This window comes from Vanellus vanellus (genome assembly GCF_965231255.1).
Source record: "Vanellus vanellus genome assembly, chromosome: 3".
Taxonomy (NCBI): Eukaryota; Metazoa; Chordata; class Aves; order Charadriiformes; family Charadriidae; genus Vanellus; species Vanellus vanellus.
In genome coordinates this window covers 125970624-126041950 of record NC_138907.1, presented here as the reverse complement: position 1 = coordinate 126041950, position 71327 = coordinate 125970624, and the positions used below count along the sequence as shown (strand labels likewise).

The following is a 71327-nucleotide window of genomic DNA, read 5'->3' as shown; positions in this document are numbered from 1 at the left end:
GAACGGGAACTCCCAAAGCCCGCCGAGGGCTGCGATTAGTCCCCCCGCCGGCGAGTGAGGGTGTTTTTCCCTCTGTGGGCTCCGCTCTCGTTTTCCTGTGCTGCCCTTTGATCTCCTCTCACACGGCCCCGGCCCGCGAGGCTGCCCCAAAGGAGGAACTCCAGATTACGTGACAGGGTTATGTCATTTTTCCAGCGGACGTGCCGGCCTGGCTTTCAGTTGACAGGGCTTTTTTTAGTGCCGGTGCTGCAATCATTGGCCAGACAGGTCCCAGAGAAACCCTGTGGTGGGGATGCTGCAAAGACCTTATGCCCCAGTGAAAATCTGGGGCAGCCAGATGGGACCCAGGACAGGCTCAGGAACCAGCCCTGGTCCTTATGCTCATGTTTGCTCGCACCTCCATGGGAATAACAAGGGGTTCAGAGCCTGCCATAACTCAGCTGGTGCAAGACCAGCCCTGGCCAAAGCCCTGGTGTAAGGGCAGAGCACGGGTTTTATGCTGGGGAATGGGTGCTGCCTCCTACCCAAGTACTTGGAGGTGGACCAGAGCTACAAGGTTGTTGCACATTAAAGTGGTAGGAAACATGAAGCTCCAGTGATGGAAAATCAGATCTGGCTGAAAATCTTCATAGGTTGCCCTTCTGTTTCACCAAAGTGGAGACTTTCTGTGAAAAATAAACCAAAACAGGAAAAAAAAAAAAAAAAAGAAAAAGAAAAAAGGCTTGTTTTCAACAAAGCTTTCCTACATATTTTTCTTCTGAAAATTTTCTGATTAAAACCTTTCTCTTCTCCCTAGACTAGTGGGCTTTCTTACTGGTCTGGACACTTGGGGACCATTTCTTCATTGTCTAAAGTTAGAAGCAAAACCCAAAATGTTAAAGAGTGCAAAAAAAGGAGGATGGAGGCTCACCTTCTACATGATTGTGAAGAAGCCAAGATAGCCAGGCAAAGTTGCTGAAGGTGGAAGATTGTTGAAGAGACTCTGTCATGTAAGGAGCTCTGACTCTTACATCTTGGTCCTACCTATGTTCTCTTTGTTTCAATAAAATGACACTGACCAACTGAAGGAGCCCCCCATGTCAGTCCCACTCCAAACTCTTGTGAGAACCCAGACTGCACATGGCTTCTGATAGTAGCTAGATGAATGGAGGGTACTTTCTTGTCATAGTGCCTGGCTTCAGCACTTAGGTGTAACAGAAGGCCCTCTCCATTTAGAAAAAGAGAGGGATGGAGGCTCAAGTCTCCCTTCTTTATCAGGACTGTTGGGGGTACAGTTTGTGCCCTGGTTGCACTGGTTTGTAGAGGTGTGCTTGTGAAGAACCAAGACAATTTTCCAGAGAGTTCTCCTTAAATGCTAAAGGCTTCTTCTGAGGCAATCAAGTTGAAGTGGTATTTTAGAGGTTGACCCATGCTCCCTCGAAACTTAATATCCTTCTGGGAGTTCCCATCCCCTGGAGGTTCCTACCTCTTGTCTATCATTGGCTGAGGCAAACACGGACCACCGTCTGCATGCATTGGTGTGGATCAGGGCTTGTGGTCTGCCAGCACTGATCACCTCCACGACAAAGCAGGATTTGGCTTTGTATAGAAACTCCAAGGAGATGTTCACAGGAGAAATTCATTATCTGCTCTGGAACACCATCACCAGGGCAATGGACTAACACCTCTGTTCCCATGGGGAAAGCTTTAATGACCACAGATTTTGCAGGAAATTTTCCATGAAGAAAGGATCATTCCACACAATTACAAGCATTATCCCTTCTGGAAGGAAAGGGTTCCTGGAACAGCCACTCTCTTCCAGAAGAAACCATTCCACTTTTGACTCAGGATTACTTGAAGAAGAGGAGCTCTGCAGTGCAGAACTGCAGCCCAGAAGAGGAAAGTGTGACACATTTCTTTGTTGAAATGATCAAAGCTGCCTGAGGGCTCAAGCTACAGTTGAAATGACCTCAGTGCTGTGCTGTTTCCCTCCCCTGACCTCATCGGTTCTTAGATCTGGCTTTGAAAGGGAGAAGCTGTGTTGTGTTAGCTGCAGACATGGTTGGGGACTGGAGAACAGGCTTCAGAGACGCAGAGACCGGGGACGTGGGGTAGATTCTGGATTTCAGGAAACAGAACAGCATGGGTCTGGTCTCAAATTCTTGCAGATGCCCAGCGCTGTGTTTTTTGGAAATGCTTCAGTAGGAATAGTTGTAAAACACAAGACTCTCAGACCAAGTCCTCAAAGATCTTGTGAAGCCAATGGGATTTCCTTACCGATATGTACCGGTACTGTGCTCTCATGAAAAACCCTCTACCTCCTCCATGACAAAACCGATGGGGAGATCTTCTTTGGCTGCAGAGAAATGCATAGCGTTTATCCTCCTGCAAAGATCTTGGATTCAACTGAAAGGTTCAGGAACCTAGATTTAGGGCTTAAGGTGGTTGTCCTCACTCAAGATGTCCCAGAGCAGCCAAGATGCCCGCATGGGGCTTAGAAAGCAAATACAGGTAACTCATACCTTTTCGTCCAGCAACTGGGGATTAAATGGGCATATCCCAAGGCTGATCTAAACCTGGTACCTGGATTATGGTGAGTTGTCTGCTCCTCTGCCTGCATGGACTGGGTCTCCAGCAACCATTATGGGAGCTCAGGCAGCCGGAGCCTATGGAGACCCCTCCAGTGTATGTACATAGTACAGGTGTTTGATCCTGCAAGATGAATCCCTCCCTCCATCCCCTTCTGCTAGCACAGGGAGGCCTCAAACTAAGCAGAAAGTTGCTCCTACCCATTTTAGACAGTATTGTTATCATGGATCTTCACTCAGTGAAGGATTGGCTTTTTCCCTTTCCTCTCTTCCCTCCAGCTATACTTATATGTAGCTGCAGAGCAAGCCTCCACATCAGTTCAAGGCTTGCAGGACACCAAAGAGCTCAGACCGTCACCTACAGTGGTGACCTACTGGTCACCTCCTCCCACTGTAGGTCTGTTTACATGGAAGAAACCCACCACTGGGTCTTATTTTGAAGCCAGCTCCAAAACCATTTAAATCATGCCTGTGTTGGGAGAGGAGCTGTGAAGATAAACTCCGGAGAGTGCAGCTGGTTTAGATCTTGAGACCCAGGATCCCACCCATCAGCTCACCCTTTCTCAAGAGAGACGGAGACTGCTGATTTTTCTGCTGGGGAAGAAAAATACACTCTGGCGCTCAACCCTTGAAAGGTTTCCGGCCCCTGGATTAGATGACCTCAGTATGCCTTTTTCATATCTGCTACCACAGATACAGACCTAACTTGAGCCCGTTGAGAATTTTTGGACAAAATTACTCTTTTTGTTTTCTTCTTTTTAATGGAAAAGCCAGTTTATGTAGCTTTTATTATTATTATTATTCCACTTTTCTATGGAAGTGTACTTGTTTGAATGAATCCTGTAAAAATTGTCAGTGTTGGATGGACTTTCTGTTTAAAATTATCACATTTCTCAGCCTATAGATTTGAAGACCTTTACAGTCCAAATCAGGCATTTCATTCTCAGTTTCTCAGTACAGGGATCAACTTTTTTGGACATCTCATTTTAATGTTTCTCCATGACAATCCAGGGCTAAGGAAAAAACTGTCTCGGAACTTCAGAGTCCTTCACAAATCCTTTTTCTTCACCTGTCCTGAAATAAAATTAAAAGGCAATGAACAACCTGACAAAAAGCAGCAGCTCATATTAGGTCTCATATCCCAACGCTCTTGATGATAATGTTTTTTCACTTTTTTTGCTTTTTACCATGTTAACTGGGGGGCAGAGGAACTGAATGACTCCAGTCCTCCACTCGCCTGCCAGACAGGTTGTGGCTTGCTGCTTGTAACCACATGTTAAAGCATCTTGTCTCCCTCCCCCAAACCCCTCGTAGCTCGGTGGTCCTGGCATCCTGTGCAACACCGCGTCCTCTGAAGGAGCCACGGAAAGGGAGGAGAGCTGTGGCTTGGAGCAAACTGTGGTGTGACCCTAGCTACTGTCCTCAGGGATTAAAAACGTTTCAGACCCGATCATTTAAGACGCCTTTCAGCTCTGCAGTGCTATCCCCAGCTTGGCGTAAGTCAGCTTCTTTTCACCTGCATCCTTTCCAGTATTCTCAGGCAGCTGGTCCAGTCCCTATCAAAGTCAATGGAAAGTCTTCTACACAGTAAAGGTATTGTCTCTTGCGGAGGGTGCCTTGTCATCACCTCTGCCTGTATATGTGTGAATGCAGCATTTGTTATGATGCTCTGTGATGCTAGATTTCCGTACAATTTATTATGAAATCTGGAAATGCCTTCTTTATGGAAAACAGGCTGACTTAAAAAGCTGGCTTCATTTTGGAAGTGATCAGCTTGGCATGCCTTAGAAACATCTTGTCATACAGCACCAAGTACATTCTCCTGCCCTGAGGTGAAACTGTAAAGCGTCTGGAGTCAAATCTCCCCAAAGCTATTACTGAAAGTAATGGCCCACCTCAAGAAAATGATTTTCCTGAAGGAGACACCTCCCAGTCTGAGCACCACCACCACCAGCCTGAGAGCAGCTGTGGGGTTAAGAGAGGCGCCAGCAACCAGAAATCCACTTTTTGCCCTCGTACACCAAGTCAGGGCCAGAAGAAATCCCCCATGTGGCAATCATTGCCACTGAAAATACACCCTTGTGAAAGCCGGTTTGCAAGTATGACGACGTCCTATCTGAAGGCAAGGAAGTTGAAAGGTTCAGATTGTTTCAGTTTGTTTTGCTTTTCAGGGAGGGAAAGGAGTTTCATTTTCAATCAATATCTTTATGTCAAAGTTTGGAGTTGAAAAGACAACTTGTGGTTTGAATGAATTTGAATCTGCCCTGAGGTAAAAGGATACTTTGCAGCCAAAGAAATTCTAAATCAGGTGTGTTCATTTTATGAACGTATTTTGAAGAAAAGCAATGACTCTCCGTGTGTGTCCTTCCATGGGTGCAGAAGGGCAGACGAGCTCTTTGGAGATACTGCTGCTGAATTGCCCATTTTTGGTCCAGCAATTCCTTGCCCACCGCACCAAGTTTCACGGGGGGCACTGGTGGGATGGGACAGCTACCACATCCGTTTGGGCACTGGGGGTTGTTCCCACCACCCCTATGGGAATATCATCCTCTCCTTCCTGCTCTACCAGTGGGAAAGGGTCCTTTAGCTGGAGGTCCTGGCGGGGAAGGAGACCAGAGTGAGCATGCAAAAGGAGGGGATGAGGATGGAGAGAGCAAGGGGAGAGGCGAGCTGTATCGATTGGTGTGTGAATGGCCTCCTGGGAGCCCCGTTGCTGAGAGACAGCCCTGGGAGATGCAAGGCTGGGATTAATAACTGCTCCATTGGGGCCCTGTTTGCTCTCCTTGCCCAGAGCCGGAGGACTTTGGTCACAGCTTATCGCCCAGCCGAAAGCCCCAGGAATGCAGTCACAGGCAAATGTGCATGTTCACACGACATCTATTAATCAAATGGCTCCCCCACCCTTTAACCCTTTGCAGGTCAGGGAGAGGGGAGGAGGTGAGCATGGCTCTGCTTTGTCTAAAATCAGGGAGTGTCTTTAGAGCAACTGGAGATAGGGGTAAGTCTCCTATGAACTTCAGTTAAGATACCATCCCCCTGCTCTGCATCCAGAGCTTTTTTGAAATTATATCCCCCAACCCCTTCAAAATGCTTAGGGGATTGATTTTGGTACCTGCATCTGAAGCCATCACTTCTCAGTGGGAGATAAGCATCTAACCACCTTAAAACACCTTGAAAGTCCCAATAATTGGCCCTGAAAAATTATCACAAACTTTTCCTCCTCTTCCTCCTGTTTCAAATTTCAGGTGGTGTTTGCACTCACACCGTGACGTTTGTTCTACAGCTTCCCCAAGCACCCTGTGGCTACGGTTCCTCTACTGTCATACACATCCATACTGGGACAATCTCCACTCTGAACAGCACAGAGCTAATCAGACAGACTCTTTCTCCTCAGCTTTCACCTGGGAACACAAAACACCACAGGCGAATGGCTCTGCTGCAGCCTACAGCAGGCGGTATTTACCCCATCTTGGTGTCTCCATGGCAAGGCCACCACCCTCTTGCCTTGCTGTTGCGTGTTTTAGTCTCAGCAGTGTGCAGCAGAGTGTGTTCGTGCTTGAAACATGAGGCTGAGGAAAGTTTTCAGGCTCTTGACTTGTTAAGCAGTTATTTAGCCAGCTAAATTAGCCAGAGAGTCTCTGTAGGCCCTCCATGATGAAGGAACAGACAGTGGCAGCTCCTGAGGGTAATTTAGCACACTAAAGTTAGGCTCCTGCTCTGTATCACTCCCTGGAAGACCCTGATGACAGAGAGATCCCAGGAAAACATCACAAATTAAATATTGCAAGCTGGCCAGGATGGACATTGCTTCATTGGTTACCCCAAGATATCACCTCATTCTTGCCAACAGCCCAAAATCCAGGAAGTTTGTTGATCCACAGACTGGATCAACAAGTCAATCAAACACAGACAGACACCAAAGAGACCCTTCAGGAAGGCACCAGGAGCGCTCCACTGCTGCAAGGTACATGTAAGCCTGGGAGATGTTAGCTGGGCATTAGAAGATAGCTCCTACAGAGGAGTGAGGCTCTGGGACAGCCTCCCAGGACAATCAGGTGGGACAAGAAGCCCAGCCAACCTACAGATGGACTCTGAGCAGCTTCTGGTGTGGTGGCCTAGAGCGGAGGCTGATGCTGCTCCTCCCTGCCCTCTGTCCCCTGTTGCTGGATAAACAGTGCCCAGCGATAAGGTGCCCATTTGTAAAAGGGGTGGGGGCTGAGCAGCCTCAAGAAGTGTGGTCAGTTCCCCGTCACCTGAAGTTTTCCACCCAGATTGGCATCTCCTCCCCCAACGCCGCCACCAGCAGCCCTGTTGGGTGACAGGGTGAGGCTGTGGCTTTTGTCACAGGCCGAGCAGACTGGATGATGGAGTGGATGACTTTTAGCCTTCCCACACCAGGAAGGAAAAAGGACAGATTTTGTGTGTCACGTCTTGAGAAGTCTTTAACCCTGGATCCTGTCCTGTTTACCTCGTGTCAAGAGGACAAGCATGAGATGAAGAACAGGGGTTGAATGAAGACAGAAGGCATCACCCCAGAGGTGGGATTTGGGGTATTTTTACCTCCATTTGGGTTCCTAGCCTAATTAATGAAATTTCACAGGTTTGACTCTCAGGATCTCACAAGGCAAAGGTGCCAGGATATCACCTCCTTTCTCGTCAGGGCAGGTTTCACCTGTTAAGGACAGTGATGGAGACAAAGGACATTGTTATTATCTGGCTTTTTTAGGCATGCAAAATTTTGGGTTCTTCTAGCTGTCAAAGGTTCGATCACATCTTTTAGAATTGAATCAGTTAATTTCTGAAACATCACCACACTACAGCCTCTGTTTTGGGCCTTGAAAAATACCCCCTTACATCCAATTGTCCCTAAAAATCTGGATCTCTTTTGAATGAAGCTAACCCAAAAGATGCACTATGGCTGATAATGGGTCTTTTTGTCTATGGAACCAGAGCAGGGCTGGCCCAGAATAAACCCCTGCTGAAATGTGTGCAGTATGGACATCATGCGCTCAAGACCAACTATTTGGCTACATTGAACCACTCCTACATGGCCACCCCACTGGCTGATGTAGTCTTTCTTCTTGTTCTTCCACAACCTATTGCGTAGAACTTGCCATGTATCTGTGCAGCACCCAAAGCAAAGGGACTAAATAAGGCTCAAGCGTGAAAGACAAGTACTAATAAGGACTAGGCATATTACAGGATCCCATTCTTTATTCCTGATTAATTAGTTCACAGAGAGAAAGGGATATGAACAGGAAAAAAAAATGCATCAGGAATTCTGCAGTCCAACCAACATCCAGCAAACCAGGCATGAAGAAAGGGAAGGGGAATAAAAACCCCACCAAGCAATTTGACACTTCTACCTGTAAATAATTATTCACCCAAACCCTAGCGATAAGCACATGACACTGCCCATGCAGATTAGGACCTCGGTGGAGAAGAAAACCCTTCTTGCTTTCCCTCTTCCCATCAAAGGCTGTATTGTTCCCAAAGAGTTAACAGCAAAGCAGGTCTACAATTACCTGGGAATAATGGGGTGTGATTGGGGCACTAAAGAGCTGGAATTGATTTTTTTCAGGCTTTCAGCCCTAGAAGCCCCTCCCTGACTTCCTGGTAACTCATGACCAGCAGGGTCAATAGAGCAGAAATCCTTCTAAAGGGCCAATCTGTATTTGAATTATTTAAACAATGTAGTACAGCCAAGTTAAATGGGGCTTATCAAACGTTACACCTCTTAAAGCACAATTGGAGACAAGGATATTAACTGCTGAACGCTCCACTGCTGGACTGAGAGAGGGAAGGCGAGAAAAAAGAGGGGAGAGAGAGGAAAAATAAAAGGGGGGCCAAGGCAGGCTGGTTTGTACAAGGGGAGGAGCAGGTGTCTGCTGCGTGGTCTTGGCCAGAGATGGTCTCTTCTTTCTTTTGGAGACCCTCCATGCTTACCCAAACCCAGGTTGGCTTTACCATCCTGACCCAAGGGCATAAAACCTCCAGATCTGGGGGTTTTGAGTACTAAATTTACATCACTTCCCCACCCCTGCCCCTGGGTGCAAGCAGCTGGGGATACGGCGCTAGAGGACACAGGTCTTTTCTTTGCCTTTCCCAAAGGAAATGCAGGCAGAGGTTGTTTCCATGTCACGATAGGCTGTGGGTTAGTATCCCCGCGCCCAGCTTGGGATGTGCACTTTGCCCAAAAAGGGCTGAGACACAGAGCGGTCCACAGGGTGCAGCAGAAAAAGAATGAGGAAGCAAAACAACCCATAATAATAGCAGTATTTTCCTCCAAATTTGGGAGCCAAACAAAAAACTCTCATCTACTGAGCAGGGCTAAGGACAACTAGGGAAAGTCCAGCTTGCCGAGCAGCCCCGAAAGACGGTTGCAAGTAGTTTTGGCCCTGAAAGCGGTGAGCTTGCTCAGGTTTGGGAGGCAGGAATCTACCCGGGAAAACAGCTCTTCATTTTCTTACAAAGGTAAAAGCAAACAAGAATCCACCTGGATGTTTTTCCGGCCATTTATCCTGCATTACCCCAACCCTTCCGTGGTGTTTCAGTTGTCCATCCACTCATCGAGAAGCTCGGAGTGTCCCTGGTGGGATGTGGGGCATAAATAGTTCACAGGTAATTCACGCACTGATATTTTCACATGACTTATTTGACCCGCAGAAAAAACAAATATGTTTGCAAGTAAGAAACCATGATCTGCCAGCAAACCGCACACAGGAACCAAAAGAGCCCGAATTCAATAGATGATGTATGGGCGGGCGAGAAATAATTCATCCACGTACAGCCATGCAGTAAGGATATAGGGGACAGGATATAGGGGGAAAGGGTTTGTAAATGAATCGCACACCAAAAGTGTGTAAATATTGGTTAACCGACCTGCAAAGGTTTTGCCAGAAAGCCGTGCGTCTGAAGCAAAGGAGAAAAGAGGGAAAAATGCAAATTAATAATGTCTTAATGATCCACGTTCCTTCATTAATACAGCTACTGTGCTGCCTCTGAGCTAATCAACCCTGTTAATTAACAGGGATTCAAACTGTTCTCTCTGTGCTGTGCGCACGGAGGTAGCAGCTCCCCGAGAGATGATTTTTGGGGGTGGTTTTGCCCACCCCTGGTCTGAGCTGCCGTGCCCAGGCTGAACCCCCAGCCCGACGGCAGCGGGTTGGGGACGTGCGGTCAGCCAGAGCCGTCCAGGAAAACCCGGAGGGAAACATTTCCTGCTGCAAAAGGCTCTCCCATCCAAACTGGAACATTTCAGGAGACGTTGTTGATTTCACTGAGGTTGCGTATTTTTTCTTTCTTTTTTTTTTTTTAAAGAAAAAAAGAAAAGAAAAATAATGAGGGGAAGGAGAGGAAAGTTTTCCTGACTCTGTTCCATCCTTTTTATCAGAAGTTAGGAATATAAGAAGGTGCCTCGCGGCTCAAATCCAGCCCAGTGCTATCTCAGTATTTGACATTATTTGTCATTTGGGGAAGAATTTCAAAATGTTTAGATTTCGTTACGGTTCAAAACGAAGCCCCCAAACTCAACCCTTTCCTCCCCCTCCTCGCCAAGCGGCGTTTGCCATCTTTTCCTCAACCACGCTTTTAGGACCATCGTGTGCTGCAAAACCAAACGGGTTTTTGGGCCAACGTCTGTGACCTCCAGCTCAAACAAAACCGGGCGCTGGGTTTGCTCACTCGGCCGTGACAGATCCAGCCCCAGGCACCCTCTGCCTTCCTGTGAATGGGAGGGAAGTCCTGTCCCTCTGGACGTCACATCTCCAGCGGCTTCTTCCACCTCGAACGTCCACCAGACGTCCCAGCGAAGGTCACCATCGCCAGCAGCCTCTGCTTTCGCACCCTGCTTTCCCACCCCGCGGCACCGGCCGACGTTGGAAGGCGACGGGATGATCACAATATTGAGAAAGCTCAACCCAAGCAAACGGAGGATTTTATAAACTCCTGGCCTAGCCCGCAGGCTGCAAGGTCGCCCCTTATCTGCGTTTGCAGAGGGTTTGCAAAGTGCTGGCAGCCCTCCAAATATGGCTGGGAGTTTTTACTCTAACCTAAGGCTGCCGGACTCCCACATTTGACATTTTCCAAGTGCTGTTAAACGACGAGGCAGCGACCGGGAACAATGTGTGATTATAACAGCCGGCTGGGATAGGGAAAGCTGCTAGCTGAGGTTTTCCAAGAGCCGTAGCAAGTGTGAAGCAGCCTGGCCACCCGCCCCGCAGGAGCCGTCTTCATCAGGGATGCTGCAGGGTGGCGGGGTATGCTGGGCAAAGCCATTGCTCGCCCTTTAAAAGACTTTTAATCGCGGCCCAATGGTGGAATCATAGAATGGTTAGAGTTGGAAGGGACCTTGAAGATCATCTCGTTCCAACCTCCTGCCCTGGGCAGGGACACCTCCCCCCAGCCCAGGTTGCTCCAAGCCCCGTCCAACCTGGCCTTGAACACCTCCAGGGATGGGGCAGCCACAGCTTCTCTGGGCAACCTGCGCCAGGGGCTCACCACCCTCAGAGTGAAAATTTTCTTCCTAATATCTAATCTAAATCTCCCTTCTTCCAGTTTGAAGCCATTCCCCCTCGTCCTATCACAATAATGAAGTTTTGCAAAGTGAAAATGGTGGGGTGCCTTTATCAGAGCTGCTCTGGGAACATCCCTGCCTGCTTGCCTCTGCGTTGCCCACAGGTACCCAGTAGGCTGCACCCTGCGAGGGATCCCGATCACTGCTCTGTGGGATCTTTGCTGCCACCCTCATTTCATAGAATCATGGAATAGCTTGGGTTGGAAGGGACCTTGAAGATCATCTAGTTCCAACCCCCCTGCCATGGGCAGGGACACCTTCACAGAGAAACGAGACAAAAAGTAGCCATACGGATGATTCAGAGTCAGTTAAAGGATTTTGTGGACTTGAACCCCGGTTCCTCAAGGTCTGCATTAGTCCCTGCATAGACTATTCTTCCTTTTTGTGCCTTAATTAATCCATCAGTAGCGTGGGCTAACCACAGTTGAAGAGCTGCGTTCATTAATGGATGTGCTCAATATTGCACAATAATTTACATGAGCTGAGGTGCCCTGATTCTCAGCTGGGAATATTTCTGTTATTTGGTGAAAAAAAGGGGAAGAGAGGAAATCCACGCTGAAGACAGATAAAAATATTAAGTCGCTTGTTGTTTTATTTCCCCTTTTTCTTTCTTTTATCGGGCTGGAAAACTGATTGTGCAGGACAGGGAGTAAAGGAAAACAAAAGAACGAGGGAGGAAAACCAGAGAACTGGAGAAGGAAAAATAAAAAACAAAATTGCAAGTCCAGAAAAATTCTTCCAAAACACAGTTTTTCATCTAACAGCTGCCCCCAATTAAAAAATATTTTTTTGAGAGGTGAAATGGTGAAAGGAGAGGAATGGCTGAGGAGAAGCGAGATGTGCTTGAATACAAATTGGACTGGAAGTGCAAAGGGGGTTATTAGTCAGATAGGGAGGGTTATTTTACATTTCAACCACCTATAAAACTGCGCGTGCGACCCCCTAAATGAAATGTTGGCTTAATCATCCTGGTCAAAGTCCTCTGGCTACAAACAAGGCTTGTTGTACTGCAGATTAACGGGGCGGCAGGGGGAAATTAAGGGATTGTATATACACAGTTTTTCTGGCTTTGGTTAGAAACCCCAGGGTCAGAGCAAAGCTGTGATTTCAAACAACTGTATTTTGAGTGATCCTGTTTATTCCAAGTGTCTGCCGAGGCTTTGACTCCCAGCTATTAATACAAAATAAATAATTTTCACATGAGCTATTTTTGCCTCCGTTGCGAGAAAAATAAAGCCGGGCGGCCACAGCAGCAACACGTGTGAACGGCAGCGAGGGCGCGAGAGGGGGCCGCGGGCGGCTGTGATTTCCTCGGCTGCCGAATGACACACGGAGCGCCGCTGGCAAAGGATGCCGAGCGAGACCGCCTCGGCCTGCACGATGAAGGATGTTTTTGTGTCACATACGGGGTGGTGGGAGACTCCCGGGGTGTGTTAGACCACGGGTTTTATGGCATCTAAATCCAGTGCTGTTTGAGAGGGTGTGTGACCTGCAATAAAGGCAGCTTAGCCTCTGTGAGCGGTAGCTTCCAAAGCTGCCCATTGCAGATCCTGCCAGGCAGATGGGAGCGCAGATGATGCAGATGTGAGCCCGGGTGATGTAGATGTGCCGGCACGAGACCATGCGGCGGGTGCAGATGTATCCAGAGGACAGTACTTCTGTGGGGCTGAGTGCAAATATGGTTTTTTGGGAAGCAGCATCCCAACACGGTACTTCCAAGTAGGGATCCAAGGGATCCCTTGAGGAGCCTCATTCCCCATGGTGTGGGACATCCATCCAGGCTGGCTGGGATGTGCTTGGATCCACAGCACTTGGCTCCTCAGGGCAGGGGAGCAAGAGGTCAAGAGATAAAAGCAGCGAGGTCCCTGATCGGCTGTGTTCCCACCAGATGTATTTGCACACCTGCAGCTGAGCCCCCTCCTGTGCCAATGGTCATACACTCACAGCCCACTTACCTTCTCCACCAGCTGCTTTCCTTTTTTTTTGCAGGTTGATGTCTTGAGCTCACCATGTCTCTGCATCTGGCTTCTGGATTTCAGATCTAGTGATGGAGTGAAACGGGAGGGAGGTTCAAATAGTAGCATGCACTCCAACCAATGAAGGCCTCAGAGATGGGAAAGTTCTGCAAAGCCTCTACAGGGGCCATCTGGCCCCCTTCTGTGGTGCACCTGAAGGACAGGCCAGCTATTTGTCTCCAAGAACCACTTTAAAGTCTCCACCACTTGCTTGTGTGTGCCCCATAATAAAGGGGCTTCACTAGGGTTTAGAGGTTCAGAAAGGATGGCAGCCTTGGGGGGGCATCAGCAAGGTAAGGAGAAGGCAGTTAGTGAATGTGGAAAGTGATTACCTCTCAAAATCACAGCCCTTGACCTACATCCATGTCAAGTACTCAAGGCTGCTTGGGGAAATGGAGATCTCTGCTCTCTTCTGACACCGTCACCCCTCTATCGAAACGAGCATGGGCTGGACCAGGAAAGGTTCTCCCACCTCCTGCCTCTGCTGGGTAAGAATCATGGAGGGACACAGCCTGACCCTGAGGTGTTTTGCGTGCTCAGACTCACACAGGCACAAGGAAAGACCTCCGAAGGTGCCAAAGGACCTGGTGTTGGAGGTTACCCTCCCCCGGAGCGTGTGAGAAATTGATTGCTGCGGAGACGTGGGAGGCGTTCACTGGAGTCTGTGAGTCTGAAACGAGAGCACGTGGCTGGAAAACTCAACCTACCATTCATACCTCTGTCCTGTAGTTCTGGTATTGGTTTTTAAGGATCTATTAAATTATGTATTGATCGCTCTAGCCAGCTAGCTTAAAATATCAGATTATAAAAAGACATACGTTCCTTTAAGCTGTAAGATCTCAAAGATGGGACTGTGTCCTACAGAAGGTGAGTGTTGCAGTGAGGTGTAACATCCTTGTTAAACTACTGGGATGTAGAAGAAGCAGGCGAAGCTTTAGATACACAGGTGTTTCTAGGGAAAAAAATATTGAAGATAAGAATTTAAACACAATTATATCAATTCTGGTTCTGGTTGTCCATCACCTGCAATTTTCCAGAGGCAGGGGGAGTGTGGCAGGGGAAAATCACTAGAAGCTCACCTTGGTCTCATCTTTTTCCACAGATATCTCCTAACAGCCTCTATTTTCAATTTGGAGGAAGGAGGTATAAACACAGACCATCGCTGTCACAAATGATACATTTCAGTTTTCCATGTTTGGTGAATTCAGAGCTCAGCACGCCCCTAGTGCAAAGCACGGGCTTGATTTTACTGTCGCCCTTGGAGACCCCAGGGGATGGACCACTGTCATGTTCATAAGGTCTTGAGCTCAAATAGAACACCTATGTACCCCATAATACGGCTAAATATCAATAAAATCATATGTGTCCTGCCCATCATTCCCGGCGGGGACATTTGCAGTGTCCCTAAGAAAATCCATGAATAACCCAAACCTGATATCCCACCAGGACCAAGGCAGGGGAGCGGAGGGGGCCAGCTGGCTTTCTCAAGCCCTGAGCCGTAGGCATCTATTAGCAATTAGCTTTTTGGCTCCACTAAGTGCACTCAGCCTGACTTGGTTTTATTGGCATCACCCATCTCCCAGTAAATGTGATAAGAGAGTCTGATTAGCCGCGGCGTTCAGACCAGGCTCTGAGCTAGTCTCCGGCATGGCTGTCTGAAGGCTACTTACCACATCTGCTTTCCACGCCACACTTCCAGGTCCAGGAGGGTCGATGAAGATTGTCCCTGGACCTTATTGTTTACTTCTCGGCAAGCATCAGAATTAAGACCAATTTAGCTGCTCCTTCTTTTCCTTTTCTTTTTTTTTTTTTTTTTTCCCCCACCGGGCTCAGTCTAAACATGCATCTCAAGAAAGAGACTTTTTTATTGCCAAGACAACGCGTGATAAGGAAAGATCATCTGTCTGCGAGAAAATTACTTCTGTGGGGTTTGGAAAGTGGTCCCAAGGGTCTGATTCCAGCGCAGGCACAGTCCCTGGAGAACATTAAAGAATTATAACTCCTGTGATAAGGCACTTTTTCTTTTATAGTTTTTTATTTCATAGCAATAGTCACAGCTCAAAGATAAGAACAACATACGTTTTGTTTAACTAGGCTCTTGTTCCTTAGCGTGGGGCTCACTGTGAACTGGCATCCATCAAACTCTTTTGTGATTTACATGAATACCTGATTCTTCTGATAAGGGAAAGTGTAAGTCAACACAGTTCTGTTGTAATTGGGTGTTACCTGTTTAGATACTGACCTGCTATCTCAGCATCAGTTCACAGGCAAGCTCCACTTCACCTTTCCTTACTTGGTGCAGAGAGAATGTGTCTCGGCTTTGCAGGTCAGCCCCCAGGTGTTGCAACAAGCTGCATGGAAGCATCTTTGCTCTTCAGTCTCGTAGAAGCAGCCACAGGACGTTGCGGATGCTAAAAATCGTTGTGTAGTCAAACAGCGATGGGAAAAATATCACAGAAGAAAAATCTCCAGTTAAAGCCAAAGTCCCCGCTTCAGGTTCAGCATAATCCGTGGCCACGGACTGGTGGGGACTGAGTGGTCTATCAAGGAGGTGCTGCCGTATCCTTAGTTTGCTGATATAATTATTTATCTTAGTGAGCAGCATTTCATGCTGGTAGTATAAAAATAATAGCGGTGATGCATGTACGATAGCAACAATCTCTGACCCTCAGCATACCAAGACTTCTTTGCACTAGATGATAGAGATACCAAGACATCTCAAAGCCTAATAAGTTTTCAAACTAAAAACAAACCAGAAAAGGAGTCCAGTAAAGGATTTGATGACTGCCGTGAAGCAGAACTTCTCAGAAGAGAGACCATAGCTTCTGCCTTGGACCGTACCACCTTTAATTAGATGCCCTTGTCCCAGGAGAAAACTGCTTTACTTCTAACAAAAATAAGAGCACCTGATCTTCCCTGACAAGAATATCTAGAAGCCAAAAAAGAAAGAAGGAAACACCACGAGCAGCCTGAATGTCCTGCCTGCAGGCTCTGAGGGCCAGAGGATTGAAGAAATGAAATGAAAATCACTGAACAAAAATGCTCATTTTTTGATAAGGAATACCCCAGAGGCCACCCAGTGTTTGCTCTCTCTCTGCCTGACATCTTTAGCAGGGCCAAGCTCAGGAATCTGAGGTGGAGAAGCAGCATGGAAGTCGACCATTAGCATCAAGACGATCTCTTTTGCTTCCATCCCAAGTTTTAATATCAGCCTACAACATTTCATGATTTCCCTGGCCTAAGCCAAGGCCCCACCAAACCCCCTTGAGCAGCAGAGGTGTGGGCAGCAGTACAGGACTGCAGGGATCTCTCAGGAACTGCTGGTAGAGGGGCCAGGAGACCATCGATCAGTGAGATGCAGGCTGGGCAGGTCCCATACAAGGGCTGTAATGGGATGTTTGGATGTATTTCCCTCCCAAAACCACAGGTGAATCTGGGTGATTTTCCGACTGCTAGCTGGGATGATACAGGAATGCTCAACGGTCTTCTATTTGGCCAAATTCTCCACTTGGTGTGAACCCACCTGCTGCTGATTGCAGCGAAGGTGCAGCAATACTTTGCCATGAAAGGGCTGTTCATGGCAGATTTCCCCAAACCACAGTGATATCCCACACGTTAAACCTACACCATTGCCCACATGGGAGGAACATTGCTTCCTGCCAGCAAACACTCTGGGCTGGATAAATAAGAGAAGCAGCAGGGTAGGTGTGGCCATCTTCCCAGAAGTGGGATCCAGGTCTTCAAAAAGAGTGACACTCAAAGTCTGATTCACAGAATCACAGAATCTCCTAGATCGGAAAAGACCTGTAAGATCATCTAGTCCCATCATCAACCTAACACCGCCAAGCTCACCACTAAACCATGTCCCTGACCACTGTATCTATAGGACCCTTAAATACCTCCAGGGATGGGGACTCCCCCACTGCCCTGGGTAATGCGTCCCAATGCCTGATGACCCTTTCTGTAAATAAATTTTTCCTAATATCCAATCTAAACTGCCCTTGGTGCAACTTGAAGCCATTTCCTCTTGTTCTGTCACCTGTGACTTGACAGAACAGGTCAGTTCCCATCTCTCTAAAACCTCCTTTCAGGTAGTTGTAGAGAGCAATAAGATCTCCCCTCAGCCTCCTCTTCTCCAGGCTGAATGCCCCCAGTTCCTTCAGCTGTTCCTCATAAGACTTGTGCTCCAGACCCCACATCAGCTTCGTTGCCCTTCTTTGGACACGCTCCAGCACCTCAATGTCCTTCTTGTAGTGAGGGGCCCAGTTCCTCCTCTGCCTCCCAAAAAGCTTCTGCGTAATGCAAGGTCTTGGTTGAGGCCCCTCATCCAAGTGTTGGTGCAGTAGAATCATAGAATGATAGAATTGTCTAGGTTGGAAGAGACCTTTGGGATCAACGAGTCCAACCATCTACCCTACTCTACAAAGTTCTCCCCTACACCATATCCCCCAACACCACATCTAAACGTCTCTTAAACACATCCAGGGATGGTGACTCAACCACCTCCCTGGGCAGTCTATCCCAATGCCCGACCACTCTTTCTGTGAAAAAAAGTAGATCATGCACCACCTAAAACATGGTCTTGGCCATGCTTGGCCAAGGCCACTCTCTGTGGAGCTAGTTATGGGTCGGATGGGCACCTCTTGGTAAGCAGAGATCATGGCTCTGTTGGCCTCAGGTGTCCTCAGAGGCTGGGAATATTTGATATTGGGAGAGAACTGAAAAAAATGCTCCATCCTGCGTAGTTGAAAAGGCAGCTTGTTACATTGGCTTGTTTTTATGAGTTTAAAAGAATTTCTTGGCCAACACACTGTTAGAAGACAGGGATTTTATGGTGGTATAGATAAAGACAGATGTATAGATATGTATATATATAAAATGCTAAATATACTTTTAGCACGGGAGAGCTCAGGTTTAAGAGGCTATTTCCTGGCTTAGTCTAATTCTCTCACTAGACACTTTCCTTCACGCTAAGTGAAATTCTGGCTGAATTAAAGAACTGCTTTTCCTCTTATCTGCTGTTCCTGTTATCTAACTCCAAGGCAAAGGCTGGGAGCTGAGAGACAGCCAGCGCATACCATTTTACGGCTTGCCTTCCCACCGTTCCCCTGGGCTTGCATCAAATGCCAGGAAGATTTGTTAAAAAACAGCCTGTCACTCTCAACCCAACTGTACAGGGGCAACAGCAACAGGAAAGACACAAAATAGGTCACTTTGCTGGATATCTTGATTATTATTTTTTTTAGGGTGGAGGTTCCCAAAATTTCCTACAGTCCGCAGTGAATTGTTTGCACTATGACCTCCACGGAGCAGGGACCGTCCTTTCCGTTAAAAGGTCCAGATCCATTCACATGTGCAAGCCTCCAAGGGTGTCACGCAAAGGGAAGGAATAAAAAGCACCTACTGCATTCCTTATTTACTGTTACTACTTGTTTCTGGCTCTGGAGCCAGGCTGGTCCAACCAGCAGGAGCCAAGGGACCTCAGCTCCCTCCCTGACTCCACCACCGTCTTATTTCTTTGCCCTGGGCAAGTCCCTCCACTTATTTTCACCTCTTTCCCCCTTCAGCAAAGTCTCTATCTTGGTTATAGAGGTTGCCAGTTTTGAGGAAGCAGGATTTGTTTGTCCAGCACCAAACACAACTGAGGCTCCTACTTCCAACTGATCCTCTTCATGCCATGGTAAGAACAATATTGGTGCCTCATTAGGGCAGCCCTTAACTACAAAACCTCTTCTAACCTCGGATTTTTCATTACTGTCTTGTCCCAGAGTTATTCACATACCTTTCTCCAGGTTTCCTCCAAGTCCTCTATTATCTCAAGGTACCATCAGCCTCTTCCACGCTTCATGTTTTTGTGTTCCAGATTTCGCAACTAAGCTAGCTCTGCCAAGAGCTGCACTTCTCGCTCAAGCCAGGTTTCTTAGGTTTGCATTGTCATTGTCTTACGTGTCTGTTCCTTAAATTAAGAAAACACTGGTGGGCACAGAAGTGTTTAAAGCCCTTGAAACCAAATTAGCTACTGTCCACTTTGCTCACACGCAGGTTCCTTAGATATATCTTTAATTCAAGGTTCTTGCAGTCCACCTCCTTGCAGCATCCTGCTCTCTCTGGGACCATCTAGCAAAAAAACCCAAATCCATAAAGGTCCTACCTTGCAGGACCAAGACATCCTTCCAATTAAGGGGCCCGCTTCACAGACAGCTGGGAATTATGGGCCCATCAGTCTTACTTCAGTCCCTGGCAATGTTATGGAATGAATCCTCCTGGGGGCTATCAGAAGTCAAATGAAGCACGTGGTGGGAAAAGCCAGCACGGATTCACCAAGGGCAAATCATGCTTGACAGACTTGATCGCCTTCTACTACAAAGTAACCTGCTTGGGTGATGAGGGGCAAGCAATGGACATTGTCTACCTGGATTTCTCCAAGGCTTTTGACACATTTCCCCACAGCCTCCTCCTAGAGAAACTGATGCGTTACTATCTAGACAAGTGGTCTGTGTGGTGGGTGGGAACTGGCTGACAGGCTACACCCAGAGGGTGGTGGTCAATAGCTCCTTTTCAAACTGTCACAAGTGGGGTCCCCCAGGGATCAATACTGAGCCCAACGCTGTTTAATATCTCCATAACTGTTCTGGATGTCAGGATCAAGGTCACCCTCGTGAAATTTGCTGATGACACCAAACTGAGTGGGGAAGTGGACACTTCAGAAGGGAGAGCCACTCTCCAGGAAGACCCAGATAGGCTGGAAGAGTGGGCTAACAAGAACCTTATGAAGTTCAACAAGGACCACCTGGGAAAATATAATCCAGGGGTGCAGCACCGGCTGGGATCTAGCTGGCTGGGGAGCAGCTCTATGGAAAGAGACCTGGGGGTCCTGGTGGACAACAAGCTCAATAGGTGTGGACAATATGCTGCAGCAGCAAAGCAAGTCAACAGGATGCTGGGTTGCATCAACAAGGGCATCACCAGCGGAGATAAAGAAGTCATTATCCCACCCTGCTCAGCTCTTCTCAGGCCACACCTGGAATACTGTGTTCAGTTTTGGTCCACACTATACAAAAAAGATGTGGACAGGCTGGAGAGGGTCCAGAGAAGGGCCACCAAGATGATCAAAGGAATGGGAAGCCTATCACATGAGGAAAGGCCGAGGGAATTGGGTTTGTTCAGCCTTGAGATAGAAGGCTTAGGGAAGACCTTATCACCACATTCCAGTATTTAAAGGTGGTTACAAAGAAGATGGAGACTCCCTTTTTACAAGGAGTCACATGGAAAAAACATCGGGTAATGGGTACGAGTTACTCCTGGGGAGATTCTGATTGGACACAAGAGGAAAATTTTTCACACAGCCATTGGAATAATCTCCCCAGGGAAGCGGTGGATTCCCTGACATTGGACAGTTTTAAGATTCAGCTGGACGGAGTGCTGGGCCATCTTGTCTAGACGGTGTTTTTGCCAAGAAAGGTTGGATGAGATGATCCTTGAAGTCCCTTCCAACCTGGTATTTTATGATTCTTTGATGATGATGATTTGCAGCAGCCTCAATTTCAAAGGCAATATGGACACTGGGTCTCGGGAGAAGCTGTTATTTCCAAGGTTTTCCGGAAACAGACAGGGCAGCGTACGTTTAGGTCTATGGCAGACTGCATGAGCTGCAGGTATGCCACTGTGAGGTTCTTCCTATAGAGAAGTGTCTAAATAGGTATTGCTGCAGGTGAAACATGGTTGTGGTTGGACATCCACTGGGGGACAGCTGGGGGGGTGGGGAGGCTGAGATGGTGCTGATTGCCCAGGTTTTTGTTACTACTCTTTTCCTCATTTTCTCACCATCCTTTTGCACCGTGAGCGTTCACCTGTAGACGAGGAGGCCAATAAATCTCAGGAAGTGGAAATCGGCAGATCCACCTCTGAGGGAGCCCAGAGGTCTTGGTTTGAAGCACGATCTCATGCCCAGAGCAATGAAGAGGCACAAAGTCCTGCTTGTCCTCCCAGCCCTCTCCCTCACCTCCTGGAGAACTTCAGGAAAGCCTCCCGCTTTGATTTCCCCTTCTGTAAAACAGGAGTGAAACCCGCTTCTTTTGAGACTGGCTAGTGAAAAGAGATGCACAGCATCATCAAATTACGGTGATCAGAATCACATGCCTCTGCCCATTTGAAACAGATACAGATCTGGCTCAATAATTCCACAAAAAATCTTTGTCTGAATATCTTTAATACACTGACCTGATTTAAAAAGAAACAGAAACCTGGAGTTAAAAAGCAGGTGGGTTTTATTGCTTCTTTTATTATTTAATTTGGCTGGAATGTCTTTCTTTTCTTTTAAGATGAATGAACCTTCCGCTGACAGCAACTCCCTTACTTTCTGCTTTCAAACTAAAATTGACGGGATTTTAGGGGATTTTCCGTTTAAAAAAAACCCAACACCTTCCTCATAGTGTGTTCATCTGCTGTCCTGAACAACTGGCTAAAACCACAGTATCCTTCTGGGGAAGTTGCTTCTTGTGGAGTAGTTGCGGCCCAGACCATTTCTGGTCTCTCTTGCTCTGAGGCGTTTAGATGCTGAATCCTTCAGACTTTATCCACAATAAATTAGGGCTATGTTAAAGACAACTTTAGGGTGCCTGGGACGAGGTCAGCATCCCTGTACCTACCTGACACCATGCACTAATTGCAGCTTGGACCTCTTTAAAGTTATGATAAGTCAGATGGTGTGCACGTTGGCCAATGCCACCCAAGCTCCAGGAAACTCTGCCTCTAAGATGCACAAAACTTGGTACAAGAAAGCTTGCTGTAGTATATGTCTGCCTAAGACTGAACATTTGCTCACACACTGCCAGAAGATGGGTATATAACAGCAGTATCTGGTGATACCTCCCAAACAATGGGCTCAGCCCCATCAACCTTCACTCTCGCAAGTCCTCCCATGCGAATCTGCAGGACTATGTGCTTGGATAAGACAACTTCACCGGGAATTCAGCTCAAAGCCAACCCTCAGAGAGGTGTGGGCAGTATGGCTTTCACAGATACGTAGCACGGAGGGGTTGGCTCGTGTTATTTGCTGTCCAGCTTCCCAAGAGGTAGCACTGCCAGGAAAACATTACTTGGCTTAGATGAAGATATAAATAAATGATCATTGGTGAAAAATGACCTCAGCAACAGCTAAGCACGGCTAAACGTGTGGATGCCCAGTATTTGCTGGTAAAATTCTTTTTAAAGCAGGAAGTCTGTGCCTTTACCTCTAAACAAATATCCTCCTGAGCACCAGCGTGAGAGGTGAGAGCCCACCATCTAGCAGAGCACAAGCTGGAGACCTCCGAAACTCTCCTGAGCAACCTTACATTATCCCGTAAAAAAATAATACCGTCACTGCTCCATATTTCTTCTAACTCTGCATGAGCCTGTCCAACCGGCCGGTGTCAATGCCTTTATCTCCCTCTTCTCACCCTTAGAGGATGCCACTGCTTGGCCCAGCGGAGAAGGACCTCAGCTGACCCAGGAACCCTGTAAAGCAGAGCAGCAGCCTGCCAAACTGAATAGAAAATACAGCAGGCAGCTAAACGTTTTCTTTAGACATAGGCATATCGGGGACAATTGGAGCATGGACTTTGCTTCTTCACCTTGTGTGGGTTATGAAGGCTTTTCTTGCTGCAGCAATAGCCTGTGCTCACTAGAAGTAACCTCTGCATCTTTAAGTGCATAATTCGTGGGCTCTGCCAAGCGGACAGGAAATTAATGAAGTTTAAATGAAGAGCTGCTCCCTTTTCTAGCTGTCTGATTATTTCTTTTGATTTAGTATAATCCTGGCAGAGCGCTCCTGATCTCATCACGGGAGCTTGCACTTCATGATCCAATTACTGCCAAGTTTCTGGACGTTCCTTTTTGCTTTGATGGGAACATTTAAATGTGTGAACTTCACAGGGGCTGGCTGACAGCTCTCAGCTCTGGGATCTCATTTTAATTCTAGACCCAGTGGAAAAGGGTGAAAATTGGTTGTCTCAAAACATCACCTTGGGTAAGCCAGTTTCTCTTCCCGGGAAAGCCAGAATTCTTTCATTTGGGATTGGGAAAAATGAAATGGTGGGATTTTCCACAGACCAGAACATCTACTTCAACTTTAGCCAGTCTTGCAGCCTGCCCGTAGCTTAGACATGCAAACAGCTCCTGGCTCAGCATTGCTTCTAGCCAGAGTCTAGGAATCCTCATACCTGGTACCCATTCCTACCCTTACCTGCTGGTCTCCACCCCTCTGCCAAACCTGGCTTGAACTAATCAGTAAATTTAAATGCTATCCGGAAAAACGTGCAGCCAGCACGCTCGCACAGTTTCGTTTTTAAAAAGGAAGCGACAGACACAGAGATAACGCTGAGCCTGTTTTCCAGCAGCCTTCCCCAGCCCAAACTCACACAAAGTTAGGCTGAGAACTGATGATTTCAGTGCACTTCATGAGAGAGTCCAAGACATCTGCTTTGCACACTGATTTTCCAACATTGTCACCCAAATACCATCACACTGTACCCTCAGCCTTTCATTACCTAAGGGTGCCACAGTCGCCGATCCCTTCCCAACACCGTCGGGCAGAGAAAGCGGCTCCCGGGGTCTGCCTTGCCAGATAACATCACCCCACCAACTCCCAAAGCCTTTCTTGCCGTGCTGCTGCCCAGTGTTTGCTCATGTCCTCGCATTGTCCCCAACCCTGATAACTCCTCTGGTCAACGTTATCATCTTATCGCTGTCGAGTCATCAGCCCTCCACATTTTGCAGGGAGGGCACCAAGCTCTAGCTGCTGATAGACCTATCTATAAGCCCATTCAGGATGGTTTTGATCAATGGCTTAATCTCTGTTTGTACGGTGAAATCCCTCCCTCCCTTGTCTGCACGCTGGATGTTGGGATGAATGTCCCTTGACTCGTGTCATCTCAGAGCCCGGCTACGTGAAGAGCACATCGCAGTCAAAGATTCACCGTTTGTACCCCATGGGACTGTATTACCCCTGTTTTAGCAAATGGGCAATGGGTGGTCCCAAGAGAGGTGCAGTGGCCTCTCCAAAGTCTCAGGACAATTGAGAATTGAGGTAGGGTTTCCCAAGTTTTAAGGACATCTCCAACAGTGCTGTAAAGGACTGGCCAAGACAGGGCATCATCACGCTGACAGTTGAACACAGAAGACTCGGCCAGAGACACTTTTACATCTAAAGTCCCGGTATCTTTTGAAGACGTGACCATTTGCTTAGCTTTATTTACTAAGCAACCCTCTTCCAGTCAATGGAACGGTGATAAGCACATGCAGCGATCTTGATGAGATCAGGATTCACGTGATAGGATGAAAGTAGGGTGGAGAAGAAGAAAGAACAAAAAGTAAAAGTAAAAGCTCATTAATGATCCAGGCTCCAAAGCAGGCCAAATTTGAAGGGCAGAGTTCTCCCCCAAATACTCTTTTATTTTATTTGCTTTTATTTTTTTAAATGGCAATGTAAGGCATTTGGTCTCCAGCATTGAACCAGCAGCAGAGAGAAAAAAATGAGAGCAGGGAAAGAGAAACCAGGAAAAATGAGGAAAAGCTCTACATATTTTCACCTCCTTTTCTTTTTCCCCAAAACATGAAATTGGCCAAGAATTCTGAAAAATAAATCCTTCACCAACAAAAGGTGTCCTCACTCTCCAACGTGTGTTTAACATTGGTGTCCAACTTCATACAAGGGAAGGAAACAAAGCCCGTTTCACAGAAGGAGAACCAGGTCTGGAGGCTCAGTTGGACCCACTTCAGATGCTTCCCAGTGGTGTCCAAATTACTGTCAGTAACTGATGTAGAGGGATGATTCTTCCACCTGAGAAGCACCCGTGCCTCTGGAGCGACTGCAGAGGGACCTTAAGCTTATACGATTTGCCAAAAGTCCGGCTTGCAGCAGAGCTAAGGGAACTGACCACAGCATCTTCAGTGAGGCCAAATAAATTACAACAGTTAGGCTTGGGTTTTGGCCAGGTTGCCACATCCATCCTATTAAGCTCCAGCTTCCAACTCAGAGTGACAGCAGCCAAACCACCTCATGGAAATGGTCCTGGTACATTCCCACACAGAGTCTGGGATATGTCTGGTTCGTTGTCCCTGTGGCTGGTGTCCATCACCCTTGCTCCAATGTGGCTAAAACTACGAGGAGATATCCTGCCTCAAAATCTGGCAGGAGACCTTAAGCAGGCACATCATCCTCTCAGTCAATAGCAGAGCAAAGTGGACTCACAGCCGTTCTCTGCCACCATCGCCTGATCTCCACGGTTGATGGGACTCCACCAGCTTTGGTCTGTAGGCCCCTGGAGAAAGGGAAGGGACTAACTCTAGGACATAAGGGGCCTGACCCTGGCCTTGGTTTCATAGAATCATAGAATGGTTTAGGTTGGAAAGGATCTTGAAGATCATCGAGTTCCAACCCCCCTGCCATAGGCAAGGACACCTCCCACCAGACCAGGTTGCCCAAGGCCACGTCCAGCCTGGCCTTGAACACCTCCAGGGATGGGGCCTCAACAACCTCTCTGGGCAACATGTTCCAGTGCCTCACCACCCTCAAAGTGAAAAAATTCTTCCTAATGTTTAATCTAAGCCTACCCTCTTCCAGTTTAAAGCCGTTACCCCTTGTCCTATCCCTACATGTCCTAGTAAAAAGTCCTTCCCCAGCTCTCCTTTAGGCCCCCTTTAGGAACTGGAAGGCTGCAATAAGATGTCCCCGGAGCCTTCTCTTCTCCAGGCTGAACAGCCCCAACTCTTTCAGCCTCTCCTCATAGGAGAGGTGCTCCAGCCCTCGGATCATCCTCGTGGCTCTCCTCTGGGCACGCTCCAGCAGGTCCATGTCCTCCTTCTGTTGGGGACTCCAGAGCTGGATGCAGTACTGCAGGTGGGGTCTCACCAGAGTAAAGCAGAGGGGCAGAATCCCCTCCTTTGACCTGCTGGCCACACTTCTGATGCAGCCCAGGATATGGTTGGCCTTCTGGGCTTCACCAGCTGAATCTCAGCCATGGTCCCTGCCTGCAGTAGATGTGGTCTGTGTATGACTTGATTTGATCCTGTTCAGCTGAGGATGCAAGTGGGACATCCATTTTGCAACTCACAGGAGTCACCTGGACAGCAGAGGAAAGGAGCAGATCAGAGATATATCCGTGATTTCAAAAAAAAACCCTGAATTTTACCCACAGCCTTGAAAATCTGAAGAAATTAGAGACAGTGGGAGCAGCCACAGCACCCAGGCTCCTTCAGATGTGGACAGCTCTGCATAGCACTCCAACCACCTCTGATATGGGGCCGAAATCCCAAGGACAGACAACAGCCAGGACCACAGACAGGTGCAGTTAAGGCTCAAAGGTTGCTTTTCACGCAACCCATCACTGGAAAATGAAAGATTTTAGGGTGCTCTCAAAAACCTCCTATGATTTATTCCAAGTGGGGTATGAAGATGTGCAGAACAAAGAGCAAAACCTCTGTTCCTATGCGCATCTCGCCTACAGCCTCGAGGCCAGGGACAATGTGGCCCAGCTACGATGCTGAGATTTGCTCAAAGAGCAGGTGAGTACCAGAAACATGTGCAAGGGGTGGTGACAGAAATGTGCATCTGATGCAAACGAGTGAGGAAAAAAAAAGCCATGGAGACTTCTCTATTATCCTGGTATTTTTGGCAGAGAGCTGTGGGTCTTATATTTTTAATAACATTTTCCATGGAAGATGAAAAGCCGGGAAATAGTGAAACAACAAAGGCCCTGTTGGTTTGTTGATTGAGGTTTTTTTTGTTGTTTGTTTGTGTGTGTGTTTAGTTTTTGCCTGCAGCAATATAAAATATAATGTCTTTTGCCCATTCTTTGTTTTTCCCACCATGCGCTGTTAACAGCCAAAGGCTCTTAGTCTCGCAGGAATGCAATAAGAAGAAAGAATTTTGAAAATGTTCTTTATTCTCTACATGAGCCTCCCCCAAAAAAGAAGATGTTGGAAAGAAGGAATACATTTTTACCGCAACCTAAGGAAAATATTTCAAAATTTTTTCAGCTATAATTAGTAAAGCCCATCTGAATTCATGCTCCCATTATATTGTCCTTTCAAGAACAAAACCTCAACCCTAAATGTAGCTGAATACAATTCAAAATGTTTAAACTTCTTGACTTACAGCAGTTCAAGTCTAGCTTTTATTTTTATTGACTTTAAAGAGCAATTCATCCAGAAATGTCTTCAAATCTTCTTAAAACAAGCAAATCAACCAAAACCAACCAACCAAAAAAAAAAAAAAAAAACAAAAACATAAAGGGAAAGTGAAATTCAATTAAAGTTAAAGAAAAAAAATTAACAAAACTGTTACGCTTTAGAGCTTTGTTCAGGCAGAAACAAAAAATATTGAACCTACCAGTTTGCTGAATTTGTATTTCAGCCTCTTCCAGACAAAACACAAATGACATTTTTCTTGATTTGGGGAGGATTTTCCACTGAATTGAAAAATGCATTTCCTAATCAGTTCTTCTGCTGACATGTGTGTTTTTCTGGAGACAACATTGGGCATACAGCTCTACCGCAGTCTGTAGGGAAAGGTGCTAAAAATTGTGCTTTTTGCATGTCAGAAGAAGACAGTAAATCAAAAGTATACATTGTGAAGAGGAGCACTCCGTGGGTGCGTGCAGCCGTTTCTCCATGGTGGTTTGCGTATCTTTGGGTGTTAACAACTGGAATACGCTGAGATGCCGCCAACGTCCCACTGGCATTACAGTGAGATTTCACAGCTGTTCTGCCAAAAATACATAATCCTGTGTTAAGGCACGGGACTAAGTGCTCCGTGAGAGACGGGTCCTGTCCTGGATCTGCTGTCCCCCACAAGCCTTTTAATCATCCTTTCCCTTGTCTTCTCAAGATAATAAGACCGACCTACCCTGTGGTGGTGTTGTGAGGCTCAACTTGGTGATCTTTTTAAAGTGCCCAGGTACACTTTGCAAAAGAGAAAAGGAAAAGAAAAGAGTGAAGAAAAAGAAAAGAAAACAGAAAAATACATGATCCAGCCTGATTTTGCTGTCAGATGGCCAAGGAGCGTCTCCCACAGAGCTACAGAAGATCGAGAGAAGCAAGCCCAAGATCAGCTGTCTCTCTTGGAGGTGTCACTGAAGAGCACAGGAGCCACCCTTCATTTAGCTTCTTGGGTACCAACAAGGGTGACACTGCAGTGACACACTTTTCCCCAGCCCGTGTGAAGCCTTGTGCTTTTGCGATGTCGTTGCTGTTACGTACTCAATCAAAGTCTGCTTTGTCCCCCTTGTTTGAAGGGCTCTTAGTGCATCTTTTCACCAGCGCAATGGTCCCCTTAGAGTCAACCACAAAGATGGTGGCCACCTAGATGGGAGAGCAAAGGGAGATCTCTGCCTCCACCCAGGACCTCTGAAAGGTCAGGGAACTCTGCTCACCCTAAGAAAAGGTGATGGCTCCAAGGCAAAAGCATACTTTTTTTCCCCAAAGATGTCACCTGGTCTAATAAAAGCTACACCCTCTCCTTGTGCTCCTGTTCCTCCTTTATTAATGTTTTTCATAGAATCATAGAATGGTTTAGCTTAGAAGGGACATTAAAGATCATCTAGTTCCAACCCCTCTGCCCTGAGCAGGGACACCTCCCACCCTCCCAGGTTGCTCCAATCCCCATCCAACCTGGCCTTGAACACCTCCAGGGATGGGGCAGCCACAGCTTCTCTGGGCAACCTGCGCCATGAGGGCTCACCACCCTCATGGTGAAAAATTTCTTCCTGATATCTGATCTAAATCTCCGCTCTTCCAGTTTGAAGCCATTACACCTCGTCCTATCACTACATGTCCTTGTAAAAACTCCTTCTCCAGCTTTCTTGTAGGCCCCCTTCACATACTGAAAGGGGCTATAAGGTCTCCCTGGAGCCTTCTCTCCTCCAGGCTGAACAACCCCAACTCTCTCAGCCTGTTTTATGTTACTAGCAAGAACGTTAAACCAAAGAAATCTTAGTCCTGTTATGGGGCAAGACCCTGAGAGCAGGTGCAAGACACAGTTCATGCTGTCCAGCTTGAGCAAAGGTTTCACTTTCCTTAACAACAACAAATGAGGATGTCCCACCACTCTTCTTATGGCATCCATCCCATCTCTGGTACCCGGCCAGGGCAGGATGAGGTGGGGCTGAGCCCGAGCTCTTGCAAGCCAAGAGCTGTATACCCCTATTCAAAGCGTTGTCTGTTCACAGCTGGGTGCCCTACAAAATCATGTAGCTGCATGTCCAAGCACGTCAGGCTTTATCTAAATATATATATATATACGTTTTTTCCACCTGGAACAATAGACTGATGGATTGATGGATTGATTGACAGATGATAGCTAGAACTACAGAGACATTCAAGTCCAGGTTACTCCTGCCTCTAACCGGCGTTTTGGGGTTTGATTTTTTTTTTTGGTTTCCAATAAAAACCTCCAAAACTCAAGCCATGCCCAGGAATTACCCTCTCCCCCCTCCTACGCCGCCAGCCCCAGGACTCACAGCTTTCCCCCTGAGTTCTACGACGCATGAAAAATCAGAGGCGCATCTGGCTCCAAGCGCGTTGCCTGACAGATATTACTGTTTATCAACAATATCAACGCCGTATTAACGATCTGAGAATGAGGGCTAATTGGATATAAATTTGCCGACACACCTGAGCATTCTTTCCACCTTGTGCTGCACTGGCGTTTTGCTTAACGATAACAATATCACTCCGTGATAAAATGAACTTTCACGTTACGGTCCCTTTTGCCACGATGCCGTGCGGTGGATATTCTCAGGACAAAATGCCACCTTCACCCAAAATTTTCCATCCGGGGCGGCACTCTTAGATCGGCGTGAAGCCGCGTGCTGAGCCCGAAAGCCAAAGCCAGGCTGAGTTTTGGCAGATTTAAGGGATCACCAGCTCTGCTGCGCTCCGGTAATGCCAACGCATCAGCAATATTACCACCACCGATATGATTCTTTATGGTACGAACCCAAAAGAGGAGTAGCGGGAGAGCGAGCAGACTCTTCCCAAGGGTAAAGGGAAGCTCGGAAGCTTTATTTGTGGAGCCGTAGGAATGCCAGCGGCATAGTCCGAATTCCTGCTGCGGCGAGCGAAGCTGGGGAAGGCTGCAACCTCCCCTTGGCCGGAGAACAGCAGCACCAGGGGTGCTCCGAGCGGGGGTTTTGGTGGGATATTTCTGGAAAGTTGGGTGGAAATTAAATAGGAAATTAAAAAAAAAAAAAAATGCCCGTGATGTTACTCCAACTCCAGCAATTGGTGTGTAGATCACGTGGAAATTAGATATAATCCAAAGGAGCCCCGGCAGCGCTTGGAGATTAATATCTGTTTAATAGCACCGGCTCTGCTTATCCAGTCTCCGCTCCGGAGCATCCCCAGCTCCGAAGCAGCCGAGTCCTTCCCACCTGCAGTTGTCCGAACACCTCTTGCCTTGCCTGAAGCTTTTAGGTCCCCGATCCCCATGGGAGTTTGGGTCCTCCTTTCTTTTGCTATGCTGAGGCCGGGGGATTTAGGGGAGGCTGTGGGAGCGTCTGTTGTGTCCCGAGCTCAGGGAATTTGTCGGTGACAAATCCAGGGGAAGAGAAGAAGATTCCCAGAAAGCTCCCAGCTGCCTCCAGTGTCCCTTGCCGGAGGACACTGTCAACCTCAGCTCACGCACTCGCCCTGCGCCAGAGGGTTTTTTTCCATGTTGAAAAAGATGAGACATTTTTATGCCTTTTTTTCAAGTTTGCCATTTTTAAAATTGTCAATATTTTGTAGGTTTTGACCGGCAATCTAGTCCAAGGTCAAACCAACCTCCTGCATTGCCACTCAGTCCTGCCGGCACTTGCTTGCGCCTGAAACCCTGCTTGTCCTTCGCTCGCGTGAGAGCATTTCACGTGGATTTGCCACTCGGAGCCCCGAGCATCACTGTGAAAAACTCCCATTTGGCTTTGTGGTTTCGCTTCTGTTTCTCTATTATTTTTTTTCCCTCCCCCTCTCCAAAACAGGTGGATTAATTCAAACCCGTGCAACCCCCCGACGTATCGGTGCAGAGAGAGAAGTGGTTTTTTTCAGCCCAGAAGGAAATCAGTGATGAAGTCTCCATCCTAACACCCCATCTGCCATCCCGGGGAGGGGGGGAAGGATTTGGATCAGGTTTGGCCCTTTCTCATCATATCCAACCCCACCGCTGCAGTTCCCACAGCCCGGTCCCCGGTGCGTGATGCTCGAGGGGGAGCGGGAGCAGGAGCATCCCCTCTGGGTCCAGCCCTTCCCTTCCCACCGGCGGCGGGGCTGGTCGGGGCGCTGACCCCAGCGCCGGGGAGTCTGGAGCGGAGCCGGCGGCCGTCGCTCCCCGCCATCAGCCCACACCTCATCAATAGGGGCTGACAGCCGCGGCCTCGCCGCCCCGACGGCACCGCGGACGGCACGGCTGGGCTCGGCACGGCACGGCCAGGAGTCGGGGATGCAAGAAGGCAACCCCCCAAGTCAGGGTTGCAGGCAGACCCGTGGGTCCCAGATGCAGGCAGGGCTGTGGGTCCCAGATGCAGGCAGGGCTGTCGGTCCGGGTGCAGGCAGGGCTGTGGATCCAGATGCAGGCAGGGCTGTGGGTGTGGGTGCAGGCAGGGCTGTGGGTCCCAGATGCAGGCAGGGATGTGTGTCCCAAATGCAGGCAGGGCTGTGGGTGTGGGTGCAGGCAGGACTGTGGGTCCCAGCTGCAGGCAGGGCTGTGGATCCCGGTGCAGGCAGCCCCATGGGTCTCAGATGCAGGCAGGGCTGTGGGTCTGAGATGCAGGCAGGGCTGTGCATCCAGATGCAGGCAGGACTGTGGGTCCCAGCTGCAGGCAGGGCTGTGGATCTGAGATGCAGGCAGGGCTGTGGGTCCCGGCATTCCCACAGGCACGGATAGATATTTATAGATAAATAAACGGGTATTTCAGCAAGTGGATAAGCACAAATAGGCAAACAGACATAGGAATAACTGGAAAGTTACATAGATATATGGGTATATGGGTATGTGGATATATGGATATATGAATATATGGATACGTGGATACATGAATATATGGATAAGCGGATATGTGGATATATGGATAAAGGGATACTAACTGAGGTTCTGCATTGCCACGCTCCAGCCCACGCATTTCCAGGCAGCTCAGCCTTCTGCCTGATGCAGGAGGCTTTTCCCAACCCCTCCGGCACGGGAAGGGGCTTTCCATCACCCCCGCTGTTACTGCCGCACATGAGTGGCTGTGCCTGGGGCTGAGCCACCGGCCGGTACCCAACAGCCTGGAAGGCGATTTCACAGCAGCGTGGTGACAGCGTACTGCGGGTGAGCTCCACAGACACGGTTTTATAGTCATTACGTCAAAGCACCGCGGTAACGACGATAAAACCACGCGTGTGGACGGCGGTGTGAGTGGGCCACGGGAACCCCAGTGGTGCCGCACCCCCATTCATCCCCTATGGGCTCCCCCCACCCCTGGAGGTGATGCTCACCCATTCATCCCCACACTGGCAGCCCCAGGGGATCCCCCCACCCACCTGTGACGTGCACCCACAGGTTCCCACGCAGCCATTCATCACATCATGGGTGGCGGTGATGCAGCCCCCTCTGTGCTGGGCTTTCACGGCTCCCCACCACTTGAGAGGGTCCCAGATCAGGAAACTCAGAGCCCTGACATTTTAGGCTCAATTCGCTTGATTTTGGCAGTAAAGCTGAACAGGACTGTAGAACATTGACCCACAGCATATTTTCAGTGTCTACCCTGGGATACCTCTTGTCCCCTGCGACGGGGATCTGCCATGACCACGCAGTGGCACACACACATGGGTGGCATCACGCGAGGGCACACGTGTTCATGTCCTGCGCCCCCCGTTTCCCTAAAGATCCCGGTTCCGGGTGGGTTTCGGATCCTGATTCTCCCCAAATTCCCCCCAGCACTGACCCTCACGGCTCAGCCTCTCTCCCCTCCCGCTGCCTCCGAGCATGAAGCGCTGCTCATGGCACCTCTGCACCCACGGCTTTGTCCTTGAGGGAGTCGTTTGTATTTAATTCCATTGGGAAAAAAAAAAAAAAAAAAAAAAAAAAAAAAAGAAAAAGAAAAAGCAATAACATAATATTTGGGGGAAGAGAGGGCAGTAAAAAAGGGTTTAGAAATGCCTCTGGAGCATCGCTAAACCGTGATGCTCTTTGGACACCATTCTCCCAAGCAGGAGTACCTGGACTTTTGGGGGTAGGAAGGGATGGAAAATAGGGGTGGTGGTGGCGGTGGCATTTTAGGACCACTGTCACCCTGTGGACAGATGTGATGTTTCTTTAGGAAAGTGTTTCTGAAGGTACGACAAGACACTTCAATAAGTCGGGAGGGGGCTGGCAGCCGAAAGCAGGGCCCCCTCCAGCTCTGGCACCTTCCTGCCCACACGCTCCCCCAGTTGTGGGTGGAGGGGGGGGGTTGTCCCACTGGTGTGTCCCCTCCAACCCAGTTGTGAGGGTTTCCTGTGGGGTTTCCTAAGGGTCGGGACATCCCCACACGTGTCTGTGGGCAGGGGGACAAGGCTATCCCGGAGCGAGGAGTGCAAGGATAACCCCGGGGGGGGGGGGGGGGGGGCAGGATCGGTCCCTCGGGAGGGAGGACTGGTTCACCCCTCCCCCCAGAGGCACTCCACGGGGGTTTGATGCTCGGGGGTCGCCCCCTTTGCTCCGGGGGGCGGGGGGGGACGACGAAGCGGGCAGGGAGGGGGTCAGCGTCATCCCAACCCCTCACCCCTCCTTCCATCCCTAACCCCTCCCAAAAAACGGGTGGGGGAGGCGGGTTTGTGCCGCCCCGGGATGTCTCCGGGCTCGCAGGGTGCCTCGTCCCCCCCCCCGCCCCCCCCCGCCAGGGACAGTGTCGTGTGTCCCCCTCCCCCGGCTCGATCCCGCCTCGCTGCCCCCCAAAAACCGGGGCTGCAGCTCGGCCCAGTCTCCCCCAGTTTGGGGGACACCCCCACCCCCACCTCCCAAATTTCACCGGCTGCTCTACTGCAAGCCGGCGCCGTGCGAACCCCGCCGGCTGCGTCGCCACATCCCCTCTACCTATAGATACATACCTATAGATACATACCTATAGATATACCTATAGATATATACCGCCCGTAGGTGCCACCCCGCCGAGGGCACTGGTATTTTGGAGCCCGCTTGCTCGGACCGGGATGGCCCGTGTCCCCTCCCGCAGCCTAAAGCCCCCCCCCCGCCACCCTCCCCCATCTCCCCCCCCCAGCCGGCAGCTGAGGCACGGAATAATTAAAATAATTATTTAAAAAAGTTCAGAAATCCCCCTGCGCGCTTGGGGCAGCAGTTGCCGGCTGCCTTCATCCCTCTCGCCCTGCTAAAACCACACTTGCCCGCTGTTTGGTTGGGTTTTTTGTTCGTTTTGGGTTTTTTTCCCCCTATTTTTTAACCTTTTTTTCTTATTATTATTTTCGTGGTTTTTTAAAAAATTCAATTTTCAGCACAGCCCCGCGGGGAAATTTTTAAATCAACTTTTCCCCCTTCTCTCTCCCCTCATCCCTAATTCCTAACGTGGGGGTTTTGTTGGGATTTTTTTTGTTTGTTTGTTTGTTTGGGTTTCTTTTCACTGCCACTCGCGGGTGGATATACCGACACCCGGAGCTTGAACTCTAAAACCGCCGCGGAATTAACTTTGATCCGGGGGGGGGGGAACAAAACAAAACAAAACACCAAAACCACCAAAAAAAAACCCAAACCCGGAATCGTATCGATTTCTTTCCTCTCTGGAGGAGAAGAAGGGGCTGGAAAGGAGAGTGGAAAGGCCGAGATTTGTTCCGCGGGGTTATTTTCAGCCAAATTTCGTTAAACTCTTCGTTTTGCGAAGATCGCGGGGGGAGGGGGGGGGAAACAAAACCAAAAAAACCCCAAGAATAAACTCCTCCGAGTGCGGACCAGGGATTTTTTTTTTTTTCCTTGTCGCCTCACTGTGCTGTGTCCCCCATCCTCTGCTTTTTGGGGGATAAAAGGTGTCTGAAATCCATCCTCTCCCTCCCGGCCGTTAGTTTGCACCGGGCTGGGGTTGGGCTCAGCTTACGGCATGAATTTTTCGGGGTGGGCATCCCTTCCCCCCCACCCCCCACCTCCGGCGAAGCGATGATGGGCACTAAGGACCGATATTTCCCCGCCGAAAGAGGCTGGATCCGGCCACGCACACGCAAAACCCACCACGGGATTTTTTTTTTAATGTGTTTTTTGTTTCTTTTTCCTGGAAAAGGAAGATCCTTGAAATCGTCTCTGCTCCTGGTAGAGCTGCTCGGGCCGTTTTAATCGTTTTTAATTGGATTTTTCCTTTTTTTGTTGTTTTGTTTTGTTTTGTTTGGGTTTGTTTGTTGTGTTTTGCTTTGCTTTTTTTTTTAAAAAAAAAAAAAAAAGCGCTGATATTCAGTAGGAATCCAACGAAGCTTCAGCAAAGGGCTGCTTCGGCAGAGAAAATCGCCAGGGATTTTTGTGGAGAGGGAGATACACATCTGGATATGCAGCTGCTTTGGGGAAGGGAAGAAAAAAAAAATAAAAAGACATCGATATATTTAATTTTCCCTTCTTTCTCTGCATGCCGATAGCCCCATGTTCATAAGCATATTTTTATATATACACACATGCACACAGCGTGGTATAAATTACACTATATTTAGGTGTGGGAGTATATACATGTTTATACGAAACACACGTTCTCGCGTCGAATATGCATTAAGTCCCATCTATATGCAATGTTTGTATTTCTATGTATATAACTACATACTTATTATTACATACATATTTCCCCCGTGCGCTTCAAGCATAAATATCTGCGACGCACCCAGCGGCACCGGTGCCGGTATTTCCCCGCGCCGTATTTATGCCTCTGTAATTTTATTTCTATATGTGCCTATAACCATCTTCGTGCCTATATTTATGTTATTTATGTCTTTGCCCGGGTTTAGCTTTAACCGCGTTTTTAGCCTCTGCCGGTGCCCACACGCATCCCCGCCGTGTTGGAGCTCCCTTTTTGGGGTTTTCCAGTCCCAGAATCCCTGTGCCCCCCCCCCCCCGGGTGCTCCGTAGGGCACCCCCCGAACGCTCCTTTCACCTTCCACCCCCCCTCCCCCAATAAATCGCTTTCCACCCCCCCCCCCCCCACTCCCTCCATCCCTTTCAGACGGAGATTTTTAATATCCTCAGAAGTTTTTTCTTTCAGAGCCCACAGAGCCGCTGCCAGCCCCTCCCCCCCGGCTAGGACCCCCAAATTTCCAAGGGGAACCCCGCAAATAGGATGTAGGAAATAAATATGAAGGGTGTGAGCGTTATTCCCGGGGAGAAGGGCTGTGGGAACTCCCCCCCTGCGCCGCACCATTAACCTTTAGTCCCCGGTGGCCTCTGCAGCTCACGGGGGGTGGGGGTGGGTGGGGGTCAAGACATAGGTGTCCAGTTTGGGGGGGGGGGGCACCCCCAAACAGGCTGGGGTGGGGGAGAGAGAAGCTGCGACCTCTTCACACTGCTTGGACCGTGCAGGATTTGGGGCAGGAGCTTGGAGAAATCCCCCTCTCCTGTGCAATGTCCCCAAGGAAAGGGGTTGCCTCCAAGGGATTGGGGAGATGGGGGGGTGGGGAGGGGTGTGGGGGTGTGTGTCCCTAGAAAATACCCTTTATCTTTTCTGTGAGCTGGACACGGGTGTCCCTCCGGGTGCGTGGGGAGGTGCGGAGCAGGGCTGGACTTTGCCTGCGTGTGTGTTGTGTGGCCATGTGCCGGGTGGTGGTTCAATTTTATTATTTTATTCCTTTTATATATATATATATTTATATATATAATTATTATTTTTTTCACGGCAATCAAACTTGGCGCCCGGCTGATGGTGCAACAGATACCAGCCACCCCCCCTTTACCACCCCCCCCACCACCACCTCTTTCCTCCCTTCGCCGCCCACTTCCACGTGACGTGGGCAAACCAGTCAGCGAGTGGGACTGGGGAGACTGGGAAGCCAAGGTTGGGGGGGTGAGGGGGGGGCAGACAGAGCCCCGCTGTCCCTAACCCCCCCCGGCGAAGCAGGAGCAGGCAGGAGCCAGGTATCTCATAGCCCTCCACCTTCCCCGCAGCGAAGGGGGAGTCCTGCCCCACGGCCTCACCCCCCCACACCCTTTGCCCTCCCCCCCCCCCCCCCCAGCACCGAAGGTGGGTAGTGCTTCTCCATCCCCTCACTCCTTTCTGTCACGCCGGGACCCCGACGAGCCCCTTCCCACGGGCCTCCCCCGAAAACTTCCTCCTATTGTTTCCTCGGGCTTGAAAATTGACTTGATTTTGCCTTCTTTTTTTTTTTTTTTGGGGGGGGGGGGGGATTTTTTTAATTTTTTTTTTTATGATCATCATTACTATTTTTAAGGCAGGAGGGGAATTCATTCCTTTCCCCCCCCCCCCCCTCCTGTGGATCCTGCTTTGGAGGGTCCTGTGGAAACGCTCCGTCCTAGGCCGGATTACACGCACGCCCAGTTCTCCATCCCCTGGGTTTCGGGGGTGAAGCAGATCTCCCTAAAACCCCCTTCTTCCCGGCTCGCTTCCATCCTTACCCCTTTTCCCAACGCTGCCTCCGGCTTCTCCCCCTTCCCTCCGCCGTCTCCTGGTCTCCCGCTGTCCTCCCCGGGTATCAGCCCTTATCTCCCAGTTATCTCTCCCGCTGCTAAATTCAGCCCAGCGGAGGGGTTCAGCCTGGGGAATACGCTTGTTAAATCAGTCCCAAGAGTTATTTCTCCGGCCATAATTCCCCCCCCACCCCCCCCAATCCAGCCCTTCTCCGGGTGTGAGATGGTTTTCTAAGGATCCCCCCTCCATCATCTGCAGAGAAAACAGCACCTCAGATCGTTTCACCCCCCCCTTCCCGGACCCTCTTTGGGACGAGTATTTCATCCTGACCCCCACCACCACCCTCCCCCTTCCTCCACAAGTGTTTTTTGGGGGTCTCGCCATCGCAAGTCACGTGCAAGGCCCCGGCGGCATCCCACAGCCTGCGCCGTGCCCCAAAACCAGCTCCTCCGCCCCCAAAACCCACCCAAAAGAGCCTAAATCAGAAACCCACCCGACGTGGCACCCACTCTGCCCCATGACCTCCCCACCCGCACCCACGGCATCCCCCGGTCCCCAGTGGGTCAACCCGCTGTGCTTTCCAGCTTCTCCCAGCTCCCCGCGCTGGGAAAAAAAAAATGAGGGGGGGGGGTGGGGTTTGCGAGTGCTCCACGGGGTCCGCTCCCCACTCGCGAGTGGGTGTGGGCAGCAATGATGGGGGTTGCAGCGGTTAATCCCCCCCCACACCCCCCCACTTCCCCTCTACTTTTAAGCCCCTCCACGCGGCTTTGAGGGTGGGGGGTGCGGACACGCGTGGGGCGGGTGCGGGGTGGGAGGGTCGGGTCAGCCTTCCTCCTCCTCCTATCCCCCCCCCCCTCCTCTTTCCCTACCGACTGCTTAATTTAATCCCCCCCCCCCCCCCTCCCCTTCCCTCCCTCCCTCCCTCCCTCCTTCGCCCTCCGCAGCTTCAGCCGCCGGGTCGCCTCCCCGCCGCCACATCAAACGCCGTCCCCGGGGGCCATTAACAACTTAAAGCACCGATCGTACCTGCGGGACAAAGGTTTTCTAGGAGAGAGCATCGCTGTCTCTCACCTTCCCGGCTGTGTAACCCCCCCCCACCCCGAACTGCTCTAACCTCCTTATCTCCTCCCCACCGGAGAGGAAAAGGGGGGTGGGGGGGGGTGGGGGGTGTCCCGTCCCATCCCGTCCCGGCCGCCGCCTCCTCCCGCATCCCCGGTGGCATCTTCTTCCCCCTCCACCCCGGAGGGGTTATTCGACGGGGCGGGCGGGGAGAGAGGGGGGGGGGAAAGAAGGAGAAAGGCGGGGAGGAGACTGACCGAGGGTTTTAAGCGGCCCAACCCCATCGTGTTGGGGAGGGGGGAGTTGGCGGGGGGGGGGGGAGGGGGGGGGCGGGAGGTGATGGATGGAGCCCGGTGGGAGAAGCTAAATCCAGGCGGGAGCTAAATTTCTCCTCCCGGAGGGACCTGGACTTCTTTGCTTGGGGTCTTTCCGAAGCGGCGGCCGGACCTGCTGAAGGTGGGGAAGGTGGGTGGTGGTGGGGAATCGGCCTTGGGGGAGGGCGGGGGGGGCGGTTGGAGGAAAATTGCATCGCTGGTGGTGTTTTGGTTTTGGCTGGAAGTTCGTACCCACGCGAGACCGCTCCGGCCACCGCTCGCCGGAAGGGAAAAGTGGAGCCTGGGGTTTTTCACCCGCTCCCCATCGCTCCGGATTGTGGCCGGGGACCCGGCTGGGGTTTGGGGGGGCCCGTCGCGAGATGTACCAGAGTTTAGCCATGGCAGCTAACCCCGGCCCTCCGGCGTACGAGGGGGCAGGTGGCTTCATGCACAGCGCGGCCGCAGCGTCCCCCGTCTACGTGCCCACCACGAGGGTCACCTCCATGCTTCCCAGCCTGCCATACCTCCAGAGCGGCGGCTCTTCCCAGCAAGGCAGCCCCGTCTCCAGCCACTCCATCTGGACTCAACCCGGAGCCGAAAGCGCCGCTTACAACCCTGGATCTTCTCACCCTCCCGTGTCACCTCGGTTCTCCTTCTCCACCAGCACCCCCATCCCCGCCACCTCTTCCCGGGAAGCCGCGGCGGCTTACAGCAGCTCCTTGAACCTTTCTGCTAACGGGAGGGAGCAGTACACCAGGGGGTTCGGCAGTTCCTATTCCAGCCCTTACCCAGCTTATATGAGCCCCGAAATGGCCACGACATGGACTTCTTCGCCCTTCGACAGCCCCATGCTGCACAACCTGCAGAGCCGAGGGACGCCCGCAGCCGCCCGGCACGCCAACATAGGTGAGCTCTGGCAGGGTTGGGGAGAAGGGAAGGAGGGTTTCACCCCCAAGTTTTTGTGCGCCCACCCCTCTTTGGGTAGGGCGAGGAGGCGCGAAGGGCAAGAGGGAGAAATTCGGTATGTTCGGGATGGGGCTGCCGGAGTCGCCTCTCCGGTTGCAAAACATTGGGGTGCCCGTGGTGCTCTGGTTGCTCCCCCCCTCCCTACACTTTCTCTGCAAAATCATCGTTTCAAAAGATCCTCAAGGACTAGAATTAAAAAAAAAAATATATATATAATTCAAGTTAGGCCTGGGGCGGGCAAGGAATGACGTGCCGAGTTCCCGCGTAAGGGCCTGCTGGCTCCACAAGCAGCTCCGCGGGGATTTCGGGGCCACGATGGGGATGACGACCGCGGTTGCGCAGGACCGCGATGCTCCGTGGGTGTGCAGGCAGCCCCTTCCCAGGCTTGCTTTAGGCGTAAAATGGGGGAAATCGGTTTGGAAAAGGAAGAGGTAATCAAAGTTTGGGCCGTGAATCCCAGATCTTCCCTTTGGGCCGGTTTATGTGATGTATTTTTATTTATTTATTTATTTATGGAAAGGTCGGTGAGGTTAGAAAAAGGGAAAGCAAAAGGAAAATTGGCGCCGAGGGGGTAGAGGTGATGGAGAAGGAGAAAAAGAAATGCATTCCCATTTATTATCACGCTTTTTAGGGGACTCACGGGCACATCTGAATCATCCAGCACCGTATTTCAGTGCCCCCAAAAAATCTCAGCCCTGATCTCTTGTGCCGATCCCGATCCCGGACCCTTTCACTTCATTAAGCCCCCTGGCTCCTCCGACCAGAAATCACTCCAAAAGGCTTAAAATATTACTTTTTTATTTTATAAGGCGGAAGAGGGAGAAAAGGGGAGAGAAATGTGGGGCACATCTCAGCATCGCGGTTCCATAAACCTTTTTTTCCTCCCCGCCTTCTCTCCACGGAGGTATTTCTGTCGGCTTCGGGGTTAACAAAGAAAACGACTCAAATTTGGCTGCAGACGGGTTTTAAGCTTGCGTTCTTTCACCTGAATTTCGGAGGGTAATTTTTCCATCGCGGCTGGCAAGATTTCCTTTATCTTTAGCGTTATTTTAAGACGTTGAAGAAAGGAAAGTTGGGCGCCAGCGAAGGCTTGGCCTTGCCAATGCCTTTTGCTTTTTTTCGGGCGTTATGACATCGCTTAGAGCGGGGAACAGATTCTCTTTAAGGAGAAAGTTTTGGCCAACCAGGCAATGCTTTTGGGAAGCCACAAGAAGGTAGAAAGTATAGGGGAAAAAAAGCAGGATGACTCAAAGAATTAAATAATAATCAAATATTATCCACAAGGACATATACGCATTTGTATTTGACCGCCGCGCCGTCTCTTCCTTGGGAAAAAAACAACAAAACACCTTTTTGCAGCGCTCTCAAAAGGGCTCTTAGTAATAAAAATTGCTTAAAACCAAAATAACGCAAATGTTGCAAAAATTCCCGGGAAGCTTTTAAGGTGCCAGAGATTGTGCGGAGTGATTTTGGCTTTTCAAGCCCCGCGTTAAGCAGCGGTTTGCAGGTTGCAGCCTGTCCTTTGGTGGCAAAAAGTGCTTTTTATCCAGGTTCTTAAATAGCACCGGGAAGCTGGGATGCGTTGAGCTAGTCCAGACAACGTTAGCGGTCGCTAACGAAGGGAGGAAGGAGCTGGGACCCCCCCCCCCCCCATCTTCCATCGCCGGGTCCCCTCATTCGGGTGTTGGATTCCCGGCGTCGCCTCCGGCACCGCGGAAAAAAAAAGGGATTTATTAGTGTGGGTCTGATTACGCCTCTGCCTCGGATGTGGAAACAGCTCTTGGGTTTAAATAAAAAATAATGGGGTTCGGTTAAAAAAAAAAAACCACCAACAACAAAATAACTGGCTGAAAGCTGGGGAGTTTTAAATTCAGGATTAAAATGGATATTTTTTTTTTTGGAGGGCAGCTCCGCCGGTAAATAGTTTAAGGTCCAGACCTGCTCCTTCCCCTCTTCTCCCGGGAGTCGGGACGCGGCCGCTGCCGGGCTGCTCCCAGCCCGCTCCCTTCCCCACGCCGGAGGGATGCTTCGCACAGGCTGCGGCTGTCGTTCGTCGAGGGGGGGTGTCCTGCAGCACGTAAAGGCTGGTGGTTTCCGAGCGAGGAAAAGGATTGGGATTTTTGTGTTTTGTTTTTTTTTTTTTTTTTTAATAAGCGAGGGCGCAAAGCCCCGCTGGGCTGAAAAACTGAAGGCACCGAAAAGATTTAGTGGGAGGGAAACGCAATGGTGGATTGCACCCAGCGCTTTAATAACACATGCCAGCCCGGCTCAGCATCCGAGCAGTCCCTGGCCCGGCGGAGCCCGCGCTCCTTCCTTTGCCTTTCCTTAGGACTAAAGATATTTTTATTCTCCGCTCAATGAATCTCAAGGTGGAAACACCGTCCCTCGCGCGAGGCTGTATTAAATCAAGTGATTTTTTGCAGCGCTCTCGTTTCCCTCCTGTGATTTCCCTCCCCGGAGAACCGTCACCTTCGGATGGTGCTAATTGCAGAGCACCCCTGGGATCATTGGAATATTAATTATCATTTTTTAATAATGAAGACCAAGTCTGTGCAGGTGTAGCTGGATCGGCAGACACAGATACGCGGTCTATGCAATTGGGCATAGCATTTTTTTTTTCCCCCCGCTGTAAAGCAATGTATCGGGGAAAGAAGTTCAGTGAAACTGCATACAAAGGTGACAGAAAATGGGGAAAAACCCCAAGATCTTTATTTCTACTAAAAGAAATAAAGAACTTGCTGCTTTTTTTCTAATAAGAGGAATTTTGGCCTGGGTTAAAACCCGCCAATGTGTCTCTGTGCTATGAAGTGGGAAGAACGGGTGCATAAATCCCATGGCCCTATTCGAAAAACTTTCCCCGGTGTGAGTTCAAAATGCCAAATTTGGGCTTTTCAGGGTAAGTTTGCCGAACGGTTTCATTACCCCTGAAAGGGCAGCATCAGACCCTGCGGCCGTAAGCCGTGAACTTGCCCCAGGCATCGCCTGGGATGGGGTTACAGTGAATTCCCGACTTAATGAGGCATGAAAAGGACGGGCTGCAATGTCCCCTTTCAGGAGAATTCGCCGCCAGAGCCAAAATCCTCTTGAAATCTGTCCCCAAATAAGCACGGACGGGCAGCTTGCCCCTTTCCCCTTCCCCGGGAAGAGGGGAGTGGGGATCGAGGGAGGTGCGGGAGCCCGAGCACATCGACCCCGCTGCCGCTTGCCGCCTCCCGGATGTTTCCAGCCTGGGGATGGAGGGCCAGATCCTGGTTCGCCATCCCCACACCCTACAATTTGGCTTTTTAGAAAAATCAGCGTGTTTTTAGTTTTTTTTGTGTTTTTTTTTGCCGTGGCACGGAGGAGGTTGACATGGTTGGGAGGAAATCGGGACGAGGGGCTGGGGGCATTTCTGGGGGGCGTTTTGCATTTTGTTTTGACTAAGTCCAAGTCAGGGTTCCCTGGAACAGGCACCCTTTGGACACAGCAGCAGCATCTGGGAAGATCAAAGCCCAGAGCAGGCGCTGGGTTGGAAAAAGTCTTCTCTGCTGCTGGTGGGGGAGAGAGATTGTGAACCAGATCTTAAGCTTTCCCATAGGGATGCTAAGAGATTTGCCCTGTAGCATCCCCGGGGCCAGGCCGACATTTCCAGTGACTCACTGGTATTTGTTACAACCCTCTGCCCTACAAACAGCCCCTGACCTTCCCCACGCGTCAAAGGACGAGGTGGCTGCTCCCTGTGGGGCAGCAGGCCATGGGGGGAGCCCAGCATCGCTGCTGTCCTGGCCTCGGAGGGATGGGGCTGTAGGATGGAGGGATGGGACCTCAGAATAGAGGGATGGGGCTGTAGGACGAAGGGATGGGGCTGTAGGACGAAGGGATAGGGCCAAAGGATGAAGGGACGGGGCCACAGGATGGAGAGACGGAGCCGTAGGATGGAGGGATGGGACCTTAGAATGGAGGGATGGGGCTTTAGGATGAAGGCATGGGGCCACAGGACGAAGGGATGGGGCCACAGGACGAAGGGATTAGGCCACGGGACAGAAGGATGGGGTCATAGGATGGAGAGATGGAGCTGTAGGATGGAGGGATGGGGTTACAGGATGAAGGGATGGGGCTGTAGGATGGAGGGATGGAGCTGTAGGATAGAGGGATGGGATGTTAGAATGGAGGGATGGGGCTTTAGGATGAAGGGATGGGGCTGTAGGATGAAGGGATGGGGCTGTAGGATACAGGGATGGGGTCATAAGATGGAGGGATGGGAGCACAGGATGGAGGAATGGGGCTGTTGGATGAAGGGATGGGGCTGTAGGACGCGGGGATGGGGTCATAAGATGGAGGGATGGGACCTTAGGATGGAAGGATGGGGCTGTAGGATGGAGGGATGGGGACATGAGATGGAGAAATGGGGCTGTAGGATGGAGAGATAGGACTGGTAGGATGGAGAGGTGGGACCTTAGGATGGAAGGATGGGGTTGTAGGATAAAGGAATGGGACTTTAGGGTGGAGGGATGAGACCGTAGGACGTCTCTGCATTTTGTGCGGGACGTTGCATCCCCCGTTTTGCAAGCGGTTGCGTTTCTCACCTCCGCTCTGCTGGCGGGGAAGGTTGGCCCAGGGCTTTGTTCCTTCCCCCCCCTGCGGGTTTCAAGCCGCCGTCTGCTCTCCTGCCTAATTTAATTGTCACCCGTCAGTCTGGGATTTGGGATGAAACCCACAGAATTAGGGGATGCGCAATCAAGCTCAAGCAGGCAAATGATTATTCCCCCTCAAAATCCCCAAACGGCACATTTCAAACTGTAAATAAAGCAACAGTAATAAGAAAAATATCCCCAAACATGGGCACTATATCACCCCTATAAATAATACAGTTCCTTCATTGAAAACTGCGCTTTATTACTGAATACAAATGCGTATTTGTACTGTGGTGTAGTACGTAATACATTATAAACGCTTGTGAATTTTTGTCAAGCAGCAAAATTTAATGCAGTGGATAGTGGCCCTGAATCTAAGACTTCATTAAGCCAGGATTAATTATTTTTCTCCTTCACACGTGCACTCACGTGCGTCTCTTTGCCCCTGTAGCAATAATAGCGATTTTTTTTTTTTTTCCTAAGAGACAGCCTGCATTTGGCTCTTTCTGTATTTATTCCCATCAGTCTGTGGAAAAAGAGGCGAAATCCTCGGAGGTGAGGGTTTATGTGGTGTTTCCCAAAGGAAATCGGATCCGCTCCCGCTGTCTCTGCGCTCCTCCGGTGCGGAGAAAAAACGGAGCCGGTTATCCCAAACGCAGCTGCGTATTTCGAATGGGCAAAACCATCTTGCTCCTGGGAGACGTAAAATTAAGGATGCCTTGGGAAAAAGGTTAAAAAAAAAAAACCAAAACAACAAAACCCCAACAAAGCACCAACCAGCAAATAAAACCCCAAACTGGGTAAAAAAGCAGCAGCGCAGCGAGATGAGCGAGTTCTTGTGCCTGAAGGTCGGCAGCCCGTGGGGGCTGCTAAAATAAAGGTGGAAAAATGCATTTTTAAGGGAAATCCGTTTTAAAAAAAAAAAAAAATTGATAGCGTTGTCTTGAAACTTGTGGAGACCTTATTTCCCACCTGAAATTTTTGCTCCTTGAGCCCCGCGGAGCTTTGTGTGCATAGGAAAAAAAAAAAAAGGGGGGTGCAAATATAGCGTATTGCCCTTTGGGAGGGTTTGGTCCCAAATTCCCTGCCCTGCACACCAAACTGGGGTGTCCCACAATTTCCTTACTGAAAAAGAGGTGCAGAAATGGGATATTTGGGGATTTCCTCCGCCAGCTCGCTGATGCTGCCGGGGGGGGGGGGGGGGGATGGGGGGGGATGCAGCCGAACATCTCGGGTCCTTCGAGGCTTATAAAAAGATTTAACGAAGCGTCTGCCACTCATTTGGGGCTCACCGCCGCCTGCGAAACCAGGCGGGGATGTGCCTGCAAGAGTTCAGATCGTTGGGGTTAAATCAGCCGGTTTTGGTCACGCTGGGAGGGCAGAGGTAGAAATGCAGATTTTTTTTTGGTCGCTGGGGCGGCCGCTCCGGCCCCGTGTTAAAGGGGACGTTTGATCCCCGAATAAACGCGATGACGCTGCCAAAGCCCCGCAGTCGGGCCCGGGGAGGATCGCAGGGGGGAAATGTGTGTAACGACGCCCGTAGGATTGCGAAAAAGGCAGCCTGGAAATGCCAAATATTCACCTTGTGGATGGATCCCGGGACTTCACGCTGCCGTCTGGCAGGAAGGCGCAAATCCGCCTTCGGGGCGCGCGAGTGTGAAACGCTGCTTAAATAAGCAGGGAACTACGCGGGAATGAGCTCTTCCCTCCCAAATTAACCCGAAGTGTAAAAGCAAAATTCATCATGAGGTTGGATTGAGTTTTTTTTTTATCATCATTATTATTATTATTATTACTACTATCATCATCATAATCATCACCATAATCATCATCATAATCATAATGATTATTATTATTATTATCATCATTATTTTGGCAGGGAATTAAAAATAAGAACTTGTGGGTCCCCTTTTTGGGGCAAAACCCTTGCGGCTGGCTACGATAACGTCCAGCACGACGGCAAAATATTAAAATCTGCCTGGCCTTTACAAGTTTTCCCCGCATCATCGGTCACGGCGACCGGTCCAAGCCGTAAATACATCTGTAATGACAAATTAAACCCAATTATCCGCCATGCCTGAGCAGTGAGGTCTTTCTACACGGGGGCTTACACGTGCGTGACAGCGCTTGAAAATAATTCGATCATCGCTGCCTGCGCAGCGGCCGCTACGGGAGGTATTAAAGGCTCTTTTAAAAAATTGCCCCCACCGACCCCACCGCCACCACCACGTTTCCGCCGCACCGAGCGACGCCGTTGGAAGGTCTCCTACGGCAGAAATGTAGTTTTGCTGATTTTTTTTATTTTTTTTTTTTTGCCTTGCGGTTTTTTAGAAGGTGACCCTCCGGGGGGTACGCTGGAGCGCGCTGCGCTCCCCGTGCCGTCGCAGCTTTTTTAAAAAGCTCAGGGCTGGTTTCTTTTGTCGATATGAGAAGCTGGAACGGGGTTTTCTCAGCTCCATCTCCCACCCCAAAAAAGAAAAAAAAAAAAAAAAAAAAAAGGCACAGGCGGGCGCTGGGTCTGCCAGGAAAGAAGCTTCTGGGCAGAGATTTTCCAAGCTGGACGTCGATCCGACCCCGCCATCAAGCCCTGAAACGTTTCAGCTTTCAGGTTTTTGACAAAGTCGGGGTTTTCAAGCCACGTTTGGGGCAGCGTCCGCTGGAAGAGAAAAGAATTTTGTTCCTTTCCAAGAAGTGCTCAGTGATTATTTCTTTTTTATTATTATTTATTTATTTATTTATTTATTTTTATTTCTTTTCTCAGTTATTTGCTGGCACAGAGGGGGGTTTTCTGCTTCATGAGGCGGACACCTAAACGTAGGATGCACTCTTTCCTGGGTGGGGGGAGCAAAGTTGTGTCCTTCCCATGTCTTTTTTGCTGGTTTTCTCTGGTTTTCGAAGGCCAAATCCTGCTCTTTCGCCCAGGCGAGCCTGGCAGGATCAATACCCCCCCCTCCCCAAAACAGATTCAGGATGGGCTGTGAAAAAAAAAAAAAACCCAACCTCAAAGACCTCACCTTGTTTGCCCAGAGCTGAAACCATTCCTGTTTTAAAGCAAGGGCGCCGGTGCAGGATCAGGCCCATCCAAGGAGCTTCCATAGGGAAGAAACGCAGCCCCCTCCGCCCCCCCCCCCCCTACAAATCATATAGGACCTACAGGTTTTCTTGGGGAGGTGAAACCCCAAAAGCCAGCGGAACCTTTATTTTTCCTTTCTGGAAAGCAGCCGCTTGGTTTATATGTTGCAGCGTGAAGGGATTTGTGCCTTTTTTGGGGGGGGGTTAATTATTTTTAGTGACCTGTAAAGCTGGGGAACCCCTTATCGGAGCCAGCCGGGCTCGAACGGTTCACTCCAGCCGTGGGAAAGACTCGGAAATTTGTTTTGAAAGTGTGTGTGTGTGAAATAAAAATAATTCATGGCAAATGAAGGAAAAGTAAGTTTTCCACCAGAGGTGGGGCGAGGGCAGCCGGATGAGGGATGCAGCGGGGCTGATCTCCTGTCTCCACCGGGGACTGGTACCGGACGCTTCTGAATCTGGGCTAACGAAATCGCCGCCTGGAAATGTTTCCTCCTAATCCCTGGGAATTAGGTTGGTGTCTGCCGGGGGAGCGTTTCAGCAGAGGTCCCGCCGTGGGATGCCGCTGCCTTTTCTTGGTCTCCCTCCTTCCCAAAGCTCAGCGGTTTTCCTCCCGTCGACGCTCGCAGCCGCAGCGCGGTGTGTTTAGGCAGTGCTGGAGCAGGGCTGGGTGCCTGTTGCCATTGGGCTCTCCTAAAAAGTTAACACAAGCCGGGCAGCAGAGGTTGGGAGCAGAGATGGAGCAGGAACGGGGGGAGACGGAGACAACGCTGCTCCCTCTGAGCAAGATTTTGACAATTCTTGCTTCTTTTTTTTCTTTTTTTTTTTTTTTTTTTTTCACAGCTCCCACTTGCATGGTCTATAATATTTAAGCAAGTTGCAGGTTGTCCTCCAGCCTCGAGGGCCGGGGGAGTGGGCTGTCTGCTTGGGCTCCGCAAACATCTCTGTACGGTTCGGGAGGCATCTCCCTCTTGTCTGCCTCTCGGCTGCCTGCCTCCGGCTCTTGCCGGCCTTTGTGCTTCGGTACACCTTGTTTTTCCTTCAAGCTCCAGCTTCTGGAGTCACGTTATCCTATGTCGGGCTCTGGTTTTGCAGGAAGGGAAGGAGAAGCTTTTCTGGATGATAGAAAAGCTGGGAAACCCTGATTCCTACATGCTAAAACTCTAGAAGACACATAAAAATAATCTAATATTTATTATTTAAACTCCTACGTGTTTCCAAGTTCTTGGGTTTGCAAGCCAGGCAGCCACCATTAATTAATATTCAGGGCTTGCAGCGCTGGAGCTGTAAAAAATCAGGGAGGCGGTGAGCCCCAGACATTGGGACTCCTCCGAATGACATGTTTGGCCCCAGATGTCCAAGATTATTTTGGGAAGGGAGCGCTGGCCCCAGGGGCTGGCTGCTCAGGGGACCAGCTGCCAAGAAGGACGCAGAGTTGGGACATGCCTTGGTGATGCGGAGCATGAGAGAAGGGCAGCTTGTTTTGGGGGATGGCTCCCTCCTCGCGCTCCCCAGGGCTGGGAGGATGCTCCGGATGCTGGGCATGACCGAGGCTTTTCTCCAGGGGTTTCCCCACGTTAGGTCCTTCATTGCTTCGACGGGGCAGATCATCGATGCTGTGATTTACCCCGACCTTCTGGATGTGAAGATCTGGCCTCCAGGGTTTTCCCAGCTCCTCCCACGAGCAGGAGGGTGAAATCCCCCTCGTTACCCCCTTCCCTTTGCCCCCAAGTGGGGAAGGGTCTCACTCCATCAGAGCCAACTGCCCGCCCCACTCTGCCTCCTCTCCCCAACCATTTCCATTCCTAAACCAACATCCCAGTCAGACTCTGTCACCTCCCTTCACGCAAAATCAATAACAACGGGTGAGCAGGTTAATTATAATCACAGAATAAACGCCGCGGTCTCAAAGTTCACTCAACTTCAGCAGCGTTTCAAAACGAGCGGACGACGCCAAGAAACTTTCATTGATTCCTCCGGGGCAGGTGTGGGAGTTTGAACCTGTCCCCGAGCTGATCTTGATTCAAGACCTACTCAATTTTCTTCCTTATCTCGACTTTCGCCTATCTTATAATGCCTGTTATTTTAGATAAAAAGTCCAATCAATTGAGTTAGAAAAACTGCAAGTTATATGTTGCCCTGATAAGTTCGGTACCCGCCGGTTTATTGGCTGGGGCCGCAGTTTCTGTGCGAACTGACCTTTGCAGATGGAGAATCGCTCTGCTCGGGGGCTGAGTTGACTTAACATCCAGAAATAACTAATAAAAGAGGAAAAGAGAAAGGGCAGGGGTTAGACAAACTGACCCTCCCCTACAGCGCGATGAACCGTCGTAAACGCCTTTGTGTCGGTCCCTGGCAGGCGTCCCGTAGGGACCCCCGACTTATTTTGGTGTAACTCCTCTGAGTGGTGTTTGTCAGCGTAACGCCTCCGAATTGGAGTCAGAGCCCGTGCCTAAATCAGCGAGCTAAACAAACCTGGGGCGGGGGGGGTGAAAACGCGATAATCAATATTCGTTCGAGCCGCCACGTTCAGAGCTCAGACGTGCAGCACTATATATCCTACGTATTTCCTATATTGCTATACGTGGTATATACATGTTTTATATATATAAAGCATGTGGGGTTTTTATATAGGTGGTGTATGTGTCTGTGTGTGTTATATTTGTGTACGTATATATAAATATATATATATACACACAGTTCAATACAGCTATGTTCTATGTAGCCATAGAATAATAATTCTAATTGCAAAACCAGAGAGAATTGATCAGAGATGACTCCTACCTTGCTGCGGCATTCTTAAGGACTCAGCCTATGTGTATACATACAAATATATACGTTTATATGTATGCACATAAATACGTACACATGTATAACACACACACGTATCACAATAATAATACAATTATTTGTATTATACAAGCAGGATTTTGCCCATTTGACATGGATAAATGTCTTTCCCTCTGACCTGTACCAGTCCGGGGGTGGGGGGTGGGGGGAAGGAATACAAACCAAATTGAGTTTCCGGAATTGCAGGACTGTAGAAACGCAGGTTGGAGGATCTCTAGTCCCACCTCCTGCTTGAAGCAGGAGAAGCGCTAGCACTAGCTGAGGTCAGCTGTGGATTTGCCTGGATGAGGCTGGGAAATGCCCAGGGGTGGAAATTCCCTCAGCTCCAAATGAAAACTCTTTTCCTGATGCCCAGCCCGTGGTTTGTGCTGCGTCCACTCGTGCCTTCTCCCACCATTGAGGAGAGTTTGGCTCCGTTGCCTGCATACATCTGCCTAGCTGCTCCCTGACATCTTTGTAATGACCCCAAACAGCACCAGTTTCCCTGGATCCAGCGCTGGCCCTGGCTTTGGTCCACCTGGGTGCTGGTAGTCACCTCTGCAGGCAGCCAGATGGTCACCATCAAGGAGATGCTGCGCTAGGATGTACAGCCACAAACCAGCGGGTTCCTGTGGTTCAAGGAGTTTCAGCTCATAGAATCATAGAATCATTTAGGCTGGAAAAGACCTTTAAGGTCATCAAGTCCAGCTTTAAACCTAAGACTGCCAAGTCCACCACTAAACCATGTTCCTAAGTGCCACAGCATCAGCTGCTCTGTAGGAGGCCGAGCGGGACAAGGGTGCATGAAGGCTGTGCCATGCTCGATGATGAACTAGTGCCAGATGCCAGCCATGAGAACCCAACAGACCACACTCTTCAATAATTAGCATGGCCCCTGGCACGGTCCAAGCACAGACCATCTCAGCCTGACCCACACATCTCCTGGTGCAGGTCCTGGGAAGCAGTTTGGATATGACCACTGTAGACAGGGGTATGAGAGCATCTGAACATGGTCAGATTCTGCTAGCTGGGCTTAGGGTCAGGGTTCACCAGTTACCCAGTAACTGGCCCCAGTTCACCAGTTACCCAGTAGCCATAAGGCTGGTTCCCATGGCTCAGCTGTGGAGCAGCACCTTGGCATGTCTCCACAGCACACCTGCTTGCGGTCCCCTGTGGGTAAACCAGACATGGCTGCACAAGTAGGAGATTGTCCATTGCCTGTGCCCAGCTCAGAAACACCTCTCCAGGGGGGATCATGGCAATGCAAATCCCAAGCTTTTCTGATCCTCAACGTTTTTTTCCCCACCGTCCCTTCCCTTGCAGCCATCAAAGGAGAACCTCTGCTAGGGCACGTCCATTTGGAGATGGGACACTTTTCAAGGAGGAAAATGCTGTGGCTGGTTTTTTTTTTTGTCAAATGAGAGAAAGACCATTCCCAGGTGCCTCCTGCCAAGTAGACCCCAGGCTGTGGATGGCCCCATCCTGGCCATTCCCCGGGCTCTCCGTGCTAATCTGAGATTTGTTAAAAAATATTTGGACAGTTGATAAGCTGAGGAATCTCCTGTTTATCAGAAGAGCCTCAGATATTTACAAGTGTAAGAATTGTAAGTAGGAGTAGGAAAGGGGAGGTCACTGGTGGGTGGAAGCAGGCTTGCATCCCAACAAAAGAAAGCAGACCTTGGACCTTCACACACGCACAACTTGACAGTCAGCAGAAGTTGCTGTAGGACACCAGGTTGCTATCAAAGGGGTGGCCAGCAATTACTCCGACAAAAACCACCCTACATCCTCAGGGTGTTCGCATACCCATCTCCTGTAGAGCAGACCGTACCTTTTGGGTGTGGGTACTTCATGGTACTTCAGTGTGTGGGTCAACAGCATCTCCACTCAGCTCTGGTACAACCGTTGGGCTTGACAGTTTGGGGTCTGGTGGTTCTGGTGTGCTGGAGAGCTGTCAGTGCTCTTCCAAGCAACCAGGTTGGCCAGTCCCACAGGACCATCTCCTGCCCTTTCCCAAAACAGGCAGTTTGTCTGTATCTGCTTTAGAGAAATCCAGCTCGTTTCCACCCACCCTTCTTCCATCCACTGCTCGTCTCCACATCTATGACTGTGGCCTTTGAAAGTTGTCCTGTTGCCCCCTTCCAGTGAGGCAGGGAAGAGCCTTTGCTCCTTCTCTTGGGGGAAGAACAGTGTCGCAAGGAGATGAAAAGCCTCGCTCAAGGGAAGCCTATTGCAGAACCAAGACAGAACTCAAATCCAGGCCCAGGATTTGACCAACCTTCCCGACATATCCCTCTTGCACATGAGCTCAGCTGGTCCCTTGGCTGCTTCTGCCTCCACTGTCCTTCAAACCGGGGAAAACATATCCATGAAGGAAAGGAGTATTCTTGGCTGTTGGCAATGGTGTGTGCCATAGACCTTGGCTTGCCGCAGGCAGAGGAGGGAGCTTTGCAGGGGAGGGACGCAATGTTCCCTTTGCCTTGACGTGAAACATTTGGCCTGGGAAGGGTTGCACGGGAATAGTCTCGCTGTGGTCTTTCACAAAGCAAGGAGAAAACTGATTTCTTTGCCTTTTTCAAAAGCGGCACATGGCTCAGCCAGACTGTAGGTTCGATGTTTCCTAAGCAATAAGTACAATCTTTAGGTTTGCAGGGGGAAAACTGTTTGGTATAGGCATCCAGCTGAGTGACCAACCATTTTCTCCACTGTAGATGTGTCAGATAAACCCCAAAACATCCTGGGACAGAGTTGAGCCATTTCTGTGAAGCTTTGCAATGATGCCTTTTGCCTGAAACTGTGTTTCTGGTTAACAGTGAGGAATTTATCCCCTTCTCCATTCCCTGCAGATCAGCAAGCACACAGGTGATGTTCTTTGTTAATCCGGATCAGAGGAGAGTAGGGAGCCGCATTCCCACCAGCAACCAATCCAGCGACGGGCGCTGTCTTGCTCTTCCCATGTCTATGTCCTATTAGTCTCTAAAATAGTGGGGCCCTGGATGAATTTCCCCCAAATTCGGTCCGAGGGGAAACAGGCAGAGAAGAAGGAGGAGGGGAAAAAAGCCAATGGGCAGAACCTGTTTTTACAGAAACGTCCTCGGCTCCATTAGCTGAAGGGTAAGATAACGCCCATGGGCTTTCCGATCCCAGTCTATCTGTCAAGCTGATGATGTCCCTGTCGAAAAAGAAAAGGCTCACATGACAACTTTCTTTTGGCTACAGATCACTCCCAGGCATACATTTGGGCTCTCTTATTTACAGCCGCTCCCTGCCCCTTCTACTTTTGTCTCTCCTTGGATTTTGCTGCTGCTTTCCTTTCCAGTTCAGCCTTGCTTTGCCACGGTACTGGACCAACCAGCGCTTTTGAGTGCTGTGATCTGACCAGAAACCTTTTGGTGAGTTTTTCCGCTGGAAACTTCAGCTTCTGGAGTCATGTAATTCATGGGAGCATCTTAACCCATTCAAAAGAAACAGAAGATGTGACTTTCAGCTCCACTAGCTGCAGCAAAACGCTTATTAAAAGGACCCCTCAAGGCTTGAACTGGAGGAGTGATTTCCGCACTGTCACATTTTAATGGAAACAGTCTTGGGATTTGGGATAAACCATCCTGAGCAGCTGGGAATGGCAAATCCCGTGTCCCCCTGCCGTGCTGTCATGGCTGTCCCTTGAAGCAGAAGGTGAGGGTGTCTCGGGTGGGATCCCACACTCCATGTGTCCAAGGGGCCAATGTCCTTTGCCTCAGCTGCGAGCGCCCCTGAGAGTCCATTTGGGATTCGTGTATACACAGGATCGTGGCTCTCACGTCTTATCATAACAAATTGTTTTAGGAAACTGCTTCTCTGTGGGGAAAACTGCTCTCAGGGTCTGTTTAGAGCCTGTAAGTGCCTGGCCGTGTTTGAAGGACAGCTTCTTCTTTGCTGAGTTGCTTCATTGGGTTGAGAAGACACTTCTGCAGGGGGAAATGTTGATATTAAATATCCCTCCAGCTGTAAACAAAACTCCAGTGCTATATTAATGGAAGTCTCTTTCCATTCCTTTTCACCCAGCGGGGGTGAAGGCAGGAGTGGGCTGGGGGGCAGAAGAAGGTAGACAACCTCGTTGTTGTTTCTCATGCAGCAGGGTCTGGCCCCAAACCAGGGCAGGGAAGGCTTTTAGTCCCCTTCGAGAGGCCAGTTTGAGAACAGAAACTTATAAACTGGTTGCTGGCTCTGAACTGAAGGGTTCAAAACCTCCCTATTGGAGGTGCTTTTACTGTTGCTATTCCTTTGGTTCCTCATCCCTCAAGTTTACGTGTTCAAGATGACTTCTCCAAGGTTAACAGATTTAGGGTCGCTAAAGAAAATCCTAAACAAACCCAGAAGGTCTGGACCTAGGAATGGGCATGTTGTCAGGCTGGCGGAGTTGGGGTTTGCAGAGATGGTGGAAGGACCCAAAGAGGGGACTTCAAGCCACCCTTTGGACTCAAGCCCTGGGCAACCTCCCTCTGATCCCCAGCTGACTTGGTTGCAAGAGGGTATTTGATTCTCCTGGTTGGGAAGGCAAAAGTACTCTGACTTTGGGTGGGCCATGTCCTCGGTCAGAGTTGCTGTCATGTCCTAGCCATGCTGGAAAAAGTACCTGTAGGTGTGGGCTGGCTTGTGGTGCTCAGATCTGCTTTCTTGTTGAGTCCTGCATTGCCCACACCAGTTGATCTTTGTGGACATGGCGGTGGATGTGAAGGACCGCTCCCAATGACTAAGAGCCATGAAGGGCCATATCCAAGAATGCTTTTTCCCCTACCAGACCCCAAAGCCCCACTTAGGAGTTGCTCCTGACTCCCTGGGGACTGAATGTCCCATTGTGGAAAGTATTTCTGACATTAGCATGCTCAAGGCCTCACCCAAGATTAGGAGGCTGTTGTGCAACACACAAGTGACATTTCCTCCCCTGGGGACCTTGCAGTCCTCATAAACGGTAGGTGTGAGGGGAAAAAGATCTCCTTTTATACAGCAAGCTGATGACCGGCATAGGGTCAGGACCCAGTCCATCCTCTCCACCGCCTGGGTCATTCAGTGAGATTTCACAATCTGCTCTCATGTGAGACGTTCCTTCATGGACTAAAGGTAGAAGGACTAAGTAGAAGGCCATTAGCATTAGTCAAGGCCGTGGACCTAACCCTAAAAAGCACTGAATGATCCCAAGACTGATATTATCCAAGATAAGGGCTGGGCAAAGGCACTCATGGGAGCTGTACTTCAAAGAGGAAGATGAGGCCATTCAGCACCCATGAGGCCACTGCAGCCATGGGGCTGTGTCCTTCTCAACCAGCAAACCTTATCCTTTCCTCAACCCTGTCCCAGTGGTGGCCATACCTGCCTTTGGGAGAGGGAGTAAATCTCTCCAGCAGAAAGGCTATTACAGAGGTCACCGGACGGACCCATAAATCTCCATTATCAGACAGCTGCTCCTGTGCCACAAAACGGAAATTATTGCCCGGAGTGTGACTGGGGGAGCTTTTCCTTCCCCCCGCATTGTTCAGGGCCCTCCGGGAGCCGCTCGGGCAATTTGCTGCCTGAATAAACGTTTCCTTTCCCGGCTGCTAAGTACAAGGAATAAGTGTCAGGGGATCTCATAACGCCAGGATTTAGAGCTCCAGCCCTGAGACGGAAGCCAAGAAAACACTCTGCTGCTTTTTCCTGGGGAGCCTCCAGTCTGCCGCGCCTTAATCCCCCCTTATTAATAACAGTGGCAAATTAAACAATCAGTGCACTTGAAGCCCAGTGACCTCCATGCCCAATATAGCTCAGCTTGCTGGTGGATCACGGTTCCTGTGGGCTCAGAGCACTGGGCTTGTCTTGGCGGGCACCTTGCAGATATTGCTGTCTTCTCATGAGCACCCAGGCATGGGGAGGGGGTCTTGCCCCCAGCTATGCCCCTGGGTGAAGGAGGCAGGCAGAGGCCGTAGCCCAGATCTTCAGAAACAAGCAGGTATTTTGAGCACTTGTGTTTTGTAGGTCTTGGACACCCACCCAGGTCAAACCGCATGGGCTGCAGGTCTTCAGGCAATGTTTTCACCTTATTTTGTAGACCCTCAGGTTTTCAAGAGCAGGTGGGGTGTCTCAGCTGCGTGGCCAGAAGGTCAGCTCAGAAAGCTCCCCTCGGCGACTTCATCCCTGAGTTTAGCAATGCTGTGAAGTTATAGCACCTCTTTTAGAAAGAAATATAGTCCCTTGCCTTCCACTTCCCCACTGGGGCCCAAACGCCCTTCGTTCACTAAAGGGAGTGCTCTAAGCCTACGTCATCTTCTCCGAGCCAGCATCCAGTAGTGTCCAAGACACATCCTTTGCCACCATCAAGCATGCTTTGAACGGGGAGAGGATATTTCTCCCCCAGGTGAGATGTCTTGAGGTCAAGGAGCTCCCTCTGCTCTGACAGGGTTCCAGGAATGGTTTTAATGAGGTTGCACTCTGCAGATGTCATCTTCTGACTCAGCACTGGGTGGTGCGCGCCAGGGACGCACCCATCTGATATTGCCCTATGAGGGCTGTGATTAGGGAGAGCCACCCATTGCGTGGAGCCTGTGTGCCCCGGGAACAAAGTCTGTTCCTTTCCCCACCTCAAGCACCAGTAATTCCTGTTCATTAACGTTCACGAGGATCACCTTTGTCTGCAGCTGAGAGGGGAAAAATCACACAAATGCTCTTACTACAGAAGCAGAAGAGTGTGTTTTGGTTTTTTTTTTTTTTTTAAAATTAAACCAGTGAAAGTCCCTCAAGAGAGAAGCTCCAGTCCAAATCCCACAGAAACTGAAAAAAAAAAAAAAACACTCCAAACAAGCAGTGAAGAATATGGCTCAGATAAAACCAGATGAAAAAGAACAGCAGAGGGAGCAAGACTCAAGACTGCTTTGCACTGGGTTTTTGGATGTCTGATTATAAAACAACAGTGAAAATATTGTGGACAGTGGAGCTGGCTGTCATACAAACTCTTAGGAAATAACACTCAGTATTCAGTAGCAAATTTGATTATTGTCAGAAAATACGAGGCTGATGGTGTGCCTGATTTCAACTCCACATCCTCTTTTTTTTTTTTCCAAAAACAGAAGTATAGCCACCCATACTTGACATTTCTTCCTATCATATCCATTTTGAGGGACCTTCTTATTCAAGAGCTAGTCCAACTCTTAACGTTTCTGAGGGACTGTTAGGAATTGTCTCTTTTTTGTGCGATTAAACACTTTCAGATTTTGGTTTTCTGGTGGAAAAATCTCCAGGAAAGACGATATTTTGTAATTAGTCACAGTCACAACTTAAATTGTTCAAGAGTTTCAACTGTTACCTTTGGACTACCTCTGCTCTGCTAAATTCTCCTCGGATTATGTCAACAACTTTGTACTGAATTATTTTCAAAGAAGAAGGGATTTTCTCACAGGACAAAAATTACTGTGAAAATAATTTGGCTTTTTCTTTGGAAAATGATAATCAAAAACCTCAACAACTTCCAAGATGAAAAAAAAAAAAAAACCAACAGTGAAATGTTTTCCTTTCTTGAGTTTTTTCAAGGAAACTAGTTCTTTCCCGACCAGCTGTTCCAATCCCTTCTCTTTTCAAAGGAAGTTTATTTGATCTAGATTTTGGCTCTGATTCAATCGTGATTTTAAAGGGGAAAGTGAGGCATTATGGTCATGGTATCACTGAATCCACGTGTACAAAAATCACCTGGAGGGATTCCCAGCTTTCCTAAACCACCAGAATTGCTCGAGATAATCAGATTTTCCTAAGCTGTTGAGAAGAGACCGCATTCCATCTCTTCTGGTTCCAGAGTGGGTGCACTCATTTACTGTTTTCTAGTATGGTTTTCTACCCATGGCCACATGGGTAAACTCATGTCATTTTTAACCTGGTTTTCTAGGGAGAATTAGGCTCACGTGGATCTTTTTCTCTGTGTCTCTGTTCACCTGCGCCACTTTAGTAATTTTTTAATCCTTTGACTGTTTCATGGTTATGTAGTTTCCTACAGATTTTCCAAAAGTAGTCCGGAAAAAAGAGAAAATAAGGCTGACTTTTGAACATAGCCCTTATTAGATATCGGAGGATCCACATTGGATTGAGACCCAGATCATCAAGAAGCCAAATTTGGTTGGTTTGCTCTTTGGGAAACTATTGTCTTCCAGCAGAAAGCTGAGCTACTCACCTAACAAGCAGGTGGACAAGCACAAAATCTAGCAAGATGCACAATAACATTTTGGAGTTAATGTTATGTTGCTCTTTAATGGCTGAAGGTCCTGATGCAAAGCTCTTGCTGTCCTCCAAACACCTCCTGTGCGCTGCAGTTTGTTGGGAATTTTTTCAGCAGCTTGGTTTAGTCCCAGCCCATGCTAAGTGACAGAACCTTTTGCTGTCATTTGTCATTTTCTTCTTCTCCCCAGTTATTTTATCATCCCGTGTTCCCTTTCTGATGCCCACAACACAACACGTCCATGTGCGGGAAGGAATGGTTTTGTAACAGAAGTAGTACATCCCCAAGCTGAACTCAATAGCTGACACTCTCCAGGTGGGATGGCCACCACCAACGTGTGTTTCCAAGGGCCACGCCAGCTGGATGCAGCTATCTTTACATCTCAGCAAGGCCTATAGGCGATGCTTATATTTTACTAGGTGAAGTTCTTGGCTTCTCAAGGGCGTTGTGTCCAAGGCGGAGCTGACCTGTGTCTTTCCAAATGGTGATGCGGTCGAGGTGCGTTGTGTTGACCTCTGCACCATCTTGCAGATGATATGGACCTGCCATAGACAGAGGGATTGGACTGGCCCAGCCCGGGGCGGTTGTCCTCACCCTTACGTTACAGCTGCACTGGGCCCCAGTGGAGCCCAGGTGAACCAGGGATGTGGCGGGTGAATGCACCAAGCCCTGGAGAGTGACATCAAGCACGATGGAGGTTTGCATCAAAAGCTGAGTTTCTGTGATGCTTGTGAACGCCCGATGATGTCTGTTAGCCGTCAGCCTGAGCAGGGGTTGTCCACGTGGATTCTTGCAGTTCAGGAGATACTTCTCGTGCAGAGAATAGGGCGAAGGCACACGAACATCTCTCCCCTTTGGCTCTCTGCAGCCATTCCCCTCTGCAGAGGGTGGGAGCTGGCATGGGCTGGGTGAGGAGAAGTCCTGCGGGGCAGCAGGACATACAGGCAGGGCTTTCCCTGCCCACGTTTGTTTGAGCCCCGTTGAGAGATGCTCAGGCAGCTCTCTGGTCTCTGGGCAGTTCTGCTTTGTGGGTCTGGGTTTGCATTCGTCCGTGGTCGTGGGCAATTTGTCTCGGTTGTAAACACGGCCGTTTGCCTGCCCCAATCTGTTTGCCCTGGCTACGTCCAATCTTGAAAATTGGATAACGTCAGAGCAGAAGGAGAGGTTTCTATTTCTGTCTCTTTGTATCCGTGTCCCAGCACATCCCTGCTGCCACAGGAGTCCTGCAGCCAACACTGCATGGCAGGGAAAGGGGTTCCTCTTCCCAATAATCCCGGGGGCTTCCTTGAGAAAAAGAAGAGCTGTTTCTTGCACCCTATAAAACCTGAATGCAATTTCTTGAAATGTGACTTCTGGGCTCAAATATTGAGAACCAGACCAGAAATTAAAGGTACATCTGCATAATTAACCAAATCTTTTCCCTTCTCTCCCATCATGGCAGCAGAATTTTTTGATGATTATTCAGAGGGGCGAGAATGTGTCAACTGTGGGGCCATGTCCACCCCGCTGTGGAGGAGAGACGGCACGGGGCACTACCTCTGCAACGCCTGCGGGCTCTACCACAAGATGAACGGCATCAACCGTCCCTTGTTCAAACCTCAGAGGAGGCTGGTAAGTCAAGACCACCCAACGAACGCATGTGGGGCAAGGCTGTGTGTGAGGATCAGGTAAAAAGACCTCGGTTAGGTGGAGGTGCCAGGGGTGTTGCAACTCCTTGGGTCCACCTGCCCAACCTAGGTGGTTTTGGTCCAGATTTCAAAAATAAGCCAGACTGCCTTGTGCTTCGTGCACTCTAAGATCTCCTACTGTCCAGATCAGTTCTGCAGACACCCAGGCTGGGCAATGGAAGGTGCTGTAAGGACACAGGGGCAGTACTGTGGTGTTGGTTTAGCAAAAGCCAGTCTTTGCTTTAGATATTAGGACCAATGGAAACCTTTTCCAGCTCTACCACACCAGCAGACCATCTTCTCTTGCCTTCAGGGTATTTATTCTCCAGTTGCTTCATGGTGACTGGCCACTTTTTCTGGATATTTGATCCAGGCTCTGTTGGGTGAGCTGCAGCAGAGCTTGTGGGGCAGGGTCAGGGCATCCCAAAACCTGTGGGGTCAGGATGGGGTATGCATGGGAACATCTCAGTGTTGATATTTTGCCTGTCCCTGCCTGTTTTGGTGAGGGAATTTGGGAAGGTCTCTGCAGTCTGTGCCCCAGGGCCATGGGTCCATCATAACCTCAGGCAGGAAGGAGCCAGCAGCCCGACCCTCGGGGCCATATTTCCCCACTCCTTGTCTTCCATGAGGCTCCACCCCCAACCTGCCCTTCCCTTTGCATCACCCAGACCTGCCTGTGCTCAAACCAGTGTCAAAAATGACACTGGCAGCTTGAGCAAAGCCACCAGCCACAGCCACCCAGCGCCCTCTTGTGAAAACCCTTTCCTAGACACTGCTCCGACAGAGCCAGGCAGTGTCTGCACCCCAGCATCCAGACCCTTACTGGTCTACACGTTATCCTTGGGCACATCTATGTAGTCAGGGATGGCCTGTTGGGTACCAGGCTCGGTCCTTGACAGTAAGCAGCAACGCGTGCTGTCAACTCTGCACAGGCTTGAGATAAGGCTTGGAAAACCCCATGAGAAATATCAATGCATGAGCTTTGCAGATCCGTACAGGTACTTTTGTCACTTGGCTGGGCAGCTGGCAATCTGGAAATCACAGAATCATAGAATCATAGAATGGTTTAGGTTGGAAAGGACCTTGAAGATCGTCGAGTTCCAACCCACCAGACCAGGTTGCCCAAGGCCACGTCCAGCCTGGCCTTGAACACCTCCAGGGATGGGGCCTCAACAATCTCTCTGGGGAACCTGTGCCAGTGCCTCACCACCCTCACAGTGAAAAACTTCTTCCTAATGTTCAATCTGAACCTGCCCTCTTCCAGTTTAAAGCCATTATCCCTCGTCCTATCGCTACATGCTCCAGTAAAAAGCCCTTCCCCAGCTCTCCTGTAGGCCCCCTTTAGGGACTGGAAGGCTGCAATAAGATCTCCCTGGAGCCTTCTGATCTCCAATCTTGCAAAAATGGCCAGATTCCTGCTTTTTCTTCTGGAAGGGAACTTCCATGAAGAACAGGAGGATATGTCTAGGGATGCAAGGTAGGAGTGTGGTTACAGTTACGCCAACTGGTCTACCTAAGTAAATATATTCAGTACAAGTGACTGGGTTTCATCTGTCACTGTGTAACCCCTTTTTTTGGAGACTGAGGTATGCCAGAGAACCCTGCAAAGGGAGATCTTTGCCTTTGCTGCAAGCTTTAAGCTGTTGGTCCACTTACAAAGGCCAATGACTAAAGCTAACACATGGTGGGGTTACAACTATAGGAGAGTCTGATTTCTCTGCACCAAAGGGGCTTCTAGCTTTCGAAGCCTTAAGAAGTACTCGAATTTCAATTTTTTATTGTCTTGCTGCCGCAGATTAACTGATCTTGTTTTATAATGAGGGAGAAAACACACAGAGAAAGCTATGGCAAAGATCACAGAGGAAATCCCTGGTAGCTGCCAAGTCCTCATCTCCCAGGCTTTCACCCCATTACACAGCTGCCGGCTATGCTGTTTGGATCTGCAGAGCTGGGTAGATGTCCAAGACTAACAGATCTCTGGTGAGGCCACAACTGGAATACTGTGTCCAGTTTTGGGCTCCCCAGTTCAAGAGGGACAGGGAACCGCTGGAGCGAGTCCAGTGAAGGGCAACTAAGATGATTAAGGGATTGGAGCATCTCCCTTATGAGGAAAGGCTGAAAGAGCTGGGACTCTTTAGCTTGGAGAAGAGAAGGTTGAGGGGAGACCTTATTAATGCTTACAAGTATCTAAAGGGTGGGTTGAAGGAGGATGGAGCCAGGCTCTTTTCAATGGTTCTCAGTGACAGGACGAGGGGCAATGGGCACAAGTTGGAACATAGGAAGTTCTGTTCACAAGAACAGGCATCTTCACACAGCTCTAGCACTTCTGTTCAGTCCCCAGTTTATCAGCAAGAAAAGAGGGAATTTGACCCCAGCCCATGCAGACTTCATCCTCAGCCTCTTAAGACCTGAACTTTGAAGGATGCTGGGAAGAGTCAGGCAGGAGTGGAGGATGTGGCTTTTCCTTCCTCCACCTCCCACTCGGCTTCCAAGCTCAAAAGTGGTATTTTATATTTTTTCAAGCCCATTGTCTTCCTCCTGTGGCCTTTTGAGCCTGGCTAAACCAGTTCACCCAGCAAGGGAACTTCAAAAGGCCTGTTCTCTGCACTGCTTCATTAGTGGGGATTGGCAATGCTGCTGGAAGCACTCTTTTTCTTATCTCCCCCTCAAGCCGCACGAGCAAAGTATGTAACATTCATGGCATTGATAACGTCATCTTGGGATATGCCACGATGCTTGGAAGGTGAAGGGAGTCTGAAAGGGCAGAATGGTCTGAGATCTAGACACCGTAGTGTAGGTGTGTGCACGTGCAGTGGGTCTCTAAGCTGCTACTTGACCCACTGGAGATCTGGGGCTCTGTTCAGGTGATGTCTCTGGTACCATCTGAGATACCCCAGGACGGTTGAGGTACCTGCATAGTGCTGGCAGGCAGGAGGCAGTGGAGCAGAAGCTGAAAGGCAAGAGAAGAAGAAAAAGGCAGTTGTATTATCCACTGCAGCAAGGGAAAAACAGAAAAAGAGGGAGAAATAAGAGAGGCAAGAGGAGAGAAAAACCCGAGGCGTGCTGGAGCGAGCTCTTTGGCATCTGAGACGCTGCTGGTGGGCTGATGTGTCTTCTTCCTCTGCATTTTCTTGCAGTCGGCTTCCCGCCGCGTTGGCCTCTCTTGTGCCAACTGCCAGACAACGACAACCACACTCTGGCGCCGAAACGCCGAGGGGGAGCCCGTCTGTAACGCCTGTGGACTCTACATGAAGCTGCACGGGGTAATGCCTTCATTGATCTTTACTCTCTCTGGGGAGGGTATTGACAACCCCAAACTGGGGATAGGGTTTGTTGTACAACTCCGTGCTCTCCTGGAGCCATTTTTCTGGCTGTCCCTATGGGCCTTAGTCCCCCTGAACATCACACCATGTTTATACTGGCCAGGGGTGATGACGCAGGGCATTTCTCACATATTAATTTGCTAACCTTCGCATCCAAGCCTTAAAACCCAATAAAATTCGGCTCAGATTCTTCAAACCTGAATTCAAGCACTTTAGAAAAAACCCGAGTCAGAAGCACAAAGAAGGGCTTGGCTTTTCCACACAGGGTGCCAGATCCCAGCTAAGACTTGGTTGTAGACTTGTGATGGGAGCAATCAATGACTTTTCTTGAACGGCTGCCCAGATAGTCTCATCCTGTCAGCGGGGGCTTCACATATCTATGTCATGTCTGATATATCTAGAAGAGTCCCGCTGGAGTTCTTCGAGATGCAAATCTCCAGTCCTTCTACCACCAGTCAGTGGCAATGGGGCCACTGCCATGGCAGAGACAGAGGCCTTCAACACCCTGGAGATCTCTTAGTAGCAAACCCCTGTTCCACTTCTCATTGCTACTCCTAGGGTTTTTGAACACATCCATGCTGCTCCCAACAATGTCCAGTGCTTCAGAGTGGATGGACGAACATTCATGAAAGTCAGGTCGAAGCTGGAAGACAAGGTGGATGAGGGGAAGCCTTACCTTACCCAAAAAATGCTTCCCAATGTGTTTCTGACCATGAGGAAGACTATCTTAGTGGGATCTGTTCCTAAGGGAGGTCTCCCCACACAGGCTTGATACCTTTCCAGAAAGCAGGTATTAGCCAGAAAGATGTCTTCTGCTCCGAGTTAAACAGGGAAGTAAATCACAGGAGCTGTTTATTGACCACTTCAGGGCTCACAAAAAGCATTTTATTAATGGCATTGTCCAATCGCTTCTTAAACACTGACAGGCATGGCGCATCAACCATGATTTGGAAGCACACCCTATAGCTTTGACACATCTCTTCACACAGCAGTGCTGGCCAGTGACTTTGGGCTCCATCTTGTTGTTGCTTTCAATTAAATCAACTGGTTTTCACGGAGCCTACGAGGTAGAGCTGGAATCGCGTTCTCCTAGATGACCTTATGGCCATACAGAAACCAATGTGATTTTATATTTGGGTCCATAGGTTCCAAGGCCTTTAGCAATGAGAAAAGAGGGCATTCAGACGAGGAAGCGCAAGCCGAAGAACCTTAACAAAACAAAGACACCAGGAGGTAAGTGTTGAATAGGGAAGTTTATTGTATGCCTATATGTGTGCTTTTGACCATCGTGTCCTGCGAGTCAGGCACCGAACCACAAAATGGGCTGATTCTTCTAAAATGGTTGATGTCTGAATGCCCTTCAGCAGTAACAAAGCCCTTCCCACTATTTTTTTTTTTTTATTTTTACCCACACTAACTTCTTGGTGGGTGTGTATAGCTCTGGATTGAAAGGTCTCTGGGAAGCGCCTGGTTTACTGTCTGCTTTCTCACAGGTCCATCCAGCAGCGAGAGTCTTACCCCGACCACCAGCTCCACCAGCAGCAGCAGCAGCACCACGACCACTGAGGAAATGCGCCCCATAAAAACAGAACCTGGGCTCTCATCTCATTATGGGCACCCCAGCCCAATTTCTCAGGTATAGAGGGGAGATGTTGGCAGTGGAACAAAGATGGCAACTAGGACGGTAGACATGGTGAGAAGAACATCTTCAAAACCTCTGTGGAAAAAGGCTTTTCAACCCAGGAGTCTAGGAGTTTGCAGTAAGAGATCTATCCTCTGGGATGGGGCAAAACCCCCATGTTCTTATCATCATGTCTACAGCACAATATAGCTTTTTAATCATAGAATCATGGAATGGTTTAGGTTGGAAGGGACCTTAAAGATCACTGAGTTCCAACCCCCCTACCATGGGCAGGGACATTTTCCACTAGACCAGATTGATCAAAGCCCCATCCAACCTGGCCTTGAACACCTCCAGGGATGGGGCAGCCACAGCTTCTCTGGGCAACCTGCACCAGGGGCTCACCACCCTCACAGTAAAGAATTTCTTCCTAATGTCTATTCTAAATTTTCCCTCTTCCCATTTGAAGCCATTCCCCCTCATCCTATCACCACATGCCCTTGTAAAAAGTCCCTCTCCAGCTTTCCTGTAGACCCCCTTCAGGTACTGGAAAGCTGCTATAAGGTCTCTCCAGAGCCTTCTCTTCTCCAGGCTGAACACCTCCAACTCTCTCAGCCTGTCCTCACAGGAGAGGTCTTCCACCTCTCATCACCTTTGTGGCCCTCCTCTGGACTCTCTCCAATAGGTCCATGTTTCTCCTATGTTGGGGGCTCCAAAGCTGGCCACATGATGTGTGGCAGTTCTGAATGGAAAACAAGAAGTAGCAGCTTTGGTGAAAACGTGAAATTCCTTCTTGCTGGCCAGCTATATAGGTCCTGTAGCAAGAAGATGCCTGCTCCCTTCTCATGATTTGATTTGTCTTGAGCAAGGAAAAACTTGCCGATATTTCTCCATGCCGCCTGGCTGTGTGTCGAGCGGTAGGAGAAATACAGTGTGAGCAGAATAAACTCTCACGTCTTAAGTGAGTCGAGTCCCTGCGAAGGTAAAGCAAGGCAGCAGAAATGGTGTGCTCTGTGCCCTATCCACCACTAGATGTCTTGGGAACAGCACCGCATCCACGAAAGGTGCGGATACTGCTGAGCGACACCCAGATCTGGAAGCTGATCTGTGTGCATGTCTGCAGGTTTAATAACCGTGCCTTGGTTAATGATCCCCACAGCACAGCACAATTAAGAGGCAGAGGTATATCATAGTTGCTCTACTTTGGGGTTCATAAAGGGAACTCCGGTGTTTAAATAAAGTGATCCCTGGAGAAAAAAACGTATAAGGTTGAGTGTTGTGCTGGAGTCATCCTACACCTGCAGCACTTTGCAGCACTGTTAATATGTCCTGCAATCCACAGGAGGCCAACTGAAAGCTAGGAGAGCCCAAGGCCAATGAAATCTCGAGCCTTGGGATGATAATTTCTGACATTTAGAAGGGAATAAGGTGCCCCATATGCAGCAACAGGAAAGAACAGAGTCTAGAACAAGAAGGAAAGAGTGTGCCCAAAGTATCATGCGTAAGCTGCAATTTGCAGCTCCACAGCAAATCCACAGACATGTTATTACAATAGCACCACCCCCCCTAAAGGGACCCACGTGATCCTCTATGGTTTGAAGCTTTCTTCAAAGGAGTTTCCTTTTTCCATAGGCATTCTCAGTCTCTGCCATGTCCGGACACGGATCATCTATTCACCCTGCCATTTCAGCTCTGAAGCTTTCCCCGCAGGCTTACCAGTCAGCTATCAGCCAGTCTCCACAAACCAGCTCCAAACAGGACTCCTGGAACAGCCTGGTGTTAGCTGAAAACCATGGGGACATCATAACTGCATAACCTGGTCTTCCACCCATGGACTTCAGGCTGATCTGCCTGAGAGATGAAGAAGATGCCACATAATCATCAAGTCAATGTCGTTTCCCACCTCCCCTGCTCTCCTGCCTTCTCTCCCCTTGTGAGAAGTTTCAGCAAAGAGGTAAAGAGGACTTATCTGAGGTGTAGGAGAGCTCTTATGAAATGAACAGAGAAGACTCAAATCTCAAAGTAACTAATGGATTTGAAGCCTTTTTCCCCACTTTAAATGAGCCTCTCTATTCAATTGTCATCACCTTCTATGAAATAGCCAGAAACACAAAGATGGACACCATTCTTGAGTTTTGTTTATTTAAAAATATCTGGCAGTTAAGACTCAGACAATGGTGGAGCAGAGACACTTTTTTTCTTCTGTCACTATCCATTCTTTTTCTGACCAGAAGAAAATGCCACCATCTTCTCATTACCCAAATTCAGCAATCTTCCACCAAACGGACCCAGTTCTGGAACAGTTTGTTGAACAGACTTCATTAGACATGCTGTGCTGGGTTTAGTGGATTCGATATGATCTAGAGCAGAGAAAAAAAGAGACCCTCCCACACACACATCCTCAGCTCACACATCTAGAGCATTGTCTTCATTTTCCTAGATGGTCTGAAAAGCTAATGAATGTGCGTATTTAACAGTAACTCCTTTCCTATTTATCTTTACAAAATCATGGGACTGTGTTTCCAAAAGGTTGTTGGCTGAGCCTGGAGAAGGTCTGTCCAAAGTCAAAGTGGGATTTTGGAAGGAGGAACCTTCTGGAAGCAGGTAGAGGAGACCCACATTGGTCATCAAATCCTGGAGGAGATTGCTGGGCTCTTCCCTTATAGAGAGCTACAAGCCAGGCTTAGAGATTATTCAAGAGCACAGCAAGTGGAAGATGCTCTTCTAAAGCTGCTGTGTCATTGCTTCTGAGACAGTTAATTTAATTATTTTGCATATTTTTCTGTTGGTCTTGATGTCCTTGATGAAATATGATTGTCAGTTATTTTTGGCTGTCCTGCGAGTGCCCACTTTCCCCGTAACAGCTGGCTCATGACCATTTCACACATCTAACCCTTCAGGATTTCACCTTTTGCCACAAGCAAAGGCTTCAGCCTCTGAAGGAGGTATGCAGCGGCCGTTTTCTTTACCAAGCATGTGCATAGACTTGCTTGCCTGCAAGAGAAGCATAACTCCATTCACGCATGAGCATTAAACAAGGCTCGTGTTTTTTCTTGCCCATAAGGCTCTCGGCAACCAGGGAAACCTAGCAAATGGAGTTGGAAGAGATGCTGAGAGCTCACTGACTCATTCCTTTTTCCCAAAGGGATCAGTTCTACCTAACCAAGCCCTGACAGCTCTTTCTCTAGCACGTGCTTAACAAACTCCAGCATTGCAGATGCCACAGCTCCCATGTGCGGTCTAAGTGCTTCACCAGACACTTTGCCATGACGTTTTCAGCAACATTTCTGAGGAGGGGCAGCTTTGCCTGTCCAGGCAAAGAATTTCTGGGAGACCTCGTTCTACAAGATTGTCCATTCTTGTTTCTGTCTACTCCCAAACTCTGTTCCTCTTCTTGCCTTGCCAGCTCCTCTCCTCCCTGCATCCAGAACTCGAGTACAGAACTACCAAGTAAAAATCTAGAAGAGGGATTGTACATCCCTCCCAAATGGGCCATCCTCTGTCTCCCACTGTTTAACATTCCCACAAAGAATGTTTCCACCCGAACACCAAGGCGCATGGCTTGGCGAAGAGAAAAGCCATATACGTATTTGAAGCAAAAGAAGGTCATTGTGTCGTCTTTGCTTGAACTCGCCTTTTTCCTCCTGATGGTAGAAAAGCTTCTTTAAGGAGAAGGATTCAAGTGGACTGGTCACGATAAGGACTGGGACTGGAGTCACATTAGAGACCTGGACCCTTCCACATTCCCTGTCCTCGGCGTAACTCAGATTTGCAGGGTTTTGGAGGGGTGACAGAGCTTCTGCGCTCCCCAGAGAAAAACACTGTGGCAGTGATGCCATGGGAATGGCTGGATGGTGTCTGCACCAGGGTTTCCGCTCTGTCTTGCTGAGCTAACGCAGGGTCTAGCCTCATTAGTGTTAATTAGAGGAAAAGACATTCATGAAACATGAATAAAAATAAATATAAAAAGAAATGATTCTGCTTAGGCTTGGCAGGCTGCAGAGAACAGGCCAGAAATAGCACCTAAAAATATGATTTTGGGCTTGAAAACATGAAGGCGTTTTTCCCCAGGCATGCAGGTCGTTAGCCAGCCTCCTCCTTGAATGATATTCCTTTGCAACTGAGCTCTCTTGGGATCTGGCTGTGAATTCCTGTCTGTAACAGAGAAGCATGCACCGCAAAGATGCCACTTGGCTAATGCACATATTTGGGAGACCCTGGACAACCTGAGAGGGAGGGAAGTGGGTGGTCTTCTGGAGAAGAGCTAAAGTCCAGACCAACCACGTGTCCCCTTTCTCCTTCCATCGAGATGCTCCCAGAGGCTCTGCCCACCCTGCCTTGTTACTGTGCTCCTCCTCCTCCCCTCAAAGCCAAAGTCCCTGGCTGAATTTCTCTCCTGCCCTTAAAACACACTCTGAGATGCCGTAAAGGAGTCTGCTTGCAGTGCAAGAGGGGAAAATCCCTGCAGGATACAAGGCTGCCTCATGCTCCCTCAGGTTATCTAAACAACTATAGAATCATAGAATCATAGAATTGTCTAGGTTGGAAGAGACCCTTGGGATCATCGAGTCCAAGCATCTACCCTACTCTACAAAGCTCTCCCCTACACCATATCCCCCAACACCACATCTAAACGTCTCTTAAACACATCCAGGGATGGTAACTCAACCACCTCCCTGGGCAGTCTATTCCAATGTTCAACCACTCTTTCTGTGAAAAATTCTTTCCTAATGTTCAGTCTAAATTTGCCCTGTTGGAGCTTGAAGCCATTCCCTCTTGTTCTGTCAACTATGGTAGATATTTGTTAACTGGTTCTCAGCCTTCCTCAAAGCCTTAAAAATAATAGTTGAAATACAGTGAGGAGCATTTATAAAGACCATGATAACAGAAAAAGAAGTCTGCTTTCAAAAGGTGAGGCTCTGGGGGCTGTGAGGACAACTTGGCTCTCTTTAGTGGTAGAAGTTAGCTCTTTTGTCCCCGCTTTTGCACCACAAGCAGTAGAAGTTCAGATGTACCTGGTTCTGTCATTGTTTTCAATCACCCCAAACTGTGGTAGAGCCATGGTCAGCCCAGGACCATTTGTGGCCAACACTGATATCAAGATAGTGAGAGGTTGAACTCAGAGGGAGCACCATCATGCCAGGTACTGTACAAACACACCGTAAGAGATGGGTCCTGTACCAGGGAGCTCATAACGATAGAATTACAGAGTAATTTAAATCAGAAGGGACTAAATCAGGTTTCTCGGGGCCCGGTTCAGTCAACTGTTGAATATCCCCAAGGATGGAAATCCTACAACCTCCCTGGGTTCCTGTTCCAATGTTTGACCTCCCTCATGGTGGAAATGTTTTTCCAAATAAACATTAGATTCTAACAAGAGGCAAAATCATTGGTAAATTACTTGCTCAGACTTGGGGACTCCCAAAAAATGAGTCACTGCAGGAGACTGAACATTGTCTCCAAGCCCAGGAGTCACACAGAGCCCCTTCTTGTAGGTAGGAGCTGGGATGGCCAATGCAGGGTGACAAACGCCAGAAGCGACAGATGAAGGGATAGTCACAGGACGAGAGGATGGAAGTGCTACCAGCTTCAGGAGACTCTGCTCATTCTAGCAAGAGGGACAGCTTTACAAAACTCTGGGTTCTACCTGAGTTCTGCTTTCCTTCCCATGGTGGGGGAGACACTCAGAGCCTGCTTTGCCGATATAATTAGATACAATTATCACAGACCCATTACAGCAAGATAATTATTGCTATTATTATTATCGCTCTAATTTATTTCATTGCAGCGTGGCTGCAGAACCTAGTGAGGACCATACCAGGCCAGGTCCTACACAAATGCGGGACCAAGAACCATCCCTGCCTTGATGACTAAGAGGGAAGGTCCCAGCCCTGCAAA

The 71327-nt window shown here is 49.4% G+C and overlaps 1 protein-coding gene across 2 annotated transcripts; it reads left to right on the top strand.

Moving 5' to 3' along the window:
* Window positions 1-39503: 39503 nt before the first annotated feature.
* On the top strand, window positions 39504-67244 carry GATA4 (GATA binding protein 4; the record flags this gene model as incomplete). Of its 2 annotated transcripts, none has more annotated exons than XM_082481926.1 (6): window positions 39504-40029; window positions 60263-60429; window positions 63623-63748; window positions 64954-65041; window positions 65302-65444; window positions 67062-67244. In XM_082481926.1, the coding sequence occupies 6 exons, from the start codon at window positions 39504-39506 to the stop codon at window positions 67242-67244; spliced, it is 1233 nt and encodes a 410-aa protein (XP_082338052.1). The 2 variants fall into 2 exon arrangements, with proteins under 2 accessions (XP_082338052.1, XP_082338051.1); XM_082481925.1 differs by having other exon boundaries at window positions 60260-60429.
* Between the last annotated feature and the right edge of the window lie 4083 nt (window positions 67245-71327).